A 53,384-nucleotide genomic window follows, 5' to 3' on the forward strand; every position below is an offset into this window, starting at 1 on the left:
TATAAAAAAAAATAATAAATAAAATAAAATTTAAACAAACGAAGATGATTTTTAATTAATTATAATTTAATAAACCATTTATAAATTAAAAAAATCTTACCAACAACTGAGTAGTTTTTGTTGTACTATGATACCTCATTTGATCTCTATGGAGAGGGGGTGTGATCAAACGTCGTGTAATACGTCGGTACCACTCCATATATGGATCATGAAACTGCATAGCACCCACCATAGGTGGTACCGTCACAATACCCTCTGCACGACTAGCCCATAAGATAATATATTGTGCATGGAATGCCCCCCAATCATACTTATGTCGTCCTCACCTATCTGCGGAATAGAGGTCTCGCTCTATGGAACAGGATGGAGGTATCCCTTGTTGGAGGCCAAACTTTTGCAGCACTTGCTTCGATCGATGCCACTCGACAATGTCAAAGCAGATAAGAGGTGACATCATCCACCAATGTTGCAATGTAATATATTAACTTATACATTCATCATCAGTATCATCCAACACTTGGCATACTATGTGAAGGCAGTTGCAAAGATAATACACTCTACCAGAATGAAAGGCTTAGGCGAAAAAACTCCTACATGTCAAGGTCGTAATTATTGAACAAACTTCTCATTATGGCTGCTAGTAGTCTCAAATGGCTTTTTGATAGTTCTATGGAGGAAATAAACTTTCCCACTTCCTAAAACCGCTACTTTACTATTATTGTGGAAGAAATTCAAAATGAGCATTGGTATTAGCCTCTTCCAGCCTTATCTCTTCAAATAACATTCACTTACTAAAAGAAGAAAGCATTCCATCAATATCTATCAATTTATTTTAGAAGTATCAATCATGTTGTTTTCTTTAATGAATTTCATAAGTTAAAGATCCTGAATTGTAGTTTTGTAGGACTCGCTCTATTCAATGGCAAACTCCACCTCATGCATTGAAAGCTCTACTGGAGCCAAACCAAGATAGTAATGATCTTCAATCTCCGTTAACATAACCAATAGACTCTATCATGGAATAACTTATATCAAAATAATTATAGTGCTAATTAGATCATTAAAAATTTCTCGGCTAAGTACACATGAATACAGTAAGTCTACGTATATGTAACAAGAGACACCATCATCATCAGTTAAAACATACATAAGGACTAATTGAGCAATCAACTACAACATAATATCCCATCATTTGGAAGATTGGATTAGGGAAGAGATTTGATTTAGAAAGAAATAATAATCTACTTAATATATCTTTATGATGTACCATACTCCAACAAGCAAACAGGGAACATAAACAACAATTTTATATGCTAAAATGATGCCTATCAAAAAATAAATAAGCTAAAAGAATTTTATTTTATTTATTTTTTTGTTTTTTTGATAGGTAGACTAAAAGATATACACAACAATTGGATGCAAAGGTGCAACTTTGTTAACACAAAGCTTGCTCAAATAAAATACATTGTTATGTAGGATGGAGGATGCAAATTTCATAAAAGATGACAAAAAATGAGTTCTAGTCTACCTTGGGAAAAAATGCATTGTGAATGAAACTACTATTGAATATCTGGGAAATTTATTTGGGCACGGTCCTATTTTCACTTATATCACATTCTTAGATATCATTCCTCACATATTAGAACAAAAAGCAAAGGGCAAAGTTCAAATGGGGCTTATCTGAAAACAATTGTCTTCATAAAGGGGTCAAATTGGTTGTTAATTTATTTAAGAATTTAATTCGTGGAGGGGTCAAATTGAAATAGTCAGTATGGTGTGAGGAAGGGAATATCTAGTTTCTTCCAGCTAACTATTTTTTATTTGAGGATTTGGAGAATGATGTAGAGACCGACCCCATACCTTCAATCTTCTAGCTTAAGATAAATTTGGCCCTTGAAAAGTGGAGTACTCCTATTTTTTTCTATTCCTATAACAAAAATCATCGCTCATCTATTCATTTCTAGAGTTTTTTTATAGTGGTCCCCTCCATTTTTCGTATCTTTAACAAAAAAAAATCCATGTTGACTCCTCATTCCATATCCATTTTCTTTACTAAAAAAACCTTTTTCTTTCTGCTAAGCTCGCAATCAAAATAAAAAAATCAAATCAAATCAAACATATCTTTACCAAACAGAAACCAAACACATCTACAACAACAACGTGAAAACCAAATAGATTTACAAAAAATTAAAATTAAAATTTACAATAAACTGAAAAACTCATAAATCTTACCTGACCAATGACTTCCAAATTTTGAATTTGATCCTAGGATGCAACGGGAAGGACGAAACCCTAAATGTAAGAAACCTAACAGGGAAAAGAAGAAAGCTAACTGGGAAAGGAACGAAAAAGGATGAAGGATTCAAAACCGTGGTTACCAACTACGATTTTGACCGATTTAAAAAAATTCAAAACCATAATTGGTGACTACGGTTTTATGATGTGGCAATCTACGTGACACAGACGCACTAGATTGGACATTATTTTCAAAATTGGTTTACTTTATGGATTTTTTTTTTAAATTCTGCATTTTAGGTGAAAACTATCCCATGTTCACCATGTACAATAAACAAACACAAAATGGGGATTTTTTTTCATGCTACAAATTAAAAAAAAAAAAATAAATTTAAACTTAAAAGGTGTTTCTTCAATAAACACCTTTCATAATTTTTATATCAATAATAGACGTTCAAAAAAATTGAATTTACTCTAAAAAAATGAAATACCTTCCACAATTCTTAAAAATTGAAATTATAGTAAAAATGTATCTTAAAGACATACATTTGTATAATTTAACAAAATCGAATTTATATTAAATGAGACAAGTGACATCTTTTAGTACAAATTCAATTTTTATTTTTATTTTTTACTACGTTATGGAAATGAAAATTGTATAAGGTGTCTTTTGAAGAAACACTTTTAATATAAATTCGATTTTATGAAATTCTGAAAGATGTTTCTTCAAAAGATTCTTTTAGTATAAATTCGATTTTCTAATGTGTTTGATTGATAAAAAAAAATTGTAAAAATGTGTCTTTTAAAGATACATCTTTAATATAAATTTAATTTTTTGGAATTATGAAAAATGTTGCCTTTACTTTAAATTCAATATTTTATAACATACATCATTCATACTAAAATTGTGGAAAGTTTTTTTTTGGCAAAAAGTGTGTAAATTTGTCCATATTTGATGAAATTTCAAATGAAAGAAAACTAAATATATTTAACTAATTTTTTTTATTTAGTAGAAATAACTTTATATAAATGTAAGGAATTTGCCATCCACTATCGGTTTCAAGTGTTCTCATCATAAAAATAATGAATAAAAATATGGACCTTGTTTAATAATTATTTTTTTAAAACAGTTTTGTTTTTTGTCTCCCAAAACAATAAAATAGCACAATGCGAAAAAATAAAAATAATTTTCAATTTTTCAAAATAGAAAATAAAATAATTTTATATATTAAAAATATAAAAAAAAAATAGATTAAAAATATTTCAACTTCCCAATAAATTTTTCTCTACCAAACATGATAACACAATTTTAAAGAGTTTCATATTAATGTAAAATTTAAGAAAAAATAAATTTTCAATCTAAACTTATGTTAAAAATATTTATTAAAGTGGTGTGTTCCTAGGACATTAAGTTTAGTTTTATTATTTATTTTATTTTTTTATTTAAAATCATAATTGATAATTATGATTTTAGTTTTAAATTTAAAACTAAAACTACGATGTTATGATTTTTTATATTTAAAATAAAATAAAATAAATAAAAAAGGGTCACGTGAATGCTCGATGACAAGGCTAGATTGATTACTTTCATTATTTTTTTTTCTTTAAAAACAACCTAAACTCATTTTTAAAAGCTATTTGGAAACCCAATCCCTAGTGCGTGGCCATTACTTTTAAAATACAGAAGAGGGAACCCATCCGCTGAAAGGGAAAAGGCAACGTCTTATCACTGATTGTGATATCTCTATAAAAATTAAGTTAAAATAAGAGAGATCTATATGCCAAATTATAATTAAGTTTTTAAAAAACCAACTGGAATCAAATTACCCAACAATGGCCCAACACTTGGGTGTATTCAAGAGCCAAGCAACAATGATCAATGTTATTCGTCATAACATAAGTCATAACCCTTCAAGGTCAATTTCTAAACCATGGCCACCTGTACTCTTTGACTAGGAAAAGAGGGAGAGAACAAGTATTGGGGGATGAGAATGGAGAAAGGAGAAAAATATGGGAAAAGACAAGAAAAATGGGAGAGAACATGTACTTGGTTTAGTCGGGGATTTTTTTTGTTTTTTTTCAACTTTTCATTTGGACGGATGAAATGAAATATTGTTCATCCAACGACTCAAATAAAATGGAGACATGATACCTCTATAGAATTTTCCCTAGAAAAATTAAGTTAAAATAAGAGAGATTTATATGCCTAATTAAAATTAAGTTTTTAAAAAAGCAACTTGAATCAAATTACCCAACACTTGGGTGTATTCAAGAGCCAAGCAACAATGATCAATGTTATTCGTTATATCATAAGTCATAACCCTTCATGGTCAATTTCTAAACCATGGCCACATGTACACTTTGACTAGGAAAAGAGGGAGAGAACAAGTATTGGGGGATGAGAATGGAGAAAAGAGGAAAATATGGGAAAAGACAAGAAAAATGGGAAAGAACATGTACTTGGTTTAGTTGGGGAATTTTTTCTTTTTTTTTTTTCAACTTTTCATTTGGATGGATGAAATGAAATATTTTTCATTCGACGACTCAAATAAAATGGAGACATGATACCTCGCACCGTAGAATTTTCCCTAGAAAAATTAAGTTAAAATAAGAGAGATTTATATGCCTAATTAAAATTAAGTTTTTAAAAAAGCAACTAGAATCAAATTACCCAACACTTGGGTGTATTCAAGAGCCAAGCAACAATGATCAATGTTATTCGTCATACCATAAGTCATAACCCTTCATGGTCAATTTCTAAACCATGGCCACCTATACTCTTTAATTGGGTATCTTCCCATAATTATTAAGTTAACAAAAAGAACAAATAAACCTTTATTTCCATTATTCCAAATATATTTATCCTTAAACTTTTATTAAATTTTTTTGTTCACATGGGATAAAACTTAATACTTATTATTTAATAATTTAAATTAAATTATACTTAAGTTATCAACTTAAAACTTATTACTTAATTTTTACTTCTAAGGATTAAAATTGTTTGATAAACTTAACTTAAAATTTATTCTAAATTATTAAATTAATGTATTTATTTTCATAAATTATAATTAAGATAAATAAGGTCAAGTAATAATAAAGATTGTGGAATAGTAAAATAGATTATACAGTAACAAAAGAGATCATGAATATAATTAAAATAAATTATGGTAAAAAAATAAAATAAAGATATGAACTTAAGAATGAGTTAATTGTTTTTACTTATTAATTAAAATTATTTTTTATTTTAAGTCATATTATTAAGCATTTAATTTATTTAATAATTTGCATTAAATTATTAAATCAATTTAAATTACTAAATTGATTTATCAAACACTAGTTTTGTCTTTAAAATAAATCTTTTTATTGTTTGTTATCTAAAAAGGAATATTTATTTGATTTTCAAATATGGGGTTGGGTTCTTCTTTTATCGTTATTCTTTGGATTATTTAATTAAAAACGTCATTAAAAACCTAATTTTAGAAATTTAATCATTTATCATTTTTTGAGCCTTATTTTGATAAAAATACATTTATTATTTTCTTTTAAAAATAATTATTTCTTAAAAATTATATTATAAATATGTAAAATAATTAAAAGCATTTACGTTAAAAATTGGTTATTTAAAAAAAAACATGAAAAGAGATAAATTCACGGGTACGAGGAGTATTTCTTTTTCTTTTTTATTTATTATTTTTCATTTCTTATATTTTTTTTTCCGATGATTTCATAAGCGTGATTTTCATTTCATGATGAAACAAACGGCCAGGATCTGTTGAGGGGCAAAAGAAACGTTTTGTTCTGTGGGCTGATTTCGGCTGCTATGTATAAGTTGGTATGATACGAAGGGAGTAGAGATTGATCCGAGGCACAGAGGCGAAGAAACCCAAGTTGCTCTACTCTCCTTCAATCCTCCTTTTAACATCAAGTTTCTCGGGCCTTTGTAGAACCTGCAAATCCAAGTTTTTGCTCTCTACAACCGTTTTTGAGAGTAAATATGAGTGAGGTTTTTGTGGGGTTTAATGGATTTTTATGTTTGTTTCGATCTGATCTTCTTTTTCCACGCTTTGAATTTTATTTTCCGACGTGGGTGCGGACATGTCCGAACATAATGGCATGATGATCATTTCCATGTTTATGATGGGCTGTTTGACTGATTTTGATTGGATTGTGATTGATTCGTTTTGTGGATTCAGATTCAAACCCGTTTGTATTATGGCGTCTGTTTTGCGAATTTGGCAATGGGGTCTTCAGTTTGATTCTCAGATTTTGAATCCATGCAATCTAGTAGTTTGATCTATTTGTTCTGTTCTGTATCTTTGTTTGTATCTGGTGTTTGGTTTCTGGGAAATAATAAGAAGGAAAAAGTCTAGAGAAAGGAACCATTTTTAAGCATTTCCTTTGCTCTAGACATGGCTGTGTGGAAAACCGGAGCACACTCAGTCCATTTCTATAGATTTTGATCAATTTGAGATCAGAGAAACAAAACTATTACAACTGATGTAATGTTTTGAGGTTATAATGCCTTTACACCTATCCTTTAAAGGACACTTGCAGATTTAGGAGATCTGTGGACTTTAAGCTTGGTGATCCAAAATCACAAGCCTCATGGTGCTGGGTTTCTATATGAAGATTACATGCACTATATCACATCTTCTTCTATAGGTTGCCGATATAAGGAATCCGAATTTATGTTGATGGTCTTTGAATTCTCTCAACAAAAATGAATCAGGCATGGAACTCAAAATTAGCATCTAGAAATCCTGTAATCTGATTTTGTTTTAAGTCTGATTGGCCTTGACTTTTTCTGGTAGCATCTATACAGGATCTGTGAAGAAGCAGCAGTAATGATTCTGATTAAAAGATTCATATGCATGCAAGGAACCACGAATCTATAGCATCTAGGGTTTTTGGAGATTTGAATCCCCCCCCCCCCCCCCCCCCCCCCCCCCCCCCTAGCCTAATCCTTTTGAACTCAAAAGAGATAGCACGGCGGGAAATGTTCCGGTTTGAGTCTTTAGACTGCTGCTTTTTATCAACGTGGACTGAAATTTTTGTTATTACACTAGATTAGATTGGAGCCACCAACCAGCTGGTTACTCATTAAATTATGCTATTTTGTTTTTGTTACAACTGACAAGATTTTCAACCATTCTTGTTTAACAGAGTGCAAGATGGCAGCAACATCGTCGACTACAATTACAATCGGATCATCTGCCTCAATTGGCTCAAAAGCAATCCCACTTTCACGGTCGAAGTGTTTTGGTGTGTCATTCAACTCCCAGAACTATCTTAAGAGTTTCAGTGGCCTGAAGGCAGCATCTTCAATCAGCTGTGAATCAGAGGCATCCTTCTTAGGCAAGGAAAGTAGTGCAGCTCTTCGAAACTCTTTTGCACCAAAAGCTGGAAAGCAAAACCTGAGGCATCAGTACTACCTACAGCCCCAGGCCTCATCGTCCAAAGTGGCAATTCTTGGAGCTGCTGGAGGGATAGGTCAGCCCCTAGCACTCCTAATCAAGATGTCCCCATTAGTTTCTGCCCTTCACCTTTATGATATAGCAAATGTTAAGGGAGTTGCTGCTGATCTCAGTCACTGCAATACTCCTGCTCAAGTGCTGGACTTTACAGGAACTTCTGAATTAGCCAATTCTTTGAAAGGTGTGGACGTGGTTGTTATACCTGCAGGAGTTCCGAGAAAGCCAGGTATGACCCGTGATGACCTCTTCAACATCAATGCCAACATAGTGAAGACCTTGGTTGAGGCTGTTGCTGACAACTGCCCTGATGCCTTCATCCACATTATCAGCAATCCAGTTAATTCTACAGTGCCCATCGCTGTGGAAGTTTTGAGGCGGAAGGGTGTCTATGATCCAAAGAAGGTTTTTGGTGTTACTACACTGGATGTTGTGAGGGCAAACACATTTGTTGCTCAGAAGAAGAACCTGAGGCTCATTGATGTAGATGTCCCTGTTGTTGGGGGACATGCTGGGATAACCATTCTGCCCCTGCTGTCAAAGACAAAGCCCTCAGTAAGTTTCACTGATGAAGAAGTGGAAGAACTAACTGTTAGAATCCAAAATGCTGGAACAGAAGTTGTGGAGGCAAAGGCAGGAGCAGGGTCTGCTACACTGTCAATGGCATATGCAGCAGCAAGATTCGTTGAGTCATCCCTCCGTGCACTGGATGGGGACACGGATGTCTATGAGTGCGCCTATGTACAGTCGGAGCTGACTGAGCTTCCTTTCTTTGCCTCAAGGGTTAAGATTGGAAAGAAAGGGGTTGAAGCCGTGATTTCTAGTGACCTCCAAGGGTTGACTGAGTATGAAGAGAAGGCTTTGGAAGCCCTCAAGCCAGAACTGAAGGCCAGCATTGAGAAGGGGGTGGCTTTTGCACAAAAGCAAACAGTGACAGCTTAAACTTCAGTTTTAAAGCACTAACCACATCAATACAATTTGGGAATAATGTTGTGGATTCATCATTGCATTTGTGCTTTCAATTTTGTAGAATTGAAGTTTCTTGTTTGCTTTGCCATTTGAGTTTGGTAAGGATGAACATAGAGTATGTTGTAGTTTCAACCAACATAATTGTTCTCATTGGGAACTTGTTCTGCTTGATTGTTCTGAAATATGCCTAGTGCTTTGCATCACAGAAACTCCTTGTTCCTCTAAAAATTTGTGATCTGGCTCTTGAATCTGCGCAGTAAGTGCTTGTTATTAGGTTTGCTAGGGTAGGGTTTGACATTTGTGTTATGCCTGCAATGGATATGTTTGTGCCACAAAGGTGTCCATTGCACAACAAGATCGACCACTCAGAAAAAGAATTTGATTGTGCAGATAGATTAATTTAATAATTTCATAACAAAGTCAGCCGTTCAGAAAAGGAATTGATTTTGCTCTGCCTTCCATAAATATGCTTGTGCCTTACGTTTTCACTGCAATCCTGCTCTACACAGTCTCAGGACAGTACGGTGCCGTATAAAAATTTAAGTTGCACATAAATAAATAAACTAAAATGCTGATCCACTGTGATGCACATTGGTTTAATCTCACTGTAATCATTGAACATTGCCTTCAAGCTTCAGTCTGTGACATCACTCAACCCTTGTTGGGTAGGAATCTCCATCGCTCAGGTAATGAATGGTACAAGTCAGAGGAAGCTTCAGCACAAAGGGACCTTGGGGCCTTTGGGCTAACCTCAAGAAACAAGACCCTCAGTTAAAATTTGCCACGCGGTCCAAGATAGAAACAAGGCTGCAACCAATGAAGTAGAAGGCTTAATTAATGTGCTATTCTTTCATCTATTGAGTAGAGGTACCAATCATCTAGAGTTTCAATTTGAAATTAAAATACCTCTTTCCCATGATTTACACAAGCTGTTCCGGTAATTGTAGAATTGTAGTCCTCCTTCAAATGACACCCCTAATGTCCCACTGGATATCAGATCATCATATAATAGAAACTCTACTGCATTTTATTTAAGCTGGGAAATCTGAAATCCTTCTAAATGATGATCCTAGACAGTAGGTTGAGTTTTACGTCTGAGCATGTCTTCTCTCGACGTCATGTCCCTACCAGTAGCCATTGCAAGAGCACTGCCCTTCTCGGAAATGATGAAACCGTGTGCGATCTCTTATAACCACCTCACGATTATAAGCCCCTGAAAGGACCTTTGCAAAATTGTGACAGTCAACACAGATTCGCAGGTTCTTGGCCACCCTAATTGTCGTGCCTGGTGGAGTTGCAAGGACTCCAAAAGCAATGGCCAACTTCTCACTGTGATAGGACAACCTATTTCCCTTTTCTTCAGCACCCAAATTGTGCAATTCCGATGATAATTCAGCAACATAACCAGCAATCTTCAGTTGCTTTCCAATCTCATCCAGCATCTCATAAATTTCATCAGTCCGAGGATGTAAAATATCATCCACCACAAACTCATGCACTTTTCCTTTCAGTTCAATTGTACTACAGCCAGGTGATGTTTGAATTCCTTTCTCCTTCATAAACTTCCTCAAGTCTGTCACCTTATCCCAGTTACCAACTGAAGAATAAATATTCAACAACAGAACATAATCCCCGGCTTCTTGAGCCTTGAGTTCAATCAAATGTCCAATTACTCGTTCTCCAAGGGTGACGTGTCGATGAATTCTGCAAGCCCCAAGTAAAGTCCTCCATATTGTTGAATCTGGTTTAATCACCATTGACATTATAAGCTGGTAGGCCTGATCGAGCAAACCAACACGACCCAAGAGATCAACCATACACCCATAATGGTGGATATTAGGCTCTATGCCAAATACTTTGCTCATCCGATCAAAAAACATCAAGCCTTCATCAACCAACCCACAGTGACTACAAGCAGAAAGAACCCCTGTTAGAGTTTGATCATCAGGAGATACACCCAACTGCTGCATCTGTTCAAAAGCTTCAATTGCCTCTCTACCGTATCCATGCATAGCAAAACCAGAAATCATTGCACTCCATGAAACTACATTCCTCTCATCCATCCTCTTGAAGATAGAATAAGCCTTCTCCAATCGTCCACATCGTGAGTACATTGTTATAAGAGAATTACACAAATTGAGAGCACCATCATATCCATGTTCTTCAATATAATTATGAACCCGTTCACCGAACTCTAATGCACCCAAGTTAGCACAAGCTTGAAGGAGAAGCAAGCAAGTAACATCATCCGGTTCAAACCCATCCGCTGTGCTCTGCATAATATCAAACATTCTCAGAGCATCCCGGGTCCGCTTATTGTGCATGCAGCAAGAAATCAATACATTCCATGAAACGGTGTCCCACTGAGCTATCTCATCAAACACCTTGCATGCTTCTTCAAACTTATCACAACACGAATACAAATCCATCAAAGTAGTGAGCAAAAGATTATCAGATTGATGCCCATCTCTCAAAATCCTAGCATGAATCTGCAATCCACCCATTAACGAAGAAATTCTGATACAAGACTTCATAACGAATGAAGACGACAAGGGGTTTGGAGGAACACCTCGCCGTCGCATTTCCCGGTACAGATAAAACCCCTGCTCAGGCGAATGGCTCATAGAGTAAGCTCTGATCATGACATTGTATTGAGACCCAGAAGGCTTCATGATCTGAGAGAAAATTTGGGAGGAATAGCCCATGTCACGCGATGGCGAGAGCGCCGCCCGAGACAGAAACTGCAAAGAGATGAAGTGGTTTTGTATGAGAGATGTACGGATGATGTGGGCGTGGATTTGAAGCAAATGGGTCTTCTTGGAACAGGATTTAATGAGAGAAACAAGTTGGTTTTCGCTTTCATCTCGTGACTTTGGAAGGGGATGTGTTTGGTGCTGCAGTCGTCGATGGTTCTCGGAGAATGTCGCTGATGGGCTCTCCTCTGAGTCAAGGAAAGGGAGAGACGCTGTGGAGAAGGCAGAAGTGGAAGGATAACGACCGGGAGTGGAGTCAGAGAGAGAGGAGCGACCTGAGCGAAAGATCCGTGAAATGGTAGTCATCGCATTTCGGTCTTCTTGTTTGCCTGGACCATTTATTTATCTGCTAGGGTTTTGAACATTGGCAATGGAGGGTGAAACAACTATAATAACAGCTATTTGAAATCCAGCATCGAGTCCCAACTCAACGTATATCTTCATTCGAAGCCATTATATCTTGGGTAACAGTAGCCACTACCGCCCACCCATATTACCCACTTATTTTTAGTTTTTACTTCTTTAATTTCCTAGGTTAATTAAAATCCCATCATCCCGAGTGCTTAATTCAATTAGGGAAAATAACAGAGATCCAGAACCACATCGATCTAATCAAGGTTCCATGTACCATATTAGTGTTGATTCATCTATGCATGCTGAATCAATTTAACTTTTTCCACTTTTGTCTGCAATTATGATTGCCACTCCAAATGGACTGGCTTTTTGCTAATGTCAAGCGGAGGGGATTTATGGACTGCCTTCAAATTGCAGAAGGTTTTATTGCTAATTACCCAGGCATAAGATTTGTTCTTCTTTTGGATATTAGTCTTCATGCATGCTGAATTTCAGAACATAAATCTATGGTTATCAAAATAACAAAACATTTCCCTTGAAAATTGATCAGTTTGTAGGCTTGTTACAGGTTCACAACATCATGTTAGTAGAAGAGAAAGAGTCAGACAAGAGAGACTTCATTTCATCTTCTTCATCCATGGTTGTATAATTCATGGCAACCTCCACTGTTTGAGGGTTGCTGTTGGAGGAAGATTGGGAAGAATCCATCATGTCCATGAGCTTTCTCTTCTTGTAGTTTGCCTTGAAATAGGCTTGTCTAAGCCTCTTTGTCTTGTCTTCGAGTTGCAAATCTGGCATCTCCTCCATCAACTTCCTCTCTTGCTCTAGTATCTGGATGGCTTCTCTTAACTTTCCCTGATCACTCCCATCGCCCTCATCTTTTCCCAATTCCTGAATACATAAAAACCCACTTCATAACTTCGATTAAATGAAAATAGTCATGAATGACTTCAAACTAAAAACCTTGAAGGCAAACAATATTTCTAAGACAGATGTAGTACCTGAACGTTCTTGATTAGGGTTTGGAGGCTCATTAACTTTCTATGAGGCCATCTACGAATACCCAACTCCCTACACCTTTTCTTCAGAAGTGTTAAGCCCACTTTAAGCTCCCTGGCTGCTTGGGTTATGGGCATGTAGAAGTACTGAGAAATGGTGTTTCGAGATAACATTTTTGAACTGTTACTCTTTTCTTCTCTGCCTTTTCTGGTCGCTTTGTTTTCTTTAGTAGACTCCTCCTCAGTCTGTCGACCATTCTTATCACATAACAACAAGGGTTGTTTCTCATGATCAAACGCAGGGTTCATTTCATTCCAACCTCCCAACTCATTTCCATAACCACAGCCAAAATCCTCTGCAGTCAAATCAAGGGAAACCCACGGTTATGTTTAGAGGAAAAACACAAAATAAGAAAGAAGGGAAACATATGACGAGCTGTCACCTTGAATTACTGCTGGGCTTGGAATAATATCAAGAGGAGAATACAAAGGGTCAGTTGGAAAGCTCTCCATCAAAGGGACAGCGTCAAGCCCGATATCTTGTATGCCAAAATCAGGTCGAAAATCCAATTCCGAATAACCACTTCCAGTGATAATGCAGAACAAAGAATTAAAAGACTGAAAATGGCTTCATATTGAGGAGAGCAGAAGTTTCAGTAGATGCCATGGCGTACCTGAATTCATGTGAAGGTGGTTGCATAGGAAATGAGAAAATTGGGTCTTCCTCTTTAGCCACCGCTTCACGCATAGCCCAACCATTGAGCGACTGACCAGCCATAATTTGAGAGATGAGAAATGAAGAAGGAAAGGAAGAGGAAGTGATTTTGATTTTGACTTTTGCTTCCAGGAGTTTGCAAACGGGTGAGAGTTTGAAAACAAAGTGAATGAGAATGATGGCAATATAGAGGAGAAGAGGGAGGAGGGAGAAATAAATGTGAGAGAAGAAGACGAATCAGTATGAACCTATTAGTCTTGGGAGATCGTGCGCCGTCTCATGCATGTATTATTTATTGATTAACGTGTGAGTGTGTGTGAGTTACAAGATCTTCAAGAGATTAAAGAGAGAGAGAGAGATCTCATTACTTGGAATTTAATGATGAAAATCTGTTTAAATTTAATTGATGGGGGTTTTGAGTCAAACTCTTCCCAACTCGGACTCCACTCCACACGATCCTGCATGCAGGCTACGTGTAATATTCATTCCTGGTGAAGTAATATGAGAAAGAGACGAGCGTGGGCGGCTCTGTATCTGTTTAATTTACAAGGCACTAACATCATAAACCTCTTCCTTCACATCTCCTTTTTATCATAGAACTCATTTCACAAATCACAATGATTCTCTGAGCCAAGTTCCAAAACCCACTTTAATTATTGCACTCCTGAATATCGAGAAATGTTGTGATTTGACTCGATGGGTAATCTGAGTGAACAATAGTGGTTTAACTCAGTGGGTAATCTGAGTGAAATCAGGCCATTGTTGACGATAATGCGCCTCCTTGGTCCAACTGTTATTGTAGTGTGGATGTAACGTACCAATCATTTTACAAATCATTCAGTCATTTATTCTCTGAGGAGTTACAACGTACTTTTAAATCATATATCTTCATTATATTATTTTATTAGCTTTTAAAACCTTAGACCCACAATTCTAATTGGGATTTACTAGTTAGTGGACCAAACTTTTGGAAAGCCATCTAGTCCATGTTTAAAACATTTCATGAATAAAAGAACAAAGCTGAGTTTAGGCTGGGCTTCCTACATGAATAAACAAATTCAAGGTACATTTAGATGGATGCTTTTGTTTTTCCAACATACCCATGTGTAACTTTATATAAAAAGAAGACAAGAGACAGCATACAAGGGAGAGGCGTGATGGATGAACTATTGCTATGAACTGGCATAACCAGGCCCTCACGGGCTTGAAGCTTGAACTGACCAAAACTACTTTCAACCTTCAGTTCTAGATATTGAGCATCGACCCATAAATACATCTCAGAATCTCAGTAGGCATGGCATATAATCTCCAATACTCATCCATAATTATCAAAATTTGGGTAACACATCAGTTTAGCGCAAATAAATAGGAGAAAAATACCAGGTTCTAACTTTTTTTGCAAGTGCTTTTAAAATTCAAATCATATTCTCCAGGTAAAATAAAGGATAACACCTTAGTTTCTTCCTCTACCTCCTCTTCCACCACGGCCGCGGCCACCTCCTCTTCCACCACCGCCACCACCTTTTCCTCCACGGCCTCCACCCAGTGCCTTATTGACCTCAGATTTTGCTTTCATGTTTTCAGGCAAGGGCGATATGTGATCCACGCATTTCCTGAAGCTGAAATCATCAACAGACTCATCATCCCTTATGACGAAGAAGCAGCGACTTTTAAACACTGGATGGTATCGGACTTGGAAAGCATGGATCCCTCCGCCAATCTTTTTGTCTGGTTCGGTATGGCCCTTCTTCAGCAAGTCCAGCAACATCATGTGCTCATACTGCAGAACACAAACAAACAGGCTGAAGCAAATTAACCCCTCATGTAAAACAGGCCAATACAGCCCTAATTAAACACATTAACACACATGATCACACCTTCTAAATTTCATGGATCCCATGCAAATCCAAATGCACATTACCAAATCTAGTGTGTGGCTATTAATTAATCCACTCCTACTTATATTCATAAATTTCTTTTAAAAGACAACTCTGAATGTAATATGTTATTTGCCCATGGAAACATGGAAAAACTATCTCAAAAACAACCATAAAAAAGATAAGCAATTAAAATATGGTATTCTGCAGAATACATCTGCAAAGGTAAACACATCATGCAACCACAAACCAGTACCAGCTGTGTTCTGCAATCCAATTGCATCCTGCAGCATCATTCATTCATATACAGATGCATGTATCTTTGAGTTGGCGAGCGTGGGAGGTAAATTGGAAACAAGGAATATGTACACCTAACTCATTCCAAAAAATCACACATAAAAGAAGATTTGATGGCTTGGCCCCTCATGACAGATAAACTATTAATCACAAATTCATCAATTGAACATCCTAACCCCAAAAACAAACACCCAACTCTGCACTGAGGAAAAAATCAGTATCAATAATAGCAACAAACTCCTGCACAACTATTTGTAGAAGAAAATTAATAAAACTTCTAATCAGCTGGTCAGTATTAAGCATCATTGCACCATGATGACCAAAACCCATGTTGAAAAATATACCATAAATCATAGAGTAAGAACTCTGAATCATATTGAGCATCTTGAGCTTTAAACAACGGATGTTCTTCAGGATAATGAAGATGTATGGTATCAATCAAAATGCAGAGTTCATATATAAATACTGCATTTTCATGTTACCGACAAAATAATTAACAATCAACAGTTGATTGAAATGTCCTATGTTATAACAGAGTATTTCATCAATTTATCATACTAATGAGTATCAAACTCGCATTAAAAACATAATTAAATAACCCATTACCATCTGTTTGGTTGCCTAGAAAACTAACGGGATAAAACAAGAATATAAACTACAACCTCACAATCTCCAAATATCTGGTTCAATCCAAATTAGCACAGCCAAAACTGTATAAAACACAAAGTTTGAATCTTTTTCCTGTTCTGTTTTATTTTCCTCCAATTTCTAAGCAATCAAACATGGCAGGATCTAAAACATGCCCGTGTATATACCTTATTGACATCAAGATTAGCAGGCCAGTAATGCAGAAACTTGAAGAAGTGATCAAACATCTCAACAGAAGATCCGAAAGTCTTTGGACCCAAGCTGAACCGACCCGTTTCAACAACTTCTGCCTCCAACTTCTCGAGCCTCTCTTCCTCCACGGACTTCTCCACCTTCTGCTTCTTGGTAACGGCATCATTTGCGTCCTCTCCCTCGCCTGCCTCCTCTCTCCCACGCTTGGAGTTGGAGTCACCGTTAGTGACGTTGTCGGCAGAGTCGGAGCCATTGGGCTGGGAGGGTTCAGGGGCTTCGACATCCATGTCTTGGGTGTTAGCGGTTTCTCTTTCCGTGACGGTTTCGGGGGTTTCTGAAACCACCGTCTCTGCCATGGCTCAGACTCGGAGATTCGTGGAGTAAAACCCTAATTTTTATAAACACCTTCTTGTGGGAATTGGAGTGAGAATGCGGCTTCTGTTTTGCTTTATATTCGGGTCCCGGGCGGTTTTTTATACCCGGCTCCGAATTGTGCACATTTAGCAACCAGTGCCACCATGCCATATCTACGGTTGATTTCGGTTTTGGTTTTGATTCCGATTAATTTTTCCTTAAAAAAAAAAAATCACTACGTCAGTTCGACTAATTTTTTCTTTAAAAAAATCGATGGAATTACATTTTTATATTTTATGATTTTCATAATTATATCTTAAAATTTTATTAAAAATAAAAATAATTTTAATATTCTAAATTTTATTAATTTGGTTTAGCACATCTATGGATAGAGTTTGTTGGTTAATGCAAAACCTTCACATTATATGGTATAAACACAAGAAAATTATGATTAAGAAGTGCATTAAGAATAAAATGCAAGTTTAAACCTAATACATTCAAAATATTTTCATAAGGCTTAAAAGATGATTAAATATTAGTTTGTAACTAATTACTACTCAAAAAATGTTATTTTGTAACTTGTAATTAATTATTTTAAACAATTTTAAGTAGTAGTTATTACATTTTAACTCAATTAGCATATTAAGTACCTTTGCAATCGTTTCTAATCAAATTATGTTAAGTTTTTGACGTTTTTAATAGTATTTTGATCACCAAAGCAATCAAGATTGACGAGAGTTCTATAGAATCCATGGCAAAGCAATTGAAAGCTCATTTACATGAAGAAACCAATCTTTGAAGCTCTATAATCCTTTGTCAAAAGCAAATCATGAATGCAAAGAGAGAAATCTAATATGAAGAATTCAAGATGACAACAACTGTTGGACACATTTGGAGCACTTCGTGGAGTCCATTTCATGTATACTATATGTCGTTTCGAAGCTTGGGAAGTCAGAAATCCAACACTTCTAATGGTGAGCGAATCGGAGTTGAAATGAAGAAGTTATAACCATTGGAAGCCAATCACGCCAAGTTGAAGGCCAATTTCACAACTGCGAAATCAACCTTTGGCTGCGAAATCACAAGGTGCTCACTGCGAAATCAGCCTTTGGCTGCGAAATGGAGACCTTTAGCTTGGGAAATTTCGCAGCCCATCTTGCATGCCTACAAAATCCTCCTGAGTGCTTTCAAATATTTGTGATCGACTCTTTTAGATTTTTTTCTTCAGATATTTGTTGTTTAAATCCCCATTTTCTCCTTGTAATCCACCAATCATAGGATTTAGTTAATAAGTAAGAACAAAGGGTGAATAACCTCATATATATAGTTTGTAATCTTTTTTACACAGGCATCTTGGGAGCTTGTTCTTAGAAACAACTTTTTGTATAGTTTTGAAGGAAGTAATATATAGAGTTTTGCTCTGCTTTACCTACTCACTTTGATTGTATTTTTTTTACTAGCCAAACAAGCTCTGAGGATGTTTCCTCAAAGAATGAGTGGCTAGGCTTTTTGTCTCTTGGAGCTAAGGTAGCTGGGTAAGGTGCCGAATGCAAGAATTGAGAGTTTTGTTGTTTTAGCTTTTAATGAAGAAAAAAAAAGTGTAACCCGTTAATGGTTTCTATGTTTTTAGTTAACTTAAAACGCCTTTAAATCACCTGGGCCAACACTTGGTAAGGCAAGTGATATCCGTCCATTGAGATGCACTAGTTTATCTGTTGCGAGACTTTGAGAGATGATTTGAAGGTAGGATTTTCTAGAATTGCCAACACTTGGTAAACTTTTGGACTTTAAGGAGACATTCATTAGTTATCTCTTGCGAGCTTGTGAAGGGAAATCCAAGGTTAAGGATTACCTTGAATGGTAAATGTTAGGTGAGAGGCACGTGCCATTGCAAGATGAATCAGTGAGAGGGAGTTAGTGTTTGAATCCATAAAAGGAAGCATCTTTACCACACCGGTTAGAGAAATAACTATATGTTAATTCTCTAATACGAGGAAAAGATTCAAGTGATCAGAACTTTGTTTTTGTATTAGGAGCTTGACCCCAGTGATCCTAAAACTCCAAGAAATGTTTTTCTTTATAAGTAATTCCTATCACTTTGTTTTTGGTTAGCTTAAAACCAATCCCTTTTCAACCAAAGATTATGTTTTTTTTTAAAGCTAACCTTGAAATGAAAAAACATCAATTCAACTTTGAATTATTATCAGTTGTAAGTTGAAAACTCTTTCCAGTAAACAATCTCAGAGTCACTATGCTATACTAGTTGAAACTATCCTAGTACATGGTGATATAGGTTATAAATTTTGTTGATTACTCCTGTCTGAGGACAGAAACTAAGGTACACCAGCTGGACACGGAATCAGTAATTCTACTATCTTCTATAAATAAAGTATAGAATCTCTATATAAAAGTTAAAATGTCTAACTATTTGACATTTGTATGGTCCATATGGTGTTGGATAGCTAAAAATCACTTCTCAAGGTAAGTCGTCATCCATTTTGCTTTCAGTAATCATTTTATCCTACGATAGGAGCAAATGGATGATTGTTTAGACATTCACATGACAACTAGATGATCATCTAGACATTTGGATGACAACTAAATGACCGCTTAAACATTTACGTGACAATTAGGTACTTGCTTGAACATCTCCGTGTATGCTATAACCTAAATTTTAAGAAATGTTAAAGTCAAACATTTTGATTTAGTTGATAATGTTTTGAAGTCTTAAAAGATGTCCATGAAAAGCTTGAAGTCCAAGGAAATCTCCTATGTTAAATACGTATTGATGGATAAATGTTTCGGTATTTTAACAATATGCAATTATAATTTAACACACCCATCATCTTATATAAAAAATACCGACAAATTTGATAAGCCTTTTATTCATTCTTTTTGAAATTTGACATTTTTATTGCCCTGAGGAAGAAAAGACTTAAGGTCATTTTTATTCAAAAAAAAATATCATGAAATAATTAATGTAAAGTCATAATGCTTGACAGACATTTTGATTGTGATTTGATTGTCCTTTTCACAACGTAACCTTCAACATTGAATCATATGACTTGTTGTGGTACAATTTTCTAACCCAAACCCCCACCTAACCTCCCTGCATTTTCCTTCCAATTTCACCTTCTTTTTCCTTGGACTTTAAGGGACCTCGAATATTACATATTTTAATTTAAATTCTATAAAAAGAATGATTACGAATATATATATTTTTAAAAATATAATATTTTTAAAAAATGATTTTAATGTAAATTTATAAATTATTTAAAAATTTTATTTCTAATCAATTGTTTGAAAAATAATATCAATGAAATAAAAAATTGGCCCACCCATTTAAGAGCGCTGCGACCAAAATGAATGATTCTGATGTGAACTGTACGCGCAATGTGGGCCCACATTGGGAGTTTCCATACTTTCTGAAAGCAAATGTTCATCAGCCACTCTCATCCTAATCCTAATATTAATAAATGATATTATTTCCCCCTCAATTATATCTTTTTATTAATTATAAATTTTAAAATAATTTGATTGAAAATTAAAATATGATAATGTGTATACCGTCTAAATTATGTTATTTGAAACTATTCAATGCAATCTATTAAATGGGTGTTATTTGAAATTATGTTATAAATTATGTTCCTTCTATAAAAACTATATATATATATATATATTTGGTATTCCATATATGAAAAATATACTTGATATTTTCATAGAAGGATAAGGAAAAAAATAGGATACAAAAGACAGAAAAAGGGTAAAGAGGTAAAACCACAACAAGCGCGTGTGACGTCCGTTATAGAGAATAAAACCATTGACTAGGAGACGGAAGAAGTCTCCGATTGACGTTAAACGGACGTTACTGAACCTAAAACAGGCTCGGTTTTCTTACCCGAGGCTATAAAGCAGATACAGGATCTATAATAAAAGATAGAAAAAAAAAAGAAGAAAAATCCATCAAAATCTTCCAAATCGAAGTTTGAATTTCTTGTTTTCCCTTTTCTCTGACCGATTACAAGAGCGGTTTCAGCCTTTCAGGTACATCTTATTTTCATCTTGATCGTCAATTTCTAGGTTTTTTTTTTTTTGGGGGCATTGAATTGTGTGGCGACAATCTTCTTCTCAGAAAATTGCTCTCTTTTATTTTCCATGGGAATGTTTTTAAGGAAAATGGAAGCATTTTTGGAGAAATCCAACTGGATCAAAGGATCAAATTTTCTGAATTTATTTTTTATTTTTATTTTGGGAATGTGTTTATGGATAATGAAATGGGTGGTGATCCTTAACCCTCTGTTTGGTTGGTGAGAAAACTGAAGAAAATAAAATAAAGGAAGAAGGAATTTTTGGTTTCTGAAATATGGAAAAGTCAAATTAAAAAAAAAAAGAGTCATATTGGGATCAGTTGAGTCGTGAGTGGTGGTCTCAATTTTCTGGGTTTTCAAATTACAATTTTTTTTCCTCTCTTTCCCGCATTCTCTCAGCAGCCAAGCAGGGCAGGTTTTTTTATTTATGTTTGTATTTTTAAGTTTTTTAACCTGATATGTTAGAGCAATTTATAGTTAAGTCAGCAAATTGTTTGGATTTAAATGAATTGCTAGCTATGTTTGTTTTGAGTAATGAGCTTTTGTCGGCGTAGGAATGGGTGATCACCTGGTTTTGTGTGTGGACCGCCTGATAACACCTCAAACTCTGCAATCGCTGCAAGGAACTGAAGTCTCAGGATCATCTGAGGGTGGGGATGAGGGTTCTTGCAGTCACACAGTCGATCCGTCCACTTCCGCCCTTGAAGATAAGGGGCTGGAGGAACATCATGGGCCGGAGGAAGAAGAACCACTCATTCAGACGGTGGAATGCCGCATTTGTCAAGAAGAGGATAGCATCAAGAATTTGGAGATACCTTGTGCTTGCAGTGGCAGTTTGAAGGTAATTTCCCCTAATAATATTTTGATTTTTGATACCGAAATTCTAGAATGCTTGGGTTTTTAATACTGCGATGTTGGAATGTGTTGGATTATGTTTCTCCTTGCAGGTTGTATGCTTACTGCATTTGTTATTTGTGTTTCGAAAAATTTAGATACTTTTGTTTGTGTTAGGTTAGTTATGTACGGTGTTGGTGCATTTTATAATTCATTGTTGTCAATATTGCCAATCACCCAACGTTTTATTCTATAGTGTTGTTTTTTATCCTGTTTGGGACCTTGGGTTGGCTCTAATTTTAACTCAGAAAGAGTTTTGTGGGCATGAAGAAATACATGACTTGCATGGTGGGTTTGTCCTTCTTGCTTATAGGAAAAGCAAGGAAGATTTCTGCATGATGTATGTGTATGTGTATGTTTCTAGTGTGTTCTGAGTGTGTTCCCTTTTTATGGCAAAATAAATGTAGTAACAGGGGGAAAGAGGTTTGTTATTGGTAAGAATATGTGGGAAAGAGTGGTCCATTTCTATGTTGAAAGGAGTCTGTTGTAAATTCTTTCTTCTGTGGTGATTTGTGATCTCAAATGGTCAGCAGTGCAATTTCCTGTGGATATATAAGCAATGGTGTACCTTTGTTGTTTTCCTTCTCTTTTTGGATCTAGCCTTGTATACAATGTGTGTACTTTGGTTGTGCTCCCTTTCTTTTTTTGGTTTAGTGGATTTATTTTATCAGAATGTATGAAAATCAACATTTCAGTATTATGACGTTACATGATTGATATATTTGGTGGTGGATGCTATCAAGGCCGTTACTTATCCGAAGTACTAGTGGGATGGGTAATATATTAACTGTGTTGCGTCATGTACATATTGAATTCTCATATGTGTTACGATGGGTCTATTTCTGCTGTTCCTGTTGCCTATTCTCCCAATAGCGTGGAACTAGATATCCAGCTTAAATGGAATGGGTAAGCAAACTACAAACTGAAAATAGGACCAATATGTTTTTTGGTTATATTTACAAAAAATTAGCATAATGCACTTGTGAATCATGATGCAATGAATTTACTGTTTCTGATTAGAAAAGAAAAAAATAGCTTCTTGTTTTTACACGGAATGTTCTGCCTGGCACATAGTGCCTAGCATTTTGTGTTTATAGGTCCTTGCACCTCAAGGGTGCCATCTACCTTTATGTACACTACTAATTGCTTGTCCACTTTTTATTTGTATAGCAAGTTTGTTTCTATAGTTTTCTCTATAATTTGACTGAATATTAATTTTACTTGACAAGTGGTTCTGGGGAAATTTTGGTTTGTTCTTCTTCAGGCCAGTCACCTTATAGCTCACATGTTAGAATTATTGCTTAAAAATCACAATTTAGAACTTTTTCCTACCCACATGCATTAATGATTTGCTTTTTGTGTTATTAGTTACTACAATCGATGAAGTAGGTTGCTTACAGAGTTCTCATCTGTGTGTATCTGGTGATTGGGAATGCCTAAGAGGCATGGTCACCCTGTTTTAAAGCCCTTTACCCACCTATCCCCCGCCCTACATTGAAAAAAATGAGGGAAAATATTTTACCATCATCACTAGTGTCTCCAATTCATTTTATGTGCCTCAACTGCACACACCCCCATACCCACACCCACCCACTCACAGACATGGGAAAAATGTTTAATGTGTTGGTTCTTTGGAATTATTTCCTAGACTAGTACCAAACTGACACCTCTGTCTCATCCAGTTTGCTCATAGGAAATGTGTTCAACGATGGTGCAATGAGAAAGGAGATGTAACTTGCGAGATCTGTCATCAGGTATGATTTGCTTCTTAATTCCTAGCCGTTATCTCCAAGTACATCTCATTTGTAGTTGCATAAATGTTTATATTTGAGATTTATATTAATAGGTATTACATTTTGACGGCATTATGCAAATTGTTTGGTTTCCTAAGCTAGCCATGATACTATATTATTAGTATATTTCTGTTGGTTTATCACAACTTAAGTTGTGGTGTGATGATGGATCACAAAAGGCATCACACGTGATGAAATGTACAGTGAATCAAATCACCAGTCTTGGAAGTTGATTCTTTTATGCATGCACATTGATGTGTTTGTTGCAAGAAGTTGATCTTTCAGCTTCATTTTGCAGGATTCACATTAGATTTATTATGGAAAAGAAAATGGGCACTTGCTTGGTGATTATAATTTTACTTCTAGACACTACTTTTCTCATGAGTTACCTTGTCCTCTTGTGAATTTTCCTTCACATAGTTTTCCATCGTCTGTTTCCTTTCTAGGCTACTGTTCATCATCTGTTTCCTTTCTGGGCTAACATGTGTCACCTCTATATACAGGTTGTCAGGGAAATGTGATCTAGAAGTCTGTTTTATCGATTCTTGTTCACATTCATGATGACCATTTTATGTCTTTCTCAAATGGGAAAACTTTCACATTGAGTGAACAGGGACAAATTGCCTGGGCGTGCAAGTTTTGGAACTCAGCCTTTTCTCTTAACATTATACAAATCCAACACTTCTAATCTCTGCCCACTTGTTACGAAAGATCCATACCTAAATCTCTCTATATGCTGATAATTAAAGGGTTGTTTGAAACTATCACAAATAATTCTCTCCTGAATTAATAAGGAATAATAGTATTCGTGGACTTCTTTGCTATGTTTCGTTATATTATTTATTTATTTATTTTTGACAGGTAAATTTTGTCCCCGTTGGGGACTTAAACTTGGAATCCTCCCACAAACCCTCCCCAATGCTTTACCACTTAGCCATGCCTCAAGAGCATCATGATTATTTTTACTACTACTACTACTACTACTACTACTACTTGATGTTATTATTATTTTGAAATTGGCTACAAATTTAATTTAGCTCTTTTTTGGTTGTTAATGAATGATGTGACTATAAGCATATTTAAGAAAAAATTTATTTTATATACTACTACTACTACTACTACTCAAACCCTCCCCAATGCTTTGCCACTTAGCCATGCCTCAAGAGCATCATGATTATTTTTACTACTACTACTGCTACTGCTACTGCTACTGCTACTACTGCTACTACTACTACTACTACTACTACTACTACTACTACTACTTGATGTTATTATTATTTTGAAATTGGCTACAAATTTAATTTAGCTCTTTTTTGGTTGTTAATGAATGATGTGACTATAAGCATATTTAAGAAAAATTTTATTTTATTCTAAGACCCATGGTGAGACAAATGATGCAAACAGATTCCTGAGGTTATCCTAGTGTATCCAGTAAATATGTCCATGCATTGCTGTAGAACTCTTTAGCTTCCTGGTTAATTTAAAGTGATGATGGTATGAGCTGCCACGTCAAGATTGATGTATTGAATTTTGTTAAAATAACTTCCCTAATTTGCAGCCTTATCAACCTGGCTATACTGCTCCACCACCTCCTCCACAGTCTGAGGATGCTACAATTGATATCAGGTAAGTTTTTGACTCTTTATTTGCTTGGATGTTTATTTTTGTCTTATGAGTTTATTATTCCAATTTATTTTTTGAAAAATTTTCATCCTTGTTTGAATTGATTTTGAGAGGCCCAAAGTTCTTTTTAAGCTAAATAAGAGTTTTTCTACTTGTTTGGCCAATTTTGTTAAGAGAGCTTATGAGTTGAAAAACCATAATACGAAAGCTAGGAAAATGTTTTTCTAGAAGCTCAATTTTTGGCTTATGTAGGAAGCTACTTCATTTTTAATAAAATTTTTGTTATACCATTATTGCTATGATTTTGGCTTTAGCTTCAACTTTCAGCTAAAGCCAAAATTGGGAGGCTATCCCAAAGGAATCCTTAATATGGTATGCAGATGGCAAAATGAACATCACTTTTTATGTAGAAGGGCACTTATAATTTTTTATTTTTTACTGTGTTGGACACCTTGTATCTGCCCTCTGCCTGGTAACCCATCTTTGTCCATTGAAATTATTTTGCAATTCTTTTCCCCTGTGAGTATGTATGCCTCTCCATGTGCATGTGCATGCACATTTTTTTTTCTGCCTTTTATTTAGGTAGTGGTTGGTGATGCAAGTTGATAAAACTGTATCACTAAATAATAATAAACCTAAAATAAATATTGCGTCTTATATTTATGCCTAACATAAGGTGAAATTGAACACCTTTGTCTGCATCAGTTAGGTTTGGTTGCATTTGCTATGAAGGACAGGCCACCCACACCTGTGTCTATGTCAAAGTTTGGGTGCCTTTGCATCCTTACATGGCTTAATTTTGAAAGCTAAATCTGTTGGGTAGACACTTCATCAGTAATGCTTTTACCTTGATTCTTTCATTTCTTGGATTTGTCTTACAGTGAGGGTTGGACAATCTCTGGTACTCCCTTGGATTTAAATGATCCTCGACTTTTGGCAATGGCAGCAGCAGAGCGCCATTTTCTGGAGGCTGAGTATGAAGAGTATGCTGATACAAATGCCAGTGGAGCTGCATTTTGCCGCTCTGCGGCCCTAATTGTAAGCCATTATAACCGTGATGCTTGGTTACATGCCATTGTAAGCACAACACCTCAGCCCTTGAGTCTTGACTCCGATGGCAAGTGGGGATGTGGGTGGTTTGCATGGAAGAAAAATTAATGTTATCCATAAAGGAAATAATGACAATGATGCCTAAGGATAGGATGGTGTATTGAGTATTGGAAGTGAGAACACTTATATAGTAGAATAAGGCATAAGCGGTGTTATTTATTATTTAACAATAAAGGAAGGTAATGTTGCAGTGCTGCTGCATTCCGCTAATATTTCACTTTTAACAAGTTTCTCTAGGCAACCACCATTTGCTTAATCTTTTAGCTTCATTATCCTAATGGATTTGTCATTTATCATCACTATGGCATATTTTACTTTATGAAGTTGTTTATGCTCAAGAGAGGATGACCATGAAAGAATTTTTCTGTCCCCCAAATATTCAAAATCTGACACTATTGAACCTTTTGAAAACTGGTCCTTGTTACATTAAGCGGCTTCTTTTCTTTATTTATTTTTATCTTTTTCCTCCTTTTGAATTGGTGTTTCATTGGTGGGTGGTGCATGGGTCCTGATGCAGGCCTGTAGGGTCATGATTACTTGGCCTTGTTACCTTCGTTTTCTGTCCAAGCCCACGCCTTGGAAACACCTGCATTATCACTTGCATTTTCTCATTTGTATTTTTTGTCACTGTTGGCTCTTTTTATCAGTTTAAAATTTCAATTCTTACATTACATCCCCTCCCATTATGGTTGCCTGAGGAACCTTACTTTATCTGTTTCTTGACAGTTAATGGCTCTTCTACTTCTGAGGCATGCGCTGAACATCACCAATGCTGATGGGGATGATGATGCTTCCAACTTTTTCTCGGTGAGTGAGATATGTGTACTATTCATTTGATAATAATTTGTGTGCTTGTATGTGTCTATACTTGTATATATCCATGGTTGCATGGAAGTGGTTTCACCATTAAAATACATATGGATGCTTGACAGCTTTTCCTGCTTCGAGCTGCTGGTTTCCTTCTCCCTTGCTACATTATGGCCTGGGCTATCAGTATATTGCAGCGTCGAAGACAAAGACAGGTTAGTGTTTGGCTTTGCATTTTTGTATAGAATAAAATATGAAGAGAAAAAATATTCTCCTTCAGGAAATCTTAAGAAAAAATGCAGTTGTGTCTATTCTTCATGTTGGAAAACACCAATGGAAACATTAGAGTTCATCTGTTTTCCAATAAAATTTTTCCACTACTGACAATTGGAACGTCATGGAAATCTTAAGAATTGAGACAGTTGTTATGCTCCTAGCCAAACTCTTTAAAGAGAATTCTGTTCATGAAATGATTTTCCGTATCAACCATTGAAGTGACGGTTCTTGGAGTGGGTTTATTCCTAAATAAATTTCTCCCCTAACTACCAACACCATGTATAAGTGGTATCCATATAAGTGCTTCTGTGTGTAATGGGTGACTAAATTGTTGGTTACATGATTTTCTTATTTATTTATGTTTTTTTGTTTAATCAGGAAGCTGCAGCAGCATTGGCAGCAACCGAAGTTGCATTTATGCTGCAGGCTGGGCAACATAGAGGCTTGCAGTTTACATTAGCACCGGGACCTGCAGTGACTCCACATCAGGAGCCACTTCAATAATTTGGGGTTCATCAACTCTGGTAAGCGTCTGCATATAAGAAGAGGGTGTGTTACAACTGGAATTTGAGTGTATTGTTATTAGCCTTACAAACTATGGACGGGAAAAAATTAGAGGGCTGTGTTTCTGTGCCTGTCAAGTTGTATCCTTGGTGGGTTTATTTGAAAAACCCAGAAGCTTCACGTTTCCCTTTTTTTCTTTTTTGTCTTTTTGTTTTTTTTTTTTTAATTTCTACATTATGTTTGTACATATATGTTGGGTCTCACAGCATAGTACTTTTGCTACCTTGGAAACTTATTATGTTGGTAGAGTTACCTACAGATTAACAAACCGTTTTGAATGTCTCTGAACTATGTGAAGGTAAAGCAGATTATTCATGCCTGTACTAGTTTATTATCTTTTATCATCATTTAACTGAATGGAACAGTTATTCTGAATATTCTCATCTTGTTTGATGGGTTATGTCACTTGGATGATATATGAAGCAAGCAAACACATTCATTCATGACATATAAATTGAACTTGTAAAACAAGAAAGCCAAACCAGATCTCCAAACCCTTGCCATTTCTACATTTTAGTACTGTTAGTTTCCTTTGCATATTACTTATTGGCAACATCACTGATGCCATGATGTGCACATGATTCACAGCTGAAATGAGGTTCTGGACTGAGGATGGCATCCAATATTATATTGAAGCCTTCTAGCGCTGCATTAGTTAACTTTTAGTCATTCTTCTGGAATGAGGAACTAATAGCCATGCTCTACATGTGTGTATGGATTGTTGTATTGGTTCTTGATGTTATCCCCTCGTCAAGTGCCCAATAATCAGGTGGTCCTTATGGGAGATAGAGGGTCCCAGTCAATTAACCCTTTCTCCGACCTCTTACATAACCCAGGAGCTTCATTACAACAATGCTAGTCCTAATTGAAGCATCTTTGATTTGGTACTTGGTGTACTGCTATTGGATCCCTGATATGTGTTAGATGATCTGAAAAGTTGAATCTCTGCAGCACAGATCATGGACCTAAATTACCTTCGGTGATCCTGGGCTGCCTGAATTTTACATGTTAACTTGATCTTTTCTTGATTTTCTATCATTCTGTTGTATAGGGCTCTGGCTTAGATGAGTCTTTGGTGGATCTGCTCCAAATAATCCCTTTACTCTAGTTTCCTTCTTAGAGAAAAGGGGCATAAAAAGACAAATTGGTTGATGGATTTGTGGTTATGCCTATATTTTGCTTAAAAAAGCCAAACTTTTTATTATTTGTCTAGATAATTGGGTTGATGACTAATTTGGACAAAGACATTCTGCAGGGACACAACCAATTTGAATGGGACATCTTATCATACCCTTTATTTGAAGCCAAGATATTGGAATCCTACAACTATAGGGCCAATCTTGAGGGTCTGCAGAGCTATACTAAATGATTTCTTTTATTAAATTAAACCTTGTGGCTCTTTAAGTATTTTAAAAAATGAAGTGGGTTCCAAGTATAAGGGGCATATTCGTCAGTTTTTGTGTGATATCATGTTTGAAAGAAGTTTGGCAAATCCATATGCAGCATGCATGTATATAGAGGCAAAATTGGAGATGCAGGAACTCATAGATGATTCAAATGGATGTGTGAGATGCACATGGATGGGTGCAGAGGTGATTTTCCTTTGGATGATACCGAGTGCAAGAGGCCCTGTGCGAGTGGTGTTAAAAGTTAAATTTGATGGTGAAGGATGGTTTTGGAAAGCAACCGTTCATTCCTATCTTTTGCTTTAATGCAGTGCCAAAAGCAAAGTCCCACACTATTTGGGTATCTTGGCTGTTGGGTATTTTAGCTTGGACCATGACCAGTCCACTTCCTCCTTGGAACACCACAACCAGCTTGTAGGCTATGCCCTTAGGAAATTTTCTAGTTTGATATTCTAATTCTATGAAATAGAAAGAAGAAAAAGAGAAAGAGAGTCTACATGGGTAATCGAGAAAAAAACACATGTATAAAGAAAGAAGGAAACATGGGAAGGGCAGATAGAGTATGGAGAAGCTAAATTGAAACTTTGAATGGAGGGCATGGGTGGGGCGGATGGGGCAATTATCCAAAGAGAGACCAAAGAAAAGCATAAAGGGATCCCATTCAGCACAAGAAACTAAGACTGTAATTTTTGTTGCATAGAGAGAAGAGCTTGGAATTCAAAAGTTAGTTAAGCATAAAGCATGGGTTTGGTTGTTTCACCTTTTCTAGGGGAGGTTTCTATTCCCCACCCTAACCCCCCAACATCTCTACTTTAAACGGTTTTCTTGCTACTGTTGCATTCTCAATTTCTCAGCTGGCTTATGCCTTTGTTTCTCCTACCCAAGCCACTTATTTCTATAAATTTGATTTTACCCTTTTCATTTCAAACACTAACTCCATTTTCTCAGTAACCAAAAGGGATTCTATGTTATATAAATCACATGTCCTGAACTTTTCTGATTCAATAAAATGTCTAGCAGATGCCCACTTAAAAATAAAATTCAATGGAGCTGCTGATCGCAGCTGGGGCTGAATGGTTGGATGGCAAGACTGGGTTGGTCTTTGTTTGGTAAAAAAGAGCAATGCAAATTATGCAGATGTAGGGGAACCAATGAAAAGATACTTGGCTTCCCAAGGGTGGTGTTCCAACTTTTATTCAAACCTGTCAAGAGTCTTCTTAAACAGCCTTTTTATTGCTTCTATAGCAGGCTTATGATTGAGATGAATCTGAAACTTCTCTACATGTTTTGGGCCCCTATTATGCTTTTATGCTTTTTAGCCTTCCAAATCCCATAAAAGATAAAAACCTCTACAGGAATGACTAAGGCATAGAGGCATACAAGGATTGGAGTCTCAGACTTGCTACTTATTCTCTCATCATTAGTACTGAAAACAAGAGGTGCCCTCTCTCTTCCTCTTGTTTTTGCAGTGTGGAGGCATGGCTTCTTCTGCCTATAGGGTGGTGATCCTTGTTATATTTGTTGGGTTTCTTGCTGTTCAACCAGAAAAGATCTATGCACTGAGAAGCATAGACCTTGCTCTCAGATGGCACAGTGGGCATGTGCTATTCCTAAAGAACTCGCGTATTCTACTGGCTGTAGCCACAAAGGAGCTGCACACAAAGCCGAGTTTGGCGCCTGCACCTTCAATAATGGCTGATCCTAATCAATCAAGCAAAAGAAGAGTTCGAAGAGGATCAGACCCTATACACAACAGAAGTTGATATGCTGTAACTGCTGCAACTTCAGAAGGTGAGGGAGGCTGCTGTTCAGCAATGGAATAGATGGCTCCTGCCCATCCCTAATGCAAAGAAACACAGAGGGTTCTGGGAATTCTGTGTTTCCTCAGCAGTTTTTCAATATGGGTTAGTTGGATTTCTATATTTCTTAGTTTTAAGTTCAAAGCGTTCTGCTTAAAACAGAGCCAAAGAATAGTTGCTAAAGCCCATCAGTAAGCCAGCATCTTCCCCATGTTGTATAAATTTAGAACCCAACAAATAGCAGAATAGTTTTTGAGGATGACGACTGGCTCCATATACAAAATATAGTGCATTCTGTTGTTTTTCCCTATGAAGAAAAAGATTTATATCTTGCTTGAGATCTTGCTATTACAAATTTGCAATCACATACTCCTCTTTGCATCATTTTGCATGCCTTTAAAGGTTAAAACAATCCTGTGCAATAAAATTTTAATCAAGATTTCTTCTGTACGTGCAATCTTTAAGCGCTGGGTTAATTTGCCTGATGGTATAGCACAAAAAAGGAATAGGCTGAAATACTATTCAATTGAAAGCACAACCCCATATCATCTTCCCTCATCCTATTTTTTCTTACCAAAAGAAATTAATAGAAACCTCTGAAACCACAACACTTTTCTGTGTAAAAACTAGTCTACAAGAAAAATCTCCAATTTATGAAGTATGACTAGAAGTAGCTAATACAGAGCCATGCATCTCTTAAAGCTTCTGTCCTTACTTGGAATTGACAACCAGCCCAATTAGATACAGAATTTGGGGACAGGAAGTATCTCAATCTTTCAAGTGGGCAGTTGTCATCTCAATTCCTCTTTAGCAGAATCTGAGATCTGCGGTATCTATTCTTCCTGTGGAGTTTGTTTTGAATTGAAGATATCTTGCGTGAAACTGCCCCCCAAATCATATCCACAGCATCACCTGCCTGAGATGGATATTGATATTCAAAGTGGTGAGCAATCTCCTTTAATCTCTCCCACATTTTGGTCCACTTCTCTCTCTTGATTCCCCTAAGAAGATTCAGTAGGAACCCATTTTTTACAGCATCAGATGCACGGACAAATATGCAGAACTCAGAGTAATCCAAAACATCTTCAAATGGTAGCTCAATTTCATCACTTATTATGACAGGAACACAATGGCTCACAATGGCATCAAAGAGGCGATTTGAGGATGGGGTGTCTCCAGCAATATTCAAGCAGAATTTGGATGATGCCATCCCTTCACTTGCCCCGTTGATCCCATTCCCTCGAACGCTACCAAACGTGAAATGTACATCTTTCTCATCTCTGAGAAGATAATATAGTTCCTGGCGTATAGCTCCTCCCTAAAATAAATCCAAACACAACAAATTAGAATGATCGACTTGGTACAAAATATCATTTGGAAAATTTGAAAGCAACAGATTTAGTCCAAAGATAATTTGGGCAAAAAACAAACCGATAGAAAGGAAACATAGCATCTGATTCTTCATGAGTTCATTTTGTCTATTGAAACATACAAAATTAGTTTATTGTTCACGTGTGCTTTGCTTTTTCTTCCTAAAATGGGATCGCTTTCAAGATTTCAGTACAAGATACTTTCAATTATCATATCAGTTTTGGTTCTGGGCCCATTTTAAAGAACGGATTTGTTCTTTCAGACGACATAAAAATAAAGGGGAATGATTCAATTTCATAGTGGTTTGAACACCTATAAGATGCCAAATATTTTAAGGATGGAAGTATGGTTGGTATTTCCATATATCATACTCCTTTATGAGCTTGTACCAGAATGTACAGGTGAGGGTATATTTTGAACCATGTATATACTAGAGATCCTATTTAAATTTTCTAAACCAAATTTGAAACAATTAAATGATTCTAACTATCTTAGAAATGAGGTTCTTCTAGATGAACTAGGAAAAAGACGGGTGTATATACCATATGAGTGCAAATTCAATCTATGTTTCAATGTTTACAAGAAAAAACCCCCATTCTGTTTTTCCTAAAAAAGAACTTTTTGAACCTAAAAGGGCGAGGATATATCCAAGGAAGGATATGGCTCTAAAAAGAATTAATGGCAAGGAAGCATTCATGTAGCCAACACAAATAGTTGGATGTTGGATGGAGGCTAAGTTGAGTTAACAATGACAAAAATTTATGAAAAGGGATAGCTTGAATGGCGATTAATAGACAGGGCTTGCAATCATGTTGTCTATTCAGTTTCTCTGCTTGTAATTCATGACAAAGTCTTAATAAAAGGGGAAGATGGATTGAACACTTCCATCTTTTAAATTGCAGGAACTAGAGAGTCTGAATCACATTAAATCAGAACATCACGAGCTATTCAGCATTTAGGTCATTGTATTATCTGAATTCATACTAACCAATTTTGCAAAGGAAGCAAAGCTCCAAAGTTAACATCACAAAACTAATTTCCAATTGATTAATGATAATGGAGAAGTTGAGGAACTTACATCTTTTCTATAAATTGCCCCTTGAAAATACACCAATAGGGGACGCCCCTCAAATGTGGCTGAATCTGCCACAGGATTGCTCCTCAGAACATGCTTGTAAGGGGCGATCACATCCTTGTCAATATTTGCTATTTCAACCGGGTACCTTCCAAAATCTGCAAGCACAAACATGGCAGAACCTAGCTTCTTTCTTGCATCCAACATGCTATTTGGATGGTGAGCTACAATTAGATGGTTCTTCCCACCCAATTGCTTCCATTCATCCTGACCCATTAAAAAATTCACCAATTTATCCTGCAACATCTTGTTAACACTAACTTTTTCCTTTCCATGAAGCCTAGAATGCCTGTTGTAGCTCAGAGATGAAAAGAATGGCACAAAGATTATATCTGCTTGACTTGAATTCTTCACTCTGATTGCACTGCAAGGTCTAGCTATATTCGGAGTATCAGATGATAGAAGATCAAGGGTTAGCCAATACTCTATACTGTGCTGTAAATTTAATCCACCTGGATATGATGGGATTCGACCTGGATTACTAACATTTGGCCATATCTGATTTGCCTTTCCTGTCCAACCCAATAATCCAAAATGAAATTCAGGAGGCAAGTCATACATAAATGCCCGAAGGTGAGCTTGATTTGGGTCACAACCCTTCCTTCTACCTTGCCCTAAAGCATCCATTTTCTTGCTTGCATTGGAAATTTGACAACTCCCCTCTCTTCCCATGGGTCTTTTACTATCAACAGGTGAAGCTACGGAAGTAACGAAAGGAAGCTTAGTTTGTTCATTTTTTCCACTGGATTTGAAGTAAACTGATGTGCTATTAACAAGAATTAACTTGAAAACTGAATTGGGTATGAAAGAAGTATTGCTAAATTGAAGGAGGAACAAAGAAGAAAGGATCAGAAGGAACATGGAAATGGTTATTAGGCAGAAAAGAAACCTGGAGGGTAGCATGCTCTTTTCAGACATTGGCGAAATATAGGGAAAGCGAAAACTAGAGAGTTTAAAACTGCAGCAAATGCTACATTAAGAGAAGGAAGATAATCAAGTATCCGTTTCTTTAGAAGCAGGGTACCCAGATTCTACAGAATAAAACAAAGGGTTTTAAGTTTCTTAATGAATTCATTGAGAAGATGAACATTGAAAAAAAAAAAAAGGGTTCAACTTCTACCCATTAACATGAGCAGCTTGATTTCCACAAAGAACACCAAAAGGGAACTACCCAATCTCCAGAATGAAAAGTAAACCCAGTGCCTGCTTTAAAAACCCCAGAGGGTTTTGGAAAATGATTTCAGGGGTATTTTTCCATACCAAGTTCCCTACAAAAAAACAACCATCTCTGAGACTCTGACCACAGTAACCGGTCAATCCCAGATAAAAATTTCCTTTTCTAGAGCATGTTCATATATCGTGTTTTGCAAGCTTGCTCAATATGAATGGCTGAATTCCATATACTCTCAAAAACCATTAGCTTCTGTTCTTGGATTCGCCATCAAAGGGGTACAACCAATCTGCCAAGCAAACAAAAACAACAACGCTCAAAATAGTTATCTTTCAGCCCACACAACACGCTTTTTGATTCATGAGCTAGTTGCTTTAACAAAAAGGAAATTCCAGAAAATTTGCCCAAAATTAAAAGGAACAAAATAAAATAAAAAATAATAAAAAATATGGGCTTTCACAGTTTCTGATTTTCTGAAATGGGTCTAAGAGAACTTACAGGAAGAGCGCCTGATCAACTGGGGTTTTCAGATTCCATTCCCTGCTGATAATTTTTTTTGTTCTTTGGGACAGCAAAAAGGGTGGTGTGTCCTTACTGTGCTACAAATCATTCTATTCTACTGGATCGTCAGCTTCACTTAAGGCATTTAATTATCAGTATAATTGTAATTAATTAAGTATATATTCCTTTCGACTGCTCATGTGATGGAGAACAGAGAGGAGTAGATTCAAAGCACTTTTCTCATGCCCATTTTGAAACACTTTTTTGGCTTGGTGCACCCACTTTCCCAGGCCCCAAAAGCAAATGATTTTCTCGAGAAAATCTTTCTTGTATGCATAGCACCCAAATTGTGTGCCACAACACTTTGGAGTCCACAATCTGTCCGTCCATCTCAACTTGGTGGGCCAGACAAAGATGATGATGGGATCCACTAGGACCATCAGATCATAATCAAACGTCCCAGCATGTTTCATGGGAGAGGTTCAACCTATAAAAGAAAAAAGGTCCACTTCGATGGTTGGCGCATGCAGAAGGTGAGCTTGCCACGTTTGAAAGTGATATTCTTAGAGGGAAAGAATCTCTGTTCAAACCACTTTCTAGATTTTTTTTTTTTTTTTTAAGATTTATATTTATTTATTTATATATGAAAATATATCATATTTTTTATAACTCTAAGAAAAAAATAAATAAAATTTTATAAAATCAATTTTATTTACTTTCAATTAATTATCTACAAAAATTTATGATTTATTAATAATTTTATTTATTTTTTTGAAAAAAATCAGGAATTTTGGCAACAAAAAATGATTAAAATTTATTGTTGTTTTTAAAATTCATTTGAAAAATAGTTTTAATTTTTTTTGGATAAATTATTGACAAAATTTGAATTTATATCATAATCCTTTCTCCCTACCGGATTAAATTATTTTATATTTAATAAAAATTTAAAATATCAATATCACCTTAAACTAAATTAAAAAATAAAATACAAAATTTAAAATAATGAATAGTGCAAATAAATTATATTATTATTTTTAAAATTTTATATAAATGATGGTATATTGGATTTCTTGAATAGGTCAATTAGAGTATGGACGATTTTGAACGGGTCAAATTCCAATTATAATATAGTTTGACTTTATTATTTTTAATTTAAAAAATATATCAAGCATACCTAACCCGCCTCAAATTTTGACTAAAAGAGTAGTGCCTTAATTTTATTTTTGATTTTAAACTAGGAATCACAGAGCTGTTGCTTTAGCAAATTTGAAAAAATGGTGGGCAAATAGAATGTCAGGGTTTTTAGCAGATTTACGCAGGTTTCATGGGCTCATCGTTTCACGACTTGGGCTATGGGCCTGGGCTAGAAGACCAAGGGTTGCCATTTGGAGAAAAGCCCAGGATAGTGCAGGCTCATCTCTAAACCTTGGTGGGAGTTGTTCTCATATGACCGGAATCTGAGTGATCATAAAATAAACGGAATATGACCGATGTTTTTGTCTTTATATATATATATATATATATATATATAAATAAATAAATTGTTACTCAAAAACAAAATCGGGGACATAAAAATTGCTTTATTTGAATAATAAATTAATAAAAAATTGCCCATACGACCTCCAGTCTTGCCTCATAATTAATCTAATTCTCAGCCAAATTAAAATAGTAAAATTTAAATTAAAAATAAAAAATTAAAAATTGATACTCTTTCTCAAATAAAAAATCTAAAAATTAATGAATTAATTTCAATAATGAACTAATGAACCATATATTTCAATCACAGATTCATAATCTAAATACATACCGTAAGTGCAAATTTAGAAAATTTTTAAACATTTTTTTTATTAACGAAACATTATTAGAAACTCAATTTATTATCCAATTATCAATTTTATAACTAATTATATAATTAATATTATAAATTTTTTTATGATGATAATTGTTAGCACGAGGATTTTCCAAATTGACTTTTGATGAATACAAAACAGAGATCAAGACTAACGTGTTTCCTCATTCGATTTAGAAAATTCCATCTTTTGACAGCCTATATACGCAATGGCAAACGTCTCCCTCGTTCCTTCTAGGAAATTTTCATCTTTTGAACAGTCTCATCAGCCCATATGCAAGGCCAAAAGTCTTCCTCATTCCTTCTAGAAAATTCCCTCTTTTGAAGACCCCCTCAACAGCTCATATGCAATGCTAAATGTCTTCCTCGTTTCTTTTAGAAAATTCTCTCAATCCAAAACGTGACCTCTACTCCTAAATGAAACTCTAAACTTAATAGAGAATTCTCCCACATTGGCTTTTTACTAACAGTTAAAATCAAGTAAAGTTTTAAGTTTTATTGATAATCTCAAAAGAAAACTCGAAGTACATCTTGAAGAGATTCAAATGTCATGAACAAAAGGATCCTTGAAGACTCGAGAGGTTTAGGAAAAATTGTAAAATAAATCTCATGGGTACTTTTAATGCATTCGTTCAAACCTTCTTTTTCTTAAAAATAATCTTAATATAACTTATTTAGGTGGTATTTGTTTTTTTTTTTTTACTTTTTACTGAAAGCAATTTATTTTCATAATTTAAGTTGTTTGTTTTTCTACTTTTTTTCATGACTTATTATAAATTTTTTACTAAATAGAAAAAACCAAAATATGTAACTTTTTTTAAATAGAAAAAACAATATATTGATTTTTATTTACTTTTTAATATTTAATAGAAATAAAATATTACAAAAAGAAACAACCTAATATTTAACACTTTTAAGCATTAAGGTTCTATTTAAAATCAAGTAAAAAAACAAACACCACCTAAGACTTTTCCTAAGCTCATGTGCACGACACTTAGACGATTTAAGTCACTTGATATTGCTAAGTTAGCTTTGGTAAGCTACTTTGTGAAATTAAGGTTAATTTAATTAGGAAAATGGCTCAAAAGAGGGAATGAATTAGGTTTTTGAAAAACTTTTCAAATCACTACAAAATTGATAAAAATAAGTACAAGTATAAAGAGATTGAGTTAGAGAGAGTAAACACAAATTTTATAGTGGTTTAACACCCTTTGCCTATATCGACTCTCCTTAAACTTCAATTGAGTGAGAGTTTCACTATTCTTGAAACTTCAACTAAACTTCCAATGTCTTTACACTTGGATTCCGACTTCAAGAAGTGTTCACACACTTCTTTTAAGTATTCACTAACTTGAAGCTTTTGATGCTCATAATCTCACTTAAAACAATGATGAAGGAAACTTTCAACTTAGCTCAATAAATACTCAAATACATAAAAAAAAAAAAAAAAAAAGCTAGGATGAATAACAAATGGTGCACTAGAAGATATGGCAGTGGAGAATTAATACATCAATGAGAAAATGACAACTTTTAAATGAAAGAGAATAGATTAGACAATTAATTGCAAGTGTTCTCTTTCTCATAAATGAAGTAAAGTTTTCTATTTATAGGTTTCCACCATTAGACATAAAAAATGTTGAAAAGTGGTCTCATTCGATCAAGCTTCGGTTCATAATCTCTTAAACTTGAAATGTCTCCATATTCTTTTAAACTTGCATCCTTTGATTCCTTGATGGGTATCTAATCCTTCTAATTGAATTTCTCAATTAAAACCTGAAACTTATCTTGATTTAGATCATTAGTATAATAACCATTATTTGTTATCATCAAAACATTATTAGGAGAACCTTTGTGCTAACACACTTGATATTACTAAATCAATCTTTCCTTAATCTTAACTTGTTATGCTAAGGAATGCTACACGATTTGGTTAGTTACAATTGGTAAAGTTTTGCATTACACAAGAATGCTTTACAATACTAGGAAACTCTCAACTAGCTTGGTGCCTTAGTCGAATAAGGTCATCTCCTATTTATAAGCACCCAAGGAACTCTCTCAAACCCATTAAAGGTTCCTTATAACTTAAAGAATTCTCTGGAAAAGCCTACACAATGGCTATATACAAGCTATGTACAAGACTTGTTCAAAACTCTCTAACCCCACATTCTTCCTTTGTCTCACATACTAGTGTAGATATGTATGGATATCTCTACGCTTTTTCGGAATCTTCCATACTCTTCCACTAGCAATCAAGTGTAATGGCTCCAAAAAGTCCCAAAAGCTTCTACTCTCCTATATAAGCTCAAGGGACGGTCATTTGAGCAAGTTGTAACATTAAGATCTTAAAAATGAATGAATACGCATTCTACCTCAAAACTTTGGGCTAAATTCTTTCAAAAATGCCTATAAAGGTTTCTGAATGAATTGTTGAAGCTTTTGGAAGGTTAGGACTAAAAAAAGAAGTCTTTTGAGTTGTTTTAAGCCTAACTGGTCAAGGGTACAATCAAGTTGCTCTAAAACTTTTGTCTTCCAGAACCTTGGTGTTGTGAGTAGAGCCTTTACTTTCCCAGTTAAGGACCGATCGAGGCTTGATTGAGAATTGGTTGAACCTTAAAAAAGATAAATGGTCACTTGTTGAGATCGATTTTCATTTTGTCCATGATGAAGTTTTTAGTGGCAACCTCCGTGTCTCTCATGTCTCCTCACAAGATTAGCTTGTTGATGCCTTAACTAAGCCCCTATCACGCCAAGGATTGCTCTTACTATAGTCCAAGATTGGTGTGCCCACTCTTGGCATGATAGAGATAATTCTGGAAGATATTATTCTGAAGCACCAAGAACATTCCAAAGAAAATTCTGGTGCAACAAGTATCCCTCAAATAAAGGCTTAATCATTGTACATATATTTTGTAATTACCATAAACTATATCTCTCCTTTTTATAAGCTCCTCCTCCACTTAGAGGTACCTCCTCATTCACTTCCTCTATTGCCGTCGCGGGAGGCGATGCTTTCTTTTTCTTACCTTAGCCTTTTTATGTGAGTACCGTTGACCCATCCAGTAATTCTTCATAGTGCATAAAATCAAGTGTGGCATCATATAATGTCATGTATAACACCTCTGTTTCCATCCTCAAGTTCACTCCAAAAGCCTTCAAAACCTTTGTAATAAACATTCCATAGGGAAGAAGTGCAGTCTTACTCTAACAACGCATCTTTATCTGTTGAATGATACAGTAACAAAATTTACTTACACGTCCCTCTAGCATGCTGTCAACCAAAAATGCCTTAAGGAATGAAATATCGTCATGTTGCACACCGCCCACCCTTTGGAATGAATATATATACCTTACCATATGGTGGAGCAACCTACAACTTAATGTAAGGTCTTTGACAGCTGGTTTGAAGGCAAATGTAGAAATGGAAGTCCTTACATTCTCTCAACAGTATCCATGGGTGAGAAACTGTCTACCCCTGACTTCTTTTGTGCCACTTGCTCATTATGTGAGAGTGGAGGCTTTTCAGGGAAATGGTACTATTGTGGTTGATGCCTTCCTTCAAGTACCATTAATCAACAGGAATAAGTACGTTGCAGTTTCTTTTGTTTGATGGGCCCGAAATTGTTCCACTCATTGATGAATGTCAGAAAGGCATCCATGAATGCTGTGTTGTCCTTCACAGATTTGACAGATGTTTGCTTGTTATCGGCAGCAGCAGTTAAATTCAGTGGATCAAGTTCCTCCGGTAGGAGATTCTCAAAAACTGACCTCGGTCTTGAATCTATCTCTGGAATGCAAGAATATACGTGGATCTTCCCTTCCCCGTATATTGTCTCACCAGAAAAGCAGGAATAAAAAATGCCTAGAAAAATGAAGCTATGGATTGAGTAGTGTAACATATTTGTGTATAAAGCACTGACCCCACTGCAAATTGGCATGGACAATGGTTGGATAACCATGAAACTAGAATATTCTTATATTTGATTCCAATTATATCTCCATCTGAGTTGTATTGGGTTCACAGGGTTTGGACCCAAATAAGGCTTGGTGTCAACACTCTGCTCTCATTTCACATCAACTCTTTAAAATCCCACTTGCAACCAAAAAAAAATAAATTTCCAAATGAAAAGATTCCTAATTTCTCGGTATGTCTTGTAAGAATGAGAGGGAGGATGATGGTTTACTTCTTTGGGCATAGTTTAATTTTCCTTTTTATGATCATTCAGGTTGTTTCCTCATTTTTCTTCTATTTTCTTTACTGTAATTAGTGATGTTTTTCTGTTCTCATACCAAACCTCGTTATGCTGAACTAAGAGTTTCAAGAAACAGGATGGATTGTCCAAATGGTACGTTTGGTGGCTGAGAAATTTGAGGGAAAACAGAGTATTTGAAGCTTTGCTAGAAAACAGAGTACTTGAAAAAGTTTTACCCCCTTTCATCATACTTGGTTTTCTTCTCCAACAAGTGTCTTATCCAGATTATTGCAGACAAATGAATGGAATTTCATCTTTACTTCCCTTCAATTAGTAGATTTCTTCTCAAATCATTCTGGGTTTGAAAATTTGTCAATCTCTACCCTTCTTACCTCAGAACTTATGGTCTAATAATTCAATCATCTTTATTTTTGTTTTCTATCATGATCTGCATGTGCTATGCTTCTGGGCTCTCATTATTCCAAAAAACTTTGCATGAGAAGGGTCCTCCAATCAAACAAACAAAGCCTAATAATTCAATTATCTTTATTTTTTATCTGCTTTTATTTCCTGTTCCATGCAAACAAAGCCTAAAAGAAAAGGGATGTTGAAACATTGGAGCTCTCAACTCTATCAGTTAAGTACAGAGCAATCAAAACTTGCCCCCCAAAAAAAAAACCATGATAGTATTTCATATGATTTGCCATACATAAGATTGCAAACTGATAGAATAATACTCCTAACAAGAAATAAATTCGGTCATGCTGCTCATCTCCCAGGAATGTAGAACTGCTTAAACCTGATGGAACTATGGATTAAAATCCACCTCTAGGGAAAATGATGATTCCTTTTGTAATGACATCAGTACTAAATCAGTAGTAGATTAGAAGGATGGCATTAAGAGAGCAGAGAGGGAAATGATCTAAGGGCACTTGGGTCCTCCCTCCTTGGTCTTCCAGTTGTTGTAGCAAGGGCACACTGCCTTATTCCCATAGTAGCCAGGGGGTACACACAGGCACTTGGCACAGCACTTTTGACAGAAAAACATGCATGGTTTGTGGTACTGCGTCTTGCTACATCTCCTCGTGCATTGTGATGGGCATTCTGCTCATTTAACCCAGGGAAAAAAACATAAATGATCATCAGAATTCACCATTTATTATGTTCCGTCAAGAGTTCAAATGCTCAAAAACACAGTTTTAGTCTGTTTAAGGATACCATCCACAATCTTATTTCAAAATATTTTGAAAAATCATCCATTATCCAGGCAATTTTGACTAGGGAGAAATGGATGAAACTTTCACATCCAGCCAGGTGGGAAGTCTTAGATGGTTTTCAATGAGAAGTTGGAAAATTCAGTTTGACACCTTTACAAACTTGGCTGAAAAACTGGTAATGATGGCCACAACAGATTCAAGCAAGAAAAAAATTGAACCCGTTATGCAGAATTAGCATTAAGATCAAAGAGAAAAGGTGGTAGAACTTACGGTTGCTCTTGAGACTCCCTGGACCATACGACCCCTGAAAATAAAAAGTTGTGTGTTATAAGAGGATCAAATGTGAATTTCCCAAAGCATGATGCACATTTTTATCAACACTCCATGACTTACACTGTCAAGATGGTATTGGGCTTCTTTTGCCATGACCTACACACACACAAAAAAAAAAAAAAAAAAAAAAAAATGAATTTGTTATCAAAGTAGACACCAAAATGTAGAGGCAAAATTTTACAGTACTTGTTTGGAGGGGTGTACTCACCTTTGTTGAAACCATGGAAATGGCAAAGAGTGCCAAAAGCAGAAGAGGGACAAGCTTTGCCATTGGGGAGATGGAGAGAGGGAGAGGCTTGAATACTGAAGTAGTGTGTGGGCTTGATTTGGATTCCCTTACTGATGTTGGGCTATATATAGGTGAGTTCGAGAGGGTGGCCAGGGAGATTAATATACCGAGCTGTGATCCATGGATTGGGAGGGTGATGTTCCCTAAACGCCCATGAAAATGACATAAATGATCCATGTAATTATTTTGTGGCACCAATCATTCACCATCCATGTCCTCTGATGTGTCATCTTTTTCGGCCCTTTTCTATCTTCTTTGTATTCCTTTCTACTCTCTCTTTCAACTGAAAATTTTCATCACCATACAAATCATCTATCTTTGTTGTATCACTTATATTCCATTTCCGAATGTTGACAGGCCAAAACATGGGGTAATTCTCTTCTGGGGGTCAAGAAAAACAGGCCCCATCTCCTATATTTGAGATCAAACCTGGATACATGTGAAGCCAAGAACTAAAACTCAATTCCCTCTGATTTAACCGTCATAATGCATAATAACAATAATGATGATAATGTAGAGAATCATGGCAAATTTTGACCACCATTCCACCAAAAACCTATGTAGGGGAAAAGGTTCAAAAGGGTGTTTCAGCAAATTCACAAGCTGCCGGTGGATTGCTGCCTAGTAACATGGGAGTTGGTTATGACTGTAGGTCCACACTGCCTGTGGTAATGACCCAATATCCCCACTTGTCGTCCAGCCCCCAGAGAGAAATGATTAAATATTGAAGATAAGAACAAGGTTCTGATGCCCCAAATGAGTACACCCACCTCTGCACAAATCCACCATCAACCCAATCAACAATGAAGCCATCTAGGCACGGCAACATCTCAGAGGAGGTGTAGCGCAAAAGCCCTAGTCCAGCAGTGTATTGGATTAGGGCTGAGTGGAAAAGGTTGGTTGTCATTATTGGGGGAGGGTGTGGGGGACTAGGTTCGACCATGTGCTCATATCTGAACTCTACCACATGAACGAAAGATGCATCTCGACGACAAGAGTGCGCAGCTTGCGCTGTAAACCATCCCTTCTTGTCTATCTATGTATGTCATGGGGATTGGCTTATCTACATTCAGTTTTCTGTCATGTGCCCAGGCCCACCCATTCTCCCTCTGCACATGTTTCATCCACCTACTTTATTTATGAGCTAATAACCGTCATTTTACTTTAAATTTTAAATTTTAAATTTTAAATTAGAATTCATAGTTGATTGATACATAATCATCGTTATGTGTTGGACTCAATTTGGAACATTTGATCAATGTTTTATTCCAAATCTAGACATAGCCTTTTTGTTTGGATAAAGCCTCTTCCTAATCTCACTTTTGAAAATGTAAGACATTTTAGGTATTTGAAATTAGTAAAACTCGACCTCACATGGAAAATTAAACTTAATTGGTTGGGTTCAAGATAAAGAAAGTGAGTGAAAATGAAAAATTCATTTTAGTATAAATGTCAGTTTAGTTTGAAAATTTTAAAGTCCATTTTCTCAGTTTAGTTTTTAATTTTTTTTTTAATCTCCAAAACATAAAATTCGAGCAACTTGATATTTATTTTCATTAAAATAATTTATTGTTATTAAACTATAATCAAATTAATTTTTAAATGTATTCATTGTATTTTTTATTAAGAATTTCAACGCATTTAAAACTTTTATTTATCTAGATTTAATTATTTTTTTAAACGAAGTTTGATTTAAGGTTTAAATTAATTTATATTCAATCGATCATCTAAATCAAACCAAAACGATTATAAAGAAGTTAGATTTATTTCGATTGGAGTTTACCATCACTCTGGTATCTTAGACCACAAGACCCAGCTTGCAGTTGGAGTTGAGATTGGGCCCTAAACTTAGGCCCAGCAAGATTTCATTCAATTATTGTATTTTCTATGATTATTTTGTTATGCTATTTCAGACATTTTGCTTTAAAAAATACTTTAGGCTATGTTTGGTTCCCGGAAAATTTGAGGGAAAATGCGAGGGAAAGAAAATATAAAGGAAAAATAGAAGGAAAGAAAAAGTGAAGGAAAATAAAAAAATAGATTAAAAGTTGATAAATTATTTTTTTTGTTACTTCAAACTCATTTTATTTATTTTAACTCATCAATATAAAGATTAAATAATTTAAAAATACATAAGTTTTTAATTAGTTTTAATTATATTTGATTTTCTTTGATATTTTTCATAGGACAACCAAACATGAGAAAATCATTTTCCTTAACATTTTTTTTCTTTCCTTTGTACTTTCCGGGAACCAAACATAGCCTAGATGTCTAGCATGGAGGGATATCTTTGGGAAAAACCCTGACATTGCTGGGCTTGGGCTCACATGCTGTTCATGGAAAAGGTCAAAACTGTGTGTTTCTAATTGGGCTGGTGCAGTGTGCTGGCTTGGCCCAGTCCATGAGCAATCCTTGGACTGTGTCCTACAAAACAAGTAGTACACACTGGGATCTCCACATAATACATGTTGCTATCAACTGCAAAAGATTGCCAACATATTTCAGCTTTCCAGGCTGTGAATTGGAGGTAATGCAAATTAATGTTGGCTGTCTCCTTGGTTTTCTCTGGGTTCTCGTTGTCATTGTTGAAGAGCTAGCTGCCAATGCCAGGGTCGGCACCATCTTCTTCCACCTGATGATCTCTCTTTGCATAGCCTTTGGTGCATAAATTTCAATCACATTAATTTCATAACAAGGAGAGAGAAGTGAAGACAGTATTCATGGATGCCGCTCCTTCAATTTTCTTAAGACCTAAAATAATAACGATAAAGTCTAGGATAAGGCTTGATATGACATAGGCTTTATTGTAGTCTAGTCGGTCGGTCGTCTCCCCAATATGGAAATGGATGGTGATCAGCCATAGTGCCTACACCCTGCAAGTATAGGGTAGTTTTAGGCACTGATGAGATTCCATAACCACTTACTTGGATTGAATACACATGTGAAGTAGGGCGACAAACATGAGAAGAAGACAATGTTTAATCGTCAGTTAGCGATGGAGAGCATAGAGTTCATAAAATGCCACACTTAATCGACAACATTTGCTTTATCTGGCCTAGAGAGTTACAGATTGGGCATGCAGGCCATACAATTTATCAATAATTTGTGGGATTAGGATGTGGGTCACTGGAATATTTGGACAAGATCAAGCCGCAAGGAATAGGGTCCAAGACATCAAATTTGGATGTAGTTTTAGGCAAAGACCAAATGTTCCTTGGAGTACTACTTTTGATGGAGCCCTATATCCTATAATCAATAGCATCCACATAAATAAGAAGACATTACCAATTTAGAGATGCAATCTATGAAATTAGTTTTCTTCTTCAAGCTACTTTAATCTCTTGCACTCAAAGCTTTCTAAGTTGGGGGGTTTTTAAATGACTGATCTTGATGATCATATGTTCCACTGAAGCAAAGAAAGTGAGTCTCATTAATCATGATTTATATTTAGCTAATGGCTATGGCAACCACTTGGATTTTGATTGTTCCTTAATCCCTAAGGGAGTAAAACAAAATCCAAAAGACCAGACGACATTTGATATGCTCGAGGAAAAAGATATAAAGTTAGGTTTCCACTTGGATTAATTTAACACACTGTCTGTTTTTCATATCCTTTATTCTCCTTTGTTCTCTTCTAACAGATTCCACTAACCATCCAAAAGACAAAGAGGGTCACCTCCTACAGCATATGTTGAAATTCCAAGTTTAAGCCTTAGACAACTTTTAAGTAAATCCCTAAAGAAGATTATGGTGAGAAAGCATGATTACATATGTGGGCCTTAATTTATAGTTGATGATTGAAATAAAGATTAATCCCTCTTTATCAGGAGGATGCTAGAGAAGGAAGGAAGAATAAACTTTTGAAACACACATACCCTCGATTGGCTTCCCAGAAAAATTATATGGAAACTGAATTCAACCACCCTTTGTTCAGTTAGGTATAGCTACAAGTATAGTTGAGCAGGGGTTTCGAAGGTGAAAGACTTCACAGCTAATCAAGCTTTTATAATCAAGGAGTATCATACTGAAATATTATTGTAATCAGAAACATTCACTGGCCATATTGTAGTGAATGAGACTAATTATTTAAGCATATGCCACCTTTTAGAATAAAATAGTAGAAGCTGCTGCTGTGAAACAAAATCTATATGTTTAATTAATTTGCTGTTGCCCTCTTGAGGCATAATTCATGTACTTAATCAGAGGTATTATCAGTGGTTTAACCTAGCATAATGTGGAAGAAATCAGCCAGACACCTCAATTATGAGATAAGTTAGCCAGAAAAGAGTTAGGGTTCCAGCTTAATTAATTAGGGAATGGACTTGTATATATGTCTTCCTGATTCATATGCTTGAAATCTAAAATTCATGCAACTGAGATGGGATTTCTCCTTCTCTTGGCCTTCATTCCTCCATAGTCAATACATAGTTATAGTAGAGGAGAGTATAATAATAGCATTACATTTAACCCTATCTTCCTTAGCTCCTTGTAGCACACTGATTTACAATAATTTTGTTCTGATGAAAAGAGAAATGAAATTTCTTAAACAAAATGAAAGGGGAAATGAAAATATAGATTGATCCTTGATCTCTCTTGCAGAACTTAGTACTCAGATGTTTATATTCCCAATATATGAACTAAAAATTACAGGAGCTATGCTTGTGGATGATGATCAGAGATACAAGATCAATACAACAATCACAGACAACATTACACAAATTTTCAAAGACATAATCCCGCTTTCCGTATATATGTTTCTTATATGTGCTATCAATGATTGGAATTAGGCTAGGAAGAGTCACAAACTACCTCAGAGTCCACTTCCTTTCTGTGGAAATTCCGGTGGCAGCCACAAGCAGCACATGTAAAAGCAGCACTCGTACCCTCAACTCCACTTGCCATGAACTCCCTGCAGCCATCCACAGCATGTCCGCCCATATTGGCTGCATGATTTTTTTGGCACTCTCTGTAGCGCACGCTCCTGTATGTTGAAGACGAAGTATCGGAACTTCTTTCTGATCGATCTCTTCTCACAACTATTTGGCGCTTCTTCATGCTTTGAAAACCCTAATTCTTCTCCCGGTGCGCGGAGTTCTTTCAAACCTATAGAAACAGGAGGGTTTTTTCCTTTTGCTTTTTTAGTCAGTCCACTGATCAAGACCCAGAAGCTAGCATGGAGCAAAGAATGAAGAAAAAGGTAGCTTTGAGGGAGTTGGTGCCTAGCCCTAACCCTAGCATGTATATTTATATATGGCTGAGTGGCATACCACTAGCAAATAGGAAAGAGGCCACAAGCAGCCATGATTTACCATATTTATATGTTTTCCTTTTTCTTTTTCTTTTTTCTTTTTTGCAGGTCCTTTGGGTTTATTATTAATAGGGGCAAGTATCTCCCCATTGCATCTTCATCCCGGCTTTGTTACCTGGCACAGCACACCCACACCATGGAATAGAGTGGCACTTCCATTATTCTCAAAAAAGTAGAAAAGAAATTAAGTCACAAGTTACACTTTTGTATTAGAAGAAAGACTAAAGCACCCTGATCCATGTATCTACGTGGCACACTCAGATTAACAATAGTTAGGGACCTAAAAGGAGCTGCATGGAAGAAGATCCTTGTCCTTGCATAAACATACAAACCCTAGAACAGTATTGTGAAATGATGGTCCAGCTGCCTCGCCAAGTCACTAGCTTAAAACAAGCAGAAAGGAAGGAAGGAAGGAAGAAAGAAAGAAAATAGACAGTGATTGCCGCGCAATTACGGCATCCCTAGTATAATGGGAAAACTGAGATTTATGGTGAGACCACAGGGATTGGTCAGTTACAGAATGAATAGGGCAAAGTTGTATTGATCTTATTCTAAATTTCATGAGTGGGTCCAAACTGATACTTAAAAGTTAGGTCACCATGGCCCTTGGAACTGTGTCAACAACCCTTGTCTAATTACCTAAGATTCTAATAATGAAGAGGGTTCCCCACAATGTACTAAGGTCCATCGCCCTCTTCTCAAATCAAATCAATGACAAACGATAACAAACCAACCACATTGCAGCCACACTGAGATGCTTTTCAGCTCTTGCAATGTAATGAAAAGCGTGGAGAAAATAATTTTACGCGGTTTTTATGGACTATGTAACATTCAAAGACATTCAAGAGGGCAGGAGATTCAGGGACGTACTATGATGGACATATGCAGCCGAAATGTGCATTAAAAACAAGATGGGTTTTTGGCCGTGAGGATTTTGTAAATCTACCTGTCTTAGAAACATCTTTTTCTCTCTAACAATTACTTCACATCCACGGCATTTCCATTTTTAAAATTTGATCCCTCAGTATTATTGGCCGCACAGAAAGTGATCATTGAGAAGCCCCTCCCAGTACTGTATCTCAAAATGAAAAGAAAGGAAGGGACAAACACATAATGCTTGGTCTATCAGGAAAATATGCATTGATCTGTCACCTTGTAAAACAGGAGAATGGACGTGAAAGGAACAAGGACATAACGCCCTGGCCATGGGTCAGGAATATATCACAAATTCTCACTCTTTAATCAAATGAATGTTGCACCTACTTGTGGACAAAAGGTAATTTTAGGAAAGTACCATATATTGCTAGAAATTAATGAAGAGATTGGAGTTTCTCCAAATAGATGGATGCTAATTTGATGGAATGAGCAGGGCAACACCATGAGAAAACCACATACCCTATTGTCAAAAACCACATACTCGATCATCGGTTGTAAGTGGAATGTTTGGTGGCTTCGTCCAACAGTTTCTGTGAATGATCCTTACATATATAATGCCTTGAAGAAGCAATTTTCAAACAAGTAATGATTCTGATGGTTATTCTAAGTACTAAATAGTACTAACTAGAAGGTGTATTAATTCTTGACTTGGTGGGTACTCTTGCAAATTGCTATTTCAGGTTATGATGCACCATCTTAATTTTACTTTTAAGTGATATTGTACTGTCTTTATTCTATCATCCTTTTCTAACTGATCAAATAACTGTAAACTGCCATTGGGATATCAAAGCACAGAAAAAGGCCTTCTATATTGTCACGGTCATTAGCTTTTAGGCTAAAATGGCGGAGAAGAATTGATCATGTGGCAAATCCTAAATAGTTTGTGTTGTAAAATCAACTGAATTTTCATGCATCTGGGCGGCTGACCCCTCAACTTGTCTAACCATTCAATGGGCTTAATGATTGAATTGGTCGCTCTATAGTTTTTTATGATTCAAAGGTGCCATGTGAAAGCAAGATTGATATAACAATTAACATTTCCAGAATCAAAACAGTCACTGTCTTCATTATTGATTTCTTATGACAGCAGATAATATATATATATAGTTGCTTCACAGTTCTCTACTTTCATTTATATATCTAGCTAGCCTGTTACCTAAAATGCACTAAACATCATCTGAAAGAAAGAAGTCATCCACCATTCAATGGTAATTGTTGTTTGAGGGATGGTGAGCTTTGATCTTTATTGGCTTGCAACGAGAAAAGAAAACAAAAATTAATTAGGTTTTGATAGAAACATTGAGAGAACCAATACATGTAATCTAGAAAAGATGATTAGTAGTTTCTTCATCATCATAATTCAGTGGAAGTTAACTGATGTATATAGCTCGACATCAAATGAATCATACTCACATTTTTATCAGTTACAAATAAAATAAAGATAAGACGGATCCTTACATCAGTCAAGATATGGGGCATCATCACCATGGAAGTGTTTATAAATGAAAAGGAATGCCGATAGGGACTTGAAGACATGAATGATTGTTATTTGGGATGGGATTATGAAAGATTCAACCTTTTGCTACTCACCAACCGTACCCAACTTGTGACTCTAGAGATCCAGAATAAGCCCTATGGAAGATCTCAGGCCACCAAACTAAAGGGTTTGCCCTTTCTCCTTGTCTTCTTCTTCAAATTTGTTCTTCTTTTCAGTATTATGGATGAGATTTGACTTACAAACCAAAGTTTAATTGGGCAACTTAGAGTTGATAGATGCAACTTCGCCTAAGTCTATAATAAACCAAATCCCACCAAATAACTTTCCACGTGTGTTAGGACGTAAACATCATCAGATGACCTCTCAATTCATTAACTTACCTTCACCTAAAATGAATGGATCCTCTCTTGAATTTCCTTCTAGACTCAATTAAAATTTATTTCAACGAAAGGATAAAAAACCCTTCAGGTTTTACATGATGTCCAAACTCAACTTCCTTCATTTCCACCTTTTAATTGCAGATGGGAGAGAAGAATTACTCCTTAGCATTCTTGGGCTGTGACTGCCTTGTTATCCTGGTATGATGCTCTTTATCTTGGTATTATGATTTTGAAGCTTTTTGCTTTTGTGATGTCGTAACATGTCTACATATGCTTATGTTGAAGTTGTATTATAATATAATTTGAGTGAAAATATAGATTTTGAATGCTTGATATGAAATATCTCCTTTAATGGTATTGCACTATTATTTAAAAAATCATATTATAATTCAAGAGTGCATTGATTCATATAAGAAAGGGGGAGAGACACATGACACACCCTGGAAAGCCATTTGTTTCCAACAAAAAGAATATCCCAATTCATGTTTGATACACATGACCCGGAAACTGGGTCCAAAGGCACTCCCAAGCAATATCCAATTATGAGTTTGGTATGCCATGGAGTTCATGCGCTTTTCTCTTCCCAAACAACCCCTCCCACTATCTGTAATTTCCAAGGGAAGGTACCTTTATTTTTTCTTTTTCTTTCCTTATTTTTTTCTTCCCACTTTTTTTCTCTGGGAAAATAATTTGAGGCCCACTTTTTAATTCACAAAAATGCTTCTTTTCCAAGGAGGGAAGTGTAGACAGATAGCATCTCGCCTTAGAGTAATTGGGTGGCCGAAGGCCCAAATGCCCATCAAATCAGTGATCAGTCCAACGCCATTTACTCATGAATCTGTCCTCTAGCTCTATATATCAGACAACCTGGATTCTATTGATGGGCTCGGCTTTTGGGCTGTGTCCCCAATTAACGATTTGTGCAAGACTTTTCTACAATATTGAGTAGACCATGCACCCACCCCCCACCATTCAGAAATTTTCCCTTTCGATTTTTCATTTGGTGGCCCCCCCACTCATGGTGGCTGCTAAGGCCATTCAGGCTGCACCAAAACCAGATTCTCAACCCTTTTCTACTCGCACAATGAAGCCTCCGCATCCATCCAAACCATCTGGGCTCTTCTACATGCCCTTCACTTCTCTCTCTCCTATGTTCGGGTTGGATTTCCAGTCGATTCGCCCCATGTCCTGATTTGGGTTGGGTATAAGATGTGATTCTCGAACCCATGTGGGCGCAATTTGTTTGGGCCTCCACATCAAAGGACAAACAGCCAGGTCAAATTAGTTTGCTCAGCAAAACCTTTATATGGATGGCCCCCTGCTTGTCAAGTCCTTTTCTTCAAACCCATTATAATTCCAGAGCTTCTCCTTCTTGTGTAAGTATAAAACATGTCCTGCAACAGTCTCAATGCAATAGATCCAAAAACTTTGATTACAAAGGGCCAATAAACTGACCCCTTCTTATTCAGAAGGTGAAACAGCTTCCGAATTCACTCACTTTTGTGATGATAATCAAATTTTGTTCAAAATTTGCTAGATATTGGGACAGAAAAAAAGGGGTAAAAAAAAGGAAAGAGCTCAGTAACACCTTGGAGGGTGTCCTTTTGAAAGCTCTATGCAAATAATGTTACAAGAAATATAAGATCGCTTACTCTATTGTGTTATGGGGGCTTGGGGGAAAATTGGAATGGAGGGCCATAATTAGTTGAAAGGCCCACACAGAATTTAGTCTTGTAGGGGCCTTTAATTATTTTCTCCAGTAGAGACAAGAATGCCATGGCTGACTTGGTCTACACATTTTAATTTTTTTTTAATAATTAGCGTTAAAATTTATGAATATATATATATATATATATATATATATATATATATATATATATAGAAAAAATCGGCTCGGTCATATGAGTTCTAACTTCTAATCATCATCCGTATCACATGATGTTAGTTCTCCCATTATCAGCTGTAGCTGGTTTTATGTACTTA

At 35.8% G+C, this 53,384-nt stretch overlaps 8 protein-coding genes across 9 annotated transcripts; 2 read left to right on the forward strand and 6 right to left on the reverse strand.

Annotated features, from left to right (window-relative positions):
- Positions 1–6,032: 6,032 nt before the first annotated feature.
- On the forward strand, positions 6,033–8,878 carry LOC117904394 (malate dehydrogenase, chloroplastic). Of its 2 annotated transcripts, none has more exons than XM_034816980.1 (2): positions 6,033–6,225; positions 7,402–8,878. In XM_034816980.1, the coding sequence occupies exon 2, from the start codon at positions 7,407–7,409 to the stop codon at positions 8,646–8,648; it is 1,242 nt and encodes a 413-aa protein (XP_034672871.1). In that variant the 5' UTR covers positions 6,033–6,225; positions 7,402–7,406; the 3' UTR covers positions 8,649–8,878. The 2 variants fall into 2 exon arrangements, with proteins under 2 accessions (XP_034672871.1, XP_034672870.1); XM_034816979.1 differs by having other exon boundaries at positions 6,033–6,220; positions 7,397–8,878.
- A 162-nt stretch (positions 8,879–9,040) lies between these two features.
- Positions 9,041–11,878, reverse strand: LOC117904392 (pentatricopeptide repeat-containing protein At3g47530). The gene is made up of 2 exons (XM_034816978.1): positions 9,582–11,878; positions 9,041–9,482 (listed from the first exon to the last, which is right to left on the reverse strand). Exon 1 carries the CDS (start codon positions 11,732–11,734, stop codon positions 9,800–9,802), a length of 1,935 nt encoding a protein of 644 aa, XP_034672869.1. The 5' UTR covers positions 11,735–11,878; the 3' UTR covers positions 9,041–9,482; positions 9,582–9,799.
- Positions 11,879–12,292: 414 nt separating this feature from the next.
- LOC117904395 (protein RKD1-like) lies at positions 12,293–14,670 on the reverse strand. The gene is made up of 4 exons (XM_034816981.1): positions 13,455–14,670; positions 13,224–13,363; positions 12,784–13,136; positions 12,293–12,673 (listed from the first exon to the last, which is right to left on the reverse strand). Exons 1-4 carry the CDS (start codon positions 13,556–13,558, stop codon positions 12,353–12,355), a joined length of 918 nt encoding a protein of 305 aa, XP_034672872.1. The 5' UTR covers positions 13,559–14,670; the 3' UTR covers positions 12,293–12,352.
- A 122-nt stretch (positions 14,671–14,792) lies between these two features.
- On the reverse strand, positions 14,793–16,928 carry LOC117904396 (protein EMBRYO DEFECTIVE 514). The gene is made up of 2 exons (XM_034816982.1): positions 16,485–16,928; positions 14,793–15,275 (listed from the first exon to the last, which is right to left on the reverse strand). Exons 1-2 carry the CDS (start codon positions 16,863–16,865, stop codon positions 14,949–14,951), a joined length of 708 nt encoding a protein of 235 aa, XP_034672873.1. The 5' UTR covers positions 16,866–16,928; the 3' UTR covers positions 14,793–14,948.
- A 3,843-nt stretch (positions 16,929–20,771) lies between these two features.
- LOC117934514 lies at positions 20,772–28,461 on the forward strand. The gene is made up of 8 exons (XM_034856231.1): positions 20,772–20,907; positions 21,506–21,792; positions 23,528–23,599; positions 25,197–25,264; positions 26,143–26,299; positions 27,098–27,178; positions 27,304–27,393; positions 27,833–28,461. Exons 2-8 carry the CDS (start codon positions 21,508–21,510, stop codon positions 27,956–27,958), a joined length of 879 nt encoding a protein of 292 aa, XP_034712122.1. The 5' UTR covers positions 20,772–20,907; positions 21,506–21,507; the 3' UTR covers positions 27,959–28,461.
- A 3,270-nt stretch (positions 28,462–31,731) lies between these two features.
- Positions 31,732–35,640, reverse strand: LOC117934513 (probable arabinosyltransferase ARAD1). Its single transcript, XM_034856230.1, has 3 exons — positions 35,399–35,640; positions 33,673–35,189; positions 31,732–32,541 (listed from the first exon to the last, which is right to left on the reverse strand). The coding sequence occupies exons 2-3, from the start codon at positions 34,645–34,647 to the stop codon at positions 32,020–32,022; spliced, it is 1,497 nt and encodes a 498-aa protein (XP_034712121.1). The 5' UTR covers positions 34,648–35,189; positions 35,399–35,640; the 3' UTR covers positions 31,732–32,019.
- A 6,405-nt stretch (positions 35,641–42,045) lies between these two features.
- Positions 42,046–43,325, reverse strand: LOC117903926 (gibberellin-regulated protein 6). Its single transcript, XM_034816435.1, has 4 exons — positions 43,199–43,325; positions 43,051–43,086; positions 42,928–42,961; positions 42,046–42,544 (listed from the first exon to the last, which is right to left on the reverse strand). The coding sequence occupies exons 1-4, from the start codon at positions 43,259–43,261 to the stop codon at positions 42,363–42,365; spliced, it is 315 nt and encodes a 104-aa protein (XP_034672326.1). The 5' UTR covers positions 43,262–43,325; the 3' UTR covers positions 42,046–42,362.
- A 4,508-nt stretch (positions 43,326–47,833) lies between these two features.
- Positions 47,834–48,550, reverse strand: LOC117903927 (mini zinc finger protein 1). Its single transcript, XM_034816436.1, has one exon. The coding sequence runs from the start codon at positions 48,332–48,334 to the stop codon at positions 48,068–48,070; it is 267 nt and encodes an 88-aa protein (XP_034672327.1). The 5' UTR covers positions 48,335–48,550; the 3' UTR covers positions 47,834–48,067.
- Between the last annotated feature and the right edge of the window lie 4,834 nt (positions 48,551–53,384).

Source organism: Vitis riparia, chromosome 17, assembly GCF_004353265.1.
Source record: "Vitis riparia cultivar Riparia Gloire de Montpellier isolate 1030 chromosome 17, EGFV_Vit.rip_1.0, whole genome shotgun sequence".
NCBI lineage: Eukaryota > Viridiplantae > Streptophyta > Magnoliopsida > Vitales > Vitaceae > Vitis > Vitis riparia.

Excerpts from the sequence above, each read along its gene's own strand:
- LOC117904392 (XM_034816978.1), bottom strand. The coding sequence starts at position 11,734 with ATGACTACCATTTCACGGATCTTTCGCTCAGGTCGCTCCTCTCTCTCT.
- LOC117934514 (XM_034856231.1), top strand. The coding sequence starts at position 21,508 with ATGGGTGATCACCTGGTTTTGTGTGTGGACCGCCTGATAACACCTCAA. Across the intron at positions 25,265-26,142 it reads GATGCTACAATTGATATCAG|TGAGGGTTGGACAATCTCTG; the intron begins GTAAGTTTTTGA and ends TTTGTCTTACAG. Across the intron at positions 27,179-27,303 it reads ATGCTTCCAACTTTTTCTCG|CTTTTCCTGCTTCGAGCTGC; the intron begins GTGAGTGAGATA and ends GATGCTTGACAG.
- LOC117904394 (XM_034816980.1), top strand. The coding sequence starts at position 7,407 with ATGGCAGCAACATCGTCGACTACAATTACAATCGGATCATCTGCCTCA.
- LOC117904396 (XM_034816982.1), bottom strand. The coding sequence starts at position 16,865 with ATGGCAGAGACGGTGGTTTCAGAAACCCCCGAAACCGTCACGGAAAGA. Across the intron at positions 15,276-16,484 it reads CTAATCTTGATGTCAATAAG|TATGAGCACATGATGTTGCT; the intron begins GTATATACACGG and ends TGTGTTCTGCAG.
- LOC117934513 (XM_034856230.1), bottom strand. The coding sequence starts at position 34,647 with ATGTCTGAAAAGAGCATGCTACCCTCCAGGTTTCTTTTCTGCCTAATA. Across the intron at positions 32,542-33,672 it reads GGGCAATTTATAGAAAAGAT|GGAGGAGCTATACGCCAGGA; the intron begins GTAAGTTCCTCA and ends GATTTATTTTAG.
- LOC117903927 (XM_034816436.1), bottom strand. The coding sequence starts at position 48,334 with ATGAAGAAGCGCCAAATAGTTGTGAGAAGAGATCGATCAGAAAGAAGT.
- LOC117903926 (XM_034816435.1), bottom strand. The coding sequence starts at position 43,261 with ATGGCAAAGCTTGTCCCTCTTCTGCTTTTGGCACTCTTTGCCATTTCC. Across the intron at positions 43,087-43,198 it reads TTTCCATGGTTTCAACAAAG|GTCATGGCAAAAGAAGCCCA; the intron begins GTGAGTACACCC and ends GTGTGTGTGTAG. Across the intron at positions 42,545-42,927 it reads AGGGAGTCTCAAGAGCAACC|AATGCCCATCACAATGCACG; the intron begins GTAAGTTCTACC and ends TTAAATGAGCAG.
- LOC117904395 (XM_034816981.1), bottom strand. The coding sequence starts at position 13,558 with ATGGCTGGTCAGTCGCTCAATGGTTGGGCTATGCGTGAAGCGGTGGCT. Across the intron at positions 13,364-13,454 it reads CCACCTTCACATGAATTCAG|TGGTTATTCGGAATTGGATT; the intron begins GTACGCCATGGC and ends TATCACTGGAAG. Across the intron at positions 12,674-12,783 it reads CCCTAATCAAGAACGTTCAG|GAATTGGGAAAAGATGAGGG; the intron begins GTACTACATCTG and ends TTATGTATTCAG.